This window comes from Platichthys flesus, chromosome 1 (genome assembly GCF_949316205.1).
Source record: "Platichthys flesus chromosome 1, fPlaFle2.1, whole genome shotgun sequence".
Taxonomy (NCBI): Eukaryota; Metazoa; Chordata; class Actinopteri; order Pleuronectiformes; family Pleuronectidae; genus Platichthys; species Platichthys flesus.
The window spans coordinates 30152311-30212022 of record NC_084945.1 but is presented as its reverse complement, the minus strand read 5'-3'; the positions used below and the strand labels follow the sequence as shown (position 1 = coordinate 30212022).

Below are 59712 nucleotides of genomic sequence, written 5' to 3'. Positions count from 1 at the left end.
TGTCACAGTTCTCCTCCTCACCTTCAAGTCCCTTATTATTATGGCACCATTTTACCTTAAAGAGCTGTTGGTACCTTATCAACCCACTAGAGCGCTGCGCTCCCAGAATTCAGGCTTATTTGTCGTCCCTAAAGTCTCTAAAAGTAGAGTGGAAGCCAGAGCTTACAGCCATCAAGCTCCTCTCCTGTGGAATAATCTCCCACTTTCAGTTCGAGAAGCAGACACCATCTGTTCATTTAAGAGTAGGCTAAGAAACCTTCCTTTTTGATAAAGCTTATAGTTAGAGTTGGTACAGGTTTGTCTTGGACCTGCACTTAATTATGCTGCTATAGGTCTAGAATGTAGGGGGACACATGACACACAGAGCTTCTCTTTCCAGCTTGTGTAGTGTGAAACAGGTAATTTATTCATAAAAAGAAAATAACATTGTGTCTTTGCTTTGTCTTAAATGTTGCCTTACTTTCCCTCATCCTTTCGCTTAAGCTTTACACCCAACCCATCCTAACATTACTTCCTAATTAACTTACATCCGGTTGAGAGATCTTTATGGTGCTGAATCAGCTTCCTCACTCCCCTGTAATACAGTTAACCCCAAATTACACTTGTGTAAATCTGTATAGGGACTCAAGTTCTGTATGGATTCATGCCCCACAATTCTCACAATGTTTAATTTACATTTTTCCATATAGCATCAAGGATATATTCTCTTCAGCACAACTGACACCTTGGTTTCTGCTCTATACTGAGCTGCTATATATCCTATTCTCTGACATTTGTAAACATCTCAGTGGTATGGGAACATGTTGTTTAACAGGGAAACTCATGTATCCAATCAATACTTTCTCTTCACTCAAACTTTGTCCTTTGATTCAATCTCCAATAATTTGCAAGTGAATTTTTTTTCAAAGTCATTTTTTTCACCTATTCACTAAAACGGCTAAAATGTACTATTTGAACTGGCACATTTGGTTCAGACATCTAACTATGCTAATCCTCTCCAGTCCCTCCAAGAGCTGGAAATTTGTTGAGTAACATTTCTTTACTACTTTTGTAATGCATTCCTGTCAACACTTGTTAGTCACTGTCAGTACCATTGTTAGACCTCAATTTTTTTTTTTGCCAAACAACAAAAATGTAATACCTGCAAATAAAAGAACCATCAGCCTAAACTGTACATTATTTTGATCAGTAATAAGCTGGCATATTACCATGACACCCAGAAATACTTAAATAAATTGTGACATGCCTTTCACAGTATTACAGACTTTTTGGATCCTTATTTCTTGTTTTATTTTGATATCACTTACCTTATTTATCTGCTGTCGGCTTTACTTCCTTTCCTGACCTTAAATTGTCTGCCTCATCCTGAGGTTTCACATGGGTCCTATAATCCCTATTGCCCTCGTGTATTAAGTGTGCGCCGCCCGTCCTCCTGGTTAGTTCATGTGCTCAGCTCTGCAGTCTAACCAGCCAAAGCAACTGTAAACCTGTGCACTATATTAAATTCTTCTCTTCAACTTCTTGCAACCTTATATGAAAGCATCTGAGTCCAGTCATCATCAACTCCATAAAAAAGACAGACAAAAGGTGTGAAGGTATTTAATCTATTCTTCCACCATATGAATGATATGACACTTGTACAAACCAAGTAAATTAGAATAATTCAATTTAACCTTAGCTCTTGAACTGCAAATAATCTTATCGTGGAAATCCTCTTTCATATATTGGTTTTATACACATCACACAATATCAATTTTGCCAAAACCTTTCATGGGATGGGATCTGTGCTTGATGTTTCAGGACCTTTTCAAAGTAATGTACTAAACCAGATTAGACTTGGTGTGATTTCATTAGCTCTTTGTTGGTTCATAAAACAGTTTCAAGCTGTTTGTTGTGCTCATTCTAAACAGATTATACACAGTTTATGTTTCATTAAACAACCATATGAAGGATTCTTCCTGCGAAAATGTTTGTATTATACAAAATGAGAAAAATGGCAGCATGGCACAGGCGTGAGCAGGGAGGATGTGATTAATCTAAGGTCAACAAGATTCACCCTGTGAGAGGCGGTGGTGCAGAAGACAGGATGTTAAATGTGTTCTTCTTGTTTATTCAATTGCAGATTTCTTTGTAAAGTATCCCGCTGATAAAGTTTGGAAAGGTTATACCAACCAACAATAAATGGTGCAAAAACCAACCCACAGTGTCTGTGATAAAAATGAACACAGTTCACTATCATTCACTCTCTCTCTCAAACACACACAAGTCCTACAAAATAAATAGCAATATGTACATGATTCTCTTAAGAGGGCAGCAAACTCAGGCTATACAGCATGTAACTTCACAAAAACACATCTACACTCAATGCATAACCTGCATGATGTATTGTGCATAACCAACAAATTTATGTTAAAATAATGTAAAAAACATAAAACATGAAATGTAAATTACACAAGGTTTCGAGCTTTAATTGAGCTACTTCAGAACAAGACACATGCACAGACACAAGGTATTTTATGACACTGTTAAGGTGGCCAGTGTGTTACCAGACGTCTCCCTGCATTGGTAAAATCTCCACTGTCAGATCAACAGTTAAACCCTTGTGAAAGAATCAAAAGGCAGCTATGAAGAGATGATGAACCCGCATAGAAAAACATGATCTAACCTTTTCTAGTTATGGCTGCCTTTCTGGGACAATTATCCCTTCCCCCACTAAAACACCCCGAAAATCCCAATCCCTATCTTTGTCTTTGTCCCCTTTTTGGTCTGCTGAAATGGTCAAACAGACAGTTTTTGGTGATTCTCAAGGCCAGTGGTGGGAAGTGGAGCAGATGAAGAATATGTTTGATGTTTCCATTGGAAGAGCAGGAGTAATTACCCCAAGAATCTATCAGGTGGTTGTGCCACAAGAGCAGGTACGTATTGGATTTCACCCATATCGGGTATGGACTTAGTTCTGGTTCAGTAGCATACCCTGATTATGATACACTATGACATTAGCAGAGTTTGGTCATAACCTTTTTTATGGGAAGACTGACCAAGGATACAAATAATGCAACATCATTTTTTGAATGAGGATGTTACTGACAGGTAATCCTGCTATCTTACAATTTGAGTAATTTATACTTCCAGACATATTTTAAAATGTTCAACCGTGTAGCTGAAATTTGTGTGATGATTGGAACACAACAACAGAGTACAACTAGTATTACCACACTGCGGTTTCAGACTCCACCAGCCACTGCAGTTTCTGTGTAGATATTTCCCAAAAAATAATTCCAGACTCATATAAGGTCATTGTGACTTTGACAACTGATACGTAAAAAAATATCTTTGAGTCTTAGTGACAACTTACTGAAATTTGACCACCAGCATGCAATCCATTAATCACTGGGTCCAAGTGAACGTTTGTACCAGTTTAAAGACACTGCCTCAAGCGGATCTTAAGATATCATGTTCAAGAAAAACATTACATACTTTGTGAGGCCCCCCTAACCTTTGATCTGCACTACCAAAATCAAGAGTCCCAGTTAATGTGAAAGGATTCCTTGACAGCGATCCAGAGATATCACCGTCGCGAGGCTAAACATGTGCTTTGACCTTGACCACCAAAATCAAATCAGTTTATCCTTGAGTCTAAGTGAGTATTTGAACCAATTTTGAAGAAATTCCCACAAGGCATACCTAAGATATCGCGTTCCCGAGAATGGGTTCGACAGATGTGGGGATATAAATATAGACGGATATCCTGAAAACTTGTTAAATAAAAGTCAGCAGATGAACCAGGCTTAATCAAATCACATTTGTTGGTGGACAAACTTTGTGTTGATAACTAAACTAAGCCTAAAGCTGCAAACAGACACCAGCCTTTACCACATTTCTTTCTGAGTGCCTGATTGGGACTACTTAATTTGAGACCTCAACCCAAGATCCACAACGCGCTTTATGACTTTCTCTCCTAACTCAATGGCTGCAAAATGCATTGGGAGACCAAAAGTGGTTATGTGCAATCCAAGAGTTTGGGCTATCAAAAATCATTGAACTCTCCACTTTACGCTCCTTCTTCACTTCTTACCTGTAAATAACCTAAGAAGGATTGCGCAATAATGTCTCAACAGAAGCATTTGAAAACCTCAGCACAGCAAACTGAGATACTGCAAAGTCCTATCAGCTGTCAGAATATCCAAAGGCATTGATCGAAATGCACACACAGGAAAATTACCAATCTTAGTGGTACACTGGGAATTTTCCACTTGGGAATTCCAGATGTCAATGTTTTGGTTCAGTCCATGTGGCGCTGTTAAGGCACCATGCAGCCGGGTCCCCACAGTTATATTTATAGGTTGGTCTTTAAAGACATTATTATACTTAAAAAAACTAGTTACTATGATTTTTCATCCGATACATTGCTAAAATGTTTATACCTATCCTGAATGGCCTTGTCTAAGACAAGAAGAAAAAAACTGCCTTATATTCTCCCATAATTTAGTGTTCTTGAAGTTTTATGGACGTGATAAATCATGCAAATGTATACTGCACACTTTCTCACAATCTCTCCTCAAAGGCATCCATGGTGTAACAATACGTCTCACATAGAATCTGACTAATTGTTGGATTACAATTGAATATTTCATTCAAGAAAATTCCTAATTTACCCCTTTAATAAGGACCAAATGATACAACACTCTTGGAAATTTGCGAGTATTGCTAATTACTGTGAAATCATGACTGTGAAATTATAATAGTGACTTTTGTAATGAAGGCTTATAGTTTAAAAAATAATTTATACAAACCTGTTTTCATATTTTCCTAGGAAATTTTATGTGATATACATAAGGGAAAGCTGCCAAGCTTGTCCAGTGTTAACATAACATATATGGATCCCAGTGAAAGTTGTGATACTCAAGGGGCTGAAAATACACATCTGTATGCGTATGAAAATGACAAAAACAGTAAAGAGTAGGGTAGGTGTCTTGATGACTGTCAAACATGCTGTTGAATCTAATGTTTGAATTACATGTATAAAATTGTATAAATTCAGTAGATAAAATTCCCCTAAAAGGGCTCATGAAGGCTTTGAAGGGACCAGTTGGAACAGGTGTAAACACTTCTGTCTTTAGATGTAGTTGTCACAGATTCACCCTCCTATTAATGTTTTCACTTGTCTTAATTTCTATTACTAATTCTTGTATCATTTCAGAGTTCGGCCACTCCCTTCCTGCTCTGCACCTCTGCATCGGCGCCACCCACAGACGCACCTGTCTTCACTTCCCTCATTAGTCTCCCCTCTATATCTGCATGCCTGTTCCTCTTGTCCTCTGCCAGATCGTTTAGTGTGTTCGTGCCTAATCTTTCCAGCGCTACTTACCTGATACCTTTACTGCCTGATCTCCCTCCTGACCTGCCTGCCTTTGCCTTGGACTCCTCTTCTGCCTGCCCCTTGTCGGTTTTTGCTTGCATCGGACTGACTGCCTGGTATCTGACCCCTGCTTCGTTAAATAAACCAAGAACTTTGCCTTATCCAAAGCCTGCTTCTGTGTCGTGCATTTGGGTCCACGCCTGCCACTTCTGCCAGCCCCCCTGACAGAACGATCTGGCCAACAATGGACCCAGCCGACGCCCAGAGACTCTACCAGGAGGTGGATGCACACGCCAACGCACTGAAGCAACAGGAGCGACAACTCACCTCCATGGCGGAGGCCGTTCAACTGCTGTATGTACTGTGGCCAGGGAGGTCACTTTGTGTCATCGTGCCCAGTAAAAGATCAGGCTCACCAGAGATTCAGAGGGTGCTGGTGAGTCACATTTCAAGTTTAGAAAAGCCCTCTCGGCCCCTTATCCACGCCCAGCTCTTCTGCAAGGGACAGATGAACACTGTTTCTGTTCTTATTGACTCTGGGGCCGACACTAACCTCATGGACCGTGATCTTGCTGAACAGCTTGGCATTGAACCGGAGCTCCTGTGCCAGCCTATTAAAGCCACTGCCCTGGATGGCCGTCTCCTATGCACGGTAACTCACCGCACCATTCCTCTCCAACTGGGCATGTCAGGTAACCACACGGAGCGTCTCAAATTTCACCTCATTCATGCACCTCAACAGCCTATTATCCTGGGGCTCCCCTGGCTAAAGAGACATAATCCTCATATTGACTTGGTTTCTGGTTCTGTTCTTCAGTGGAGTAATTACTGTCATGCTGTCTGCCTCAGGTCTGCATCATCGCTTGCACCCGGCCCCGCTCAGTCTAATGTTGTTACAGATCTGAAAGGGGTTCCATCTGACTACTTGGCCTTACAGGGCTTGTTTAACAAGGCACGGGCCACTTCGCTTCCTCCACACCGCCCGTATGATTGCGCTATCGATCTCCTTCCTGGAACCTCACCACCAAGAGGGCGATTATTCTCCCTATCTGCTCCTGAGACCAAGGCCATGGAGACATATATCAATGACTCGTCAGAGTGGAAGGGGATACCTAAGAACAGGTATCCCCTTCCACTCATCTCATCTGCTTTTGAACTATTGCAAGGGGCGACAATCTTTACTAAGCTTGACCTCCGTAACGCCTATCACCTGGTTCGTATCCGGAAGGGGGACGAATGGAAGACGGCATTCAACACACCCAATGGACATTATGAATATCGGGTTATGCCATTTGGTCTCACTAATGCTCCTGCTGTCTTCCAGGCCATGGTTAATGATGTTCTCCGGGACTTCCTCAACAGCTTTGTGTTCGTATACCTGGACGACATCCTAATATTTTCTAAGTCTGAATCAGAGCATGTCCAGCATGTACAGAGTGTTCTCCAGAGGCTCCTCGAGAATCAGCTCTTCGTGAAGGCAGAGAAATGTGAATTTCATGCTTCTGAGGTCACCTTTCTGGGCTTCATCATCAGACCTGGTCAGATCCTGATGGATCCCGCTAAGGTGAAAGCAGTGGCCGATTGGCCAATCCCCACCAATCGGAAGAAGCTGCAGCAGTTCCTGGGGTTTGCTAATTTCTATCGGCGCTTCATCCGCAATTATAGTTCTGTAGCTGCCTCCCTTACTGCTCTCACCTCTCCTAGACTCACCTTTCAGTGGTCCTCTGCTGCTGATAAGGCATTCTGTGAATTGAAATCGAGATTCTCGTCTGCTCCCATTCTCGTTTTTCCAGATCCGGCGCGTCAGTTTCTGGTGGAGGTGGACGCATCGGACTCCGGGGTGGGAGCAGTCCTCTCTCAGCGGTCAGCAGAGGATCAGAAGATGCACCCGTGTGCCTTTTTCTCACGTAAGCTGTCACCTGCCGAGCAGCATTATGACATTGGGAACAGAGAGCTGCTGGTGGTGAAAATGGCTTTGGAGGAGTGGAGACACTGGCTGGAGGGGGCGGAGCAACCGTTTGTGGTCTTGACCGACCACAAGAACCTGGAATATATCCGGTCTGCCAAGCGGTTGAATTCCCGTCAGGCCAGGTGGGCTCTATTTTTTAACCGCTTTGATTTTGCCTTATCATACCGCCAAGGATCTAAAAATATCAAGCCTGATGCCCTGTCCCGGCAGTTCCATGCAGACGTTGGGCCCTCTGTACCCGAAAGTATCCTCCCCTCCGAGCTGGTCATCGGCGCTGTCACCTGGGACATCGAGGATAAGGTGAGACAGGGTCAGGCTAATCACCCAGCACCTAGTGCCTGTCCTGTCGATCGCCTCTTTGTGTCTGCTAACCTGCGCTCTCAAGTTCTCCAGTGGGGACATTCTTAGGTATTTATACGGCGCTGTCGTAGGACCTGGTTGCAGGCCCGCTCTGTGCTCCTGCGTGTTTCTGACCGGTACCAGAGGGGGGCCAACCGACACCGCACCCCGGCGCCTCACTACACTACCGGTCAGCGGGTTTGGCTGTCTACCCGTGACCTTCCTCTCCGGGTGGAGTCAAGGAAATTGGCCCCGCGATTTGTGGGACCTTTCCCGATCGCTCAGATCATCAACCCGGCTGCTGTCCGGCTTAACCTGCCCCGATCGATGAAGGTTCATCCCACATTTCATGTGTCCAGGATCAAACCCGTCAACGAAAGCCTACTTCAACCCGCCTCCAGGCCCCCACCACCCACCCGGCTTATTGATGGGGGTCCTGCCCATACTATAAATAGGATCATGAGGTCCCGACCACGGGGTAGGGGGCTCCAGTACCTTGTGGATTGGGAGGGATATGGACCAGAGGAGCGTTCCTGGGAACCCTCCCGCAACATCTTCGACCGTCAACTCATCAGAGAGTTCCATAGGTCCCATCCTGACCAGCCTGGGGGAACGTCAGGGGCCGTCCCTAGGGGGGGGGGTTCTGTCACAGATTCACCCTCCTATTAATGTTTTCACTTGTCTTAATTTCTATTACTAATTCTTGTATCATTTCAGAGTTCGGCCACTCCCTTCCTGCTCTGCACCTCTGCATCGGCGCCACCCACAGACGCACCTGTCTTCACTTCCCTCATTAGTCTCCCCTCTATATCTGCATGCCTGTTCCTCTTGTCCTCTGCCAGATCATTTAGTGTGTTCGTGCCTAATCTTTCCAGCGCTACTTACCTGATACCTTTACTGCCTGATCTCCCTCCTGACCTGCCTGCCTTTGCCTTGGACTCCTCTTCTGCCTGCCCCTTGTCGGTTTTTGCTTGCATCGGACTGACTGCCTGGTATCTGACCCCTGCTTCGTTAAATAAACCAAGAACTTTGCCTTATCTAAAGCCTGCTTCTGTGTCGTGCATTTGGGTCCACGCCTGCCACTTCTGCCAGCCTCCCTTACAGTAGTTGGACAACATGCAATACAGACTAGGTGGTTTTAAACATGCTGAGAGCTTTCAGTCTTTACTTTAATTTGTAGGCAACACATGCCAATGTGAGTCTACAAAAATGTCAAATTTCTCCTGTCTGTATGGAACTGTGGGAGCTGCACCTCCTTGTAGTCTTCATTAGAGTCAACTTGAATTCTTGTGCATTCAAGACGCTCTGTTGGCCAGTGTGAGTCCTGCTGCCAACACGTCCTGTGAGGTGTGACGTTGGGATGCCAAACATATTCAAGAGCAGACAGTGTAGTGCCTTCAGTGTGTGAATTGTGTGTGAATGCATGCATGTGGCTATGTGTTTGCATGTAATTCAGCATCCACGTTGTGTATGTCACTGTTCGGTGTAGGTGGGGTAGTGTGTGTGTACAGGTGCCTGGGACTGTTCATGTGCATTTGCCATTGGCAGCGTGGCATGGTGGTCAGAAGGCAAGCAGGTAGACAATAGGTGGTCTTCTGATAAGTCACCTACGGAAGGAAAAGAAACACAGCTGTTAGTACCGCATAAAGCGACTTTCAGAAAGAGAAGCAATTTGAGAAAGTATGGTATTTATTAGAGAATAGCATAGTTGACATAAATTACATACAGACGTAACACACATCATTGTGATATGGAGAGTTTGAAACCATGTTGGTGTGTGGAGCTAGAACTTTAGGTACACCTAAATTGAAGATGGACAAATGGAGACATGGTTGTGTGCCAAAGTTATGGGAAACTATAAAATGTCTACAAATGGAAAGAAAATGAACGGATATTGTCTTAAAGCTAATGTGTGGCCTACCAGAACCAGGATCCATGCTGGTCTGATTCCCAGTGATGTGGTGCCAGTAGGCGGATCGGGGCAGTATGGCAGTGGGGGTAGAGGGGTAGGAGCCAGGCTCTGAACTCTTGGACATTAACTGGGAGTCATATACACACATCATTAGGTATTTATTAAAAGTACTTTCAAATATTATCAAGAAGGCATAGTATTAAAAGTAACATATCCTCATTACAGATTATTTTTGCATCCCAGTTCGTCTGTGCACTAAACTGTGTACTGTGAACTGTGGTGCTCCTGAACAGTTATGTATGAACATTTTAATGTTTTGATTTTAAGTTTTCTTTATCTTATGTTGCTTCTTTGAAGGGTAATCCTTCAGGTCATTGCTGGACTTGCTTTTAGCTCTGTTTTGTTCTTTGGCGTCTCCTGAGCAAAATAGTTTCAGCTGTTTAGATAGATAGAGATAGATAGATAGATAGATTACTTTATTCATCCCGAAGGGAAATTAAGTCGTAATAGCAGCCGGTACATTTGAATAAAATAAAATAAAATAAAATAAAATATAAAATATTGCGGTAGAAACAATAAAACCAATAACCATTATTATTACGGTAAGCTTGCTGCGTCATTTCCTGTTTTCTTGCCACTGGTGGTGGTCGCTCTGCGAATTAGCTCCGCTGCTAAACACAGCTGTTTCTCTGTAGCACTACGGCTAAAATCACTGGTCTGTAGTTAAACACTTGCACATACCAACCCTTACTCTATCGTGCTTAGTGATTCTGTGTTCTGTCTGAGCTCACCCTCGTAGCTCTATAGCAGCGATGTCTTCTCACTCTCCCTGTTGCTCCACTGCTCTCTCTTGCTCAGAGTGTCTAATGTTTACTTACTCCTCTGCCTCCCTTAACAGTAGTGGTACATGTAATAAATGCAGTGTGTTGATAGCGATGGAGGCGAGGCTTAAGGCTGAATTATAGTCCTGCGACTGTAACCGCGGAAGGCCACACAACAAATCGACTGACGCACGCAAGACGCCAGAGGGCATGAAAGGGGCATGTTGCGTGTCTTGCGTGCATGCGTGCGTCCGTGCAACACTAGTATAATGAGGCCTTAAGGCCTCATTATAGTCCTGCGACTGCAACCGCGGAAGGCCACGCAGCTGCATCGACGGACTCGTTTTGGTTTATACTTCTCTAACGTGCTGCGCGTGTTGCAACGCAATTCACCGCCAGAACACTAGGAGTAACGTTTTTTTTTCAAAGACAAAACACAAAAAGAAGAGACGTCTTCTTCTTCGTCGACTGTTTATTTACATCGCCACTCCGGCTCCTCATAGCCTATTTCTGGCTGACAAATCGGCCAGTCAGTGATGGGTTATCCAAGTGGTCATACTTTCGGATCTCTTCTGCCAAGTGTTCCATATTCGTTCTTCTAAATCTTCCGTGATTTCCGCGTATTGTGGGGCATGAAACCGGAAACTAGACTCCGGACGGGATGTAGTAAGCAGACCAATCACAAGCCTTGCGGGCTGCGTGAGGCTCGCTTCGCTTTGTCGTGTAGTTAGAAAAATTGTCGGACGCACGCAAGCCGCCAGAGGGCTCAAAAGGGGCGTGTTGCGTGTTGCGTGTTGCTGACTCAACATTCACTAAAGTGAATGTTCACTAAAGTGAATGTTGAGTCAGTGTGTGCTTTGGCAAAAACGATGTCGGACACAGTAGTTTTCTCTGGCCCGCTCCCTAATACAACAGGTGATGACATGTTTAGCCGCATGTTGTCTTTTAACCGCTGGCTGTCGAAGTGGTGTCCTGTAAATAGTGTGGGCTTTATAGATAATTGGCTAACTTTTTTGAGAAAACCTGGTCTTGTTAGGAGAGATGGCGTTCATCCCACTTGGGATGGAGCAGCTCTCTTTCTAGGAATATTACTCAGTCTTTAACATGTCAACCCATAGTTGGGACCAGGAAGCAGAGATGCAGTGCTAAACACTTCTCTGCGCTCCCTCTGGATCAGTCACACAACCCCATGGAGATTGTGTCTGTTCACCGTCCGATGAAATTATTGAAATTAAACAATAACATAGCGAGAACTCCAGACTTTTAAATGTGGTCTTTTAAACATTAGATCACTGGCAAAAAAGGCTCTTTTAGTTAATGAAATAGTCTCCGATTACAACATAAATGTATTGTCCCTCACTGAGACGTGGCTGCATCCTGATGAATATGTCAATCTAAATGAATATATTCCCCCCAGTCATATCAATTCACAGGTTCCCAGAGAATTTGGGCGAGGAGGTGGAGTTGCTGCTATTTTTAACTCCAGTCTATCAAGTAATCCTAAACCTAAACTCAGCTACAAATCATTTGAATGTCTGGTTCTTAGTCTTCCACGCCAATCCAGGAACCACCAACAGCCAATCATATTGGCTGTAGTTTTACCGTGCTCCCAGGGCTTATACTGAATTTTTAAAGGAATTCCGTGAGTTTTTATCAAACTTAGTCCTAAAGACCGATAAAATTATTATTGTTGGTGACTTTAATATTCATGTTGATAATAATTAAGATTGCCTTAGCGTAGCATTTATTTCAATACTAGACTCTATTGGTTTCAGTCAGTGTGTGCACAAACCTACTCATTGTGGTAACCACACACTTGACCTTGTATTATCGTACGGTGTCGGAATTAAAAATTTAACAGTACTTCCGCGCAATCCAGTTCTATCAGACCATAATTTAATAACCTTTGATTTTTCAATAACTGAATATATGCCACTAATAAAAAATTCATTTTCCAGATGTCTACCTGATAGTGCTGTAGCTAAATTTAAGGAAATAATCCCAATTACATTTAAACCCGTATTAGCAGTAGATATAAACAACAAATTCTTTAAAAACCTGAGCTCCATTGAGATCGACCACCTCGTCGATAGCTCTGCAAACTCATTACGATTAACATTAGACTCAATAGCGCCTCTAAAAAAGAAAAATGTCAAACATAGTAAATTAGCTCCGTGGTATAATTCCCAGACAATTGAGTTAAAACAATTGTCAAGAAAACTAGAAAGGAAGTGGCGCTCTCGCAACAATGTTGAAAATCGAATAGACTGGAAGAATAGTGTTAAAGAATATAAAAAGGCTCTCCACAAAGCAAGAGCCGCCTACTATTCAAAACTAAAAGAAGAGAATAAAAACAACCCCAGGTTTCTCTTCAGCACTGTAGCCAGGCTGACAGAGAGTCACACCTCCACCGAACCCAGTATTCCTCGATCCCTAAATAGCAATATCTTTAAGACCTTTTTCAATGATAAAATTCAAACTATTAAAAATAAAATCAACCATCTCCTGCCCTCAATTGGCACTAATACCCTCCCAACAACAGAGATCTCAGATACGGCTGAGAATCCTACCCATTACTTAGACAGCTTTTCTCTGATCACCCGTGATCAGTTTTAACAAAGTAATCTCAGGTTCTAAACCAACCACCTGTATCTTAGATCCCATTCCTACAAAATTACTTAAAGAATTTCTGCCCCTAATTGATCGTTACTTAACATTATCAATCTGTCATTATCATCAGGTTATGTACCACAGTCTTTTAAAATAGCTGTCATCAAACCCCTACTCAGAAAACCCACCCTAGACCCAGAGGTTTTAGCCAATTACAGGCCAATATCTAATCTCCCCTTCATTTCTAAAATCTTAGAAAAAGTTGTAGCCAATCAGCTGTGTGAGTTTCTCCAGGAAAATAATATATATGAAGACTTTCAATCGGGGTTTAGAGCCAATCACAGTACAGAGACAGCCTTGGCAAAAGTCACTAATGACCTTTTAATAGCCTCAGATCAGGGACTTGTGTCTGTCCTCGTTCTGTTAGATCTCAGTGCAGCATTCGACACAATTGACCATCAAATTTTATTACAAAGACTCAAACAGTTAATCAACATTAATGGAACCGCCCTTAACTGGTTTAAATCGTATTTTTCTGATCTCTCCCAATTTGTGCAAATTAATGATGAGTCATCTGTGCGCACCAAAGTTAACCATGGTGTTCCACAGGGCTCTGTGCTCGGCCCAATTTTATTCTCATTATATATGCCTCCACTAGGAAACATTATCAGGACACACTCGGTAAATTTCCACTGCTATGCGGATGAAACCCAGTTATATTTGTCAATAAAACCTGAACAAAGTAATCAATTAACTAAACTTCGAACATGTCTCAAGGACATAAAAACCTGGATGACCCGCAATTTTCTCTTATTAAACTCAGACAAAACAGAGGTTATAATACTTGGCCCCAAACACCTTAGAGATACATTATCTAATGATATAGCTGCGCTAGACGACATTGCCCTTGCTTCCAATTAAACAGTCAGGAACTTGGGAGTGATCTTAGATCCTGATTTATCCTTTAATAGTCACTTAAAACAAATTTCTAGGACCGCTTTTTTCCACTTGCGTAATATTTCAAAAATTTGACATGTCCTTTCACAAAAAGATGCAGAAAAACTAGTCCACGCCTTTGTTACATCGAGACTGGACTATTGTAATTCATTATTAACAGGCTCCGGCAGTAAGTCGTTAAAGACTCTACAGCTTGTCCAAAATGCCGCAGCACGTGTCCTGACGAGAACAAAGAGAAGAGAGCACATTTCTCCAGTATTAGCATCCTTACACTGGCTTCCAGTTAAATCCAGAATAGACCATTTTACCTTAAAGAGCTGTTAGTACCTTATAAACCCGCTAGAGCACTCCGCTCCCAGAATTTAGGCCTACTTGTCGTCCCTAAAGTCTTTAAAACTAGAGTAGGAGCCAGAGCTTTTAGCCATCAAGCTCCTCAAAACCTTCCTTTTTGATAAAGCTTATAGTTAGAGCTAATTAGTGCGGCAGAACGTTACTTGTTCTATTTTATGACACATGACACACAGAGCTTCTCTTCCAGCTTCTCTTTGTGTAATTTGTGAATATGGGCTATACAAATAAAATTTGATTGATTGTTATATGTTCCCTATCCAGCTGCGAATGTTTTTAGAGTGTATAATACCCACAGCATCATTGACTCTGTAGAGCCACATTCTAAATACATCTATTAATATTATAAATTGTTAAATACAAAGTTATTGACAATTGCATCCAGTCTATATTGGACACACTTTGCCTCTCCATGATTCATGATGATGGTTTCTGCACTGAACAATGAGAATAAATTTGAATCTTAAACTTGAAATTAGCCATGCTCTCACCCTGCTGTTCTTCTCCATCTCCAGCAGGACCTTCTTGTGATGCTCAGCGATGGCCAATGTTGAGGAGTGAACCCTTAGGTAGATTTGCTCTCCCTCTCTGGTCTGGAAGGTGTAAAGGCCTTCACCACTGTCACACATCCTACACAAAAAACAGCACACAAGTCTGTGTGAAGGTGGTGCATAGAACTAGCATGAGCTGCCATATTGACCAGCAAAGTATCATGGAGGCTTGTACTCTGCAGTGTTGAGAGCTGCAGTAACGTGTACCTAACTGCCTTCGTGGTCCCCACTAACCTAATTGCCACTAATAGAATCTGCTGAGTGTGGGATTTCAGGGAGTGTTTCATCAATTCATCTGAAAGCTGCTTGATCGTATCAGGAACACACATACGGTGGTAACAGGGAATCATGGTCAATATTCCAGTGTCCAAATACAATTTAAAAATTAGCATGGAACTGAAGCCTCAGTTCCAGGAATTATGTGAGCTGATTTTAACAAGGCAGGTGCTGGTCAGTAGATATTATCCAATCTAGAGCTTGTATTTTGGCAATTTGTCTACACCATGAATAATTACAGCCACAGATTTTTTTTGGTTCCCCTCTAATCTTCAAATGGATCTTTTTTCGACATGAAGGCCTGGCCGACATTCTTTTGAAAGAGCTCAGTTTGAACTTTTGTTTGAAATTTTTTTAAGTCAACAATAATTTAGCCACTTGTATGTTCAACAACATGCAGACACCAACATACAGGTGTACTTGGGAACCCGGAAAGAAGTGGAGCCTCTGACTGAGTGACTCTGATCTGACAATTCAATGTTGTGTTAATCACATCCTGTCAACCATGAATGATTTCAAATATCTGTTTCTATTAGGTTTTAGATAATACACACACACACACACACACACACACACACACACACACACACACACACACACACACACACACACACACACACACACACACACACACACACACACACACACACACACACTCAATCATAGCTCATCAGGTTTTATCAAAGACAAGGAGATACGATCTGGCCCGGCATTTATTCATCATTTCATCTTTCCAATCAATCTCTTCATGGGGCCTAACACATCTCTACTCTATTCCAGGCCTCACCGTCCAGCTTCGAAGGTGAAGCGGGTCGCGTCCCGTCCATAGCGCCGAAGGGAGCAGAGAGGCCAGGTGACTAGCTTTGTGCGAGGGTTGTGAATGTCCCAAAGGTAAATGTTCTCATGGGTGATCTGCATCATGCACTCGCCATAGATGTCCAGGTTGGGACAGGGGAGAAGGAACACGTTGAAACGCTCTTAGGAGACACAGAATGACAGGAACAATGTAAAGAACATTGATGCTTGAGTTGCTATAAATATTAAGAGAGAACTAGTCTCCAGCCTTCGTTGCACTACCTTTTACTGCTACTTGGCATTGATACTATCTTGGATTTGATAGGTGGACACAATCACAAGTCCAAATGAAAGCCTTACATTGTAAGGAGAGGATGTATAAATAGGCAAAGGTAAGTATCAGTGCTAATCATATTCACCAAACAAACAACAATACAAAATTAAACAAATTTATTATCCAGACTTATGTGGCTCATGGGGGCTAATAGGATATGTTGCGTGTGTGTGTGTGTGTGCGCGTGAGTGAGAGAGAGAATAACCTGTGTGTTCACATTGTACGCCAGCAGCCAGCAGGTCAGGCTCTCCCATACTGATATCACTGGGCCGCATGCCAAGACACTCAATTGACAGCGTCTTGAACCAATCTTCTGCCTCAAGCTCTGTAGACACCCACACACACGCACGCACACGCGCACCCCCCCCACACACACACACACAGCAGGAGATAAATTACAGAAATAATGTGCCAACAAATAAATATGTTTTATCACCCCTAAAAATGTATGCTAGACTGTTAATGGATAGATTACACAACAAAGATACAACAGTGAGCTTTAGGAGTTGATAAGTGGATTAATTCACTTAGCTGGTTCCCCAGCTTACAGTCTCTTTGCTATTGTCCATATATCCTGACCCCAGATCTGTACTGGAGCCCAGTGAGGAATTGGTTGATATCATTATAAATATATAAATATCTGTGTATGTCAGGCAACAACTGAGAAGAAATTGAACAAACTGAACATATATGCCAAAGATATGTCTTGCAACAATGTTGTATTTTTATAGTTTCACCACCAGAGTTTATTTATCAGGTGTAGCTAAAATACCCTGCCAGTACATTATATCTAACAAGGAACCTTATCAAAAAATTATTTAGATTCTAAAATATTATATTAAACTTATGTTCTTTATTATTATTATTGTCAAACTAAGGTTTAACAGTTTTGTGACAGTTTGTGGAAATTGAATGAGTGTGTACATTACCTGATTCACAAGTGAAGGTACGTGAGGTGTCGTCTGTAAACACAATAGCCACGGCCTGTCGCTTGGTATCTCGAGGCAACCGCGTAACATTCTTGACATTACTAATTTCTGTCACCTAGGCAACAGATTGAGGATAAAACAGTTAAGGAGGCCGAGTTCAGGGCCGATTAACGTACTTGTTTTATTGCAATGATGATTGATATCTCAGCAAAATACATTTTATGTTGTATGTGTTATATCCTTGCACTGGTCGCACAGTCACATGACATAAGGTTTAGTTGTTGAAATAAAATGTTTCCACAGACTTCATGTGTCAGAGCTGGTTCAGGAAACACAAACGTTAAAGTCATCTTTGTTGTTATGTGTTGTGCTGTTAATATTTTCTAGCCACAACAGAGTGTTGACGTGTTGACTTGTATCTTTAACACTTTTGTACACTTCTTAATAATACACACATTATCACATCCTTGAATGCGCTAAATGATAAAGTGTGAAAGTAAAGTGATAAAATGATAAAGTGTGAAAGTAAAGACAGAAGTTTGAGTAAAAGTTTGATGTGATAATGTTGAACAATGAGGAGTGTATGTGTGTGTGTGTGTGTTTGATGCCTTTCTCTCTCTCACCTTGGGACAGACTCTGATGTAGGCGGACTTCTCATCGGGGTATTTCTCCAGGCGACGAGGTCCTTTACTAGATGACTTCTTAAACACCAGCCAGCAACGCCGATAGATCTGTAACACAAACACACACACACTCACAACTTAGATCTGCTGTGGGAAATTATCTTATTTTTAATCAATTTTCAACAGTTCAACTTCATGTTTTTTTAACATTGCAAAAACTGGACATTTAGAAATTCATGGACCACTGTAAAACACTGTTAAGGATTTTTTGTTGAATCAAGACACAAATGTGTGAAATAACCAGCCATTATTCAAAATTCAGAGCAGAACTTTAAGGTTACACTAACACTATGCCTGTCCTAATAAGATCGTTTCTATGTGCTTTTATGTGAGCAAACCCCAATTGAACGACAGAAGCTCTGAATTGATTCACATCAGTTTCATCTTTAAAGCTGTGAGAAGGGAGCAATTAGCACTTTCTGTCTTCCCCGTCCCTCCCACCCCCTGCCTCCTGTCTTTAACTTCACTAAGCACCCCAAAGCTAGTTTGTTTGCTTAGAGCATATTACTTCAAACAACATATTGAAGAGATAGGGCAAGAATAGATGAAGAGGAGGAGGGAAAAGGAGGATGGCTCCTCATCAAAACATTTAAACCTAGACCTCAAAATATGAATTCTGAACAAGTTGAGTTGAGATCAAGTTGCTAAATCAATATTGTCTCAATTCTGAATATCAGATGATAATTCTACTGCTTAAAGTATAATTTAAAATGTTAAATAACTATGAATACACTTATTTTACATTGACTTTCTTCCTAGTCCTTGTGATTATCAATGCAGATTCATAATCATGGCTGTGGCCGCATTGTGGATCATGATCAAGGTGGCAGTTGATCATGAATTATGATTACAACTAGATTGCTTTACAAAATGCCTACTCACATATACCATTTATGGCCATATCATTACAATTTACATTACTGCTCTCCTCATCTCTGTTAGAATTTACATTTTTTATTGATACTATTTATGCATTGAACAATTTATGTTAAACACTTTTTGAAATAGAGTACAACCTAGGTGTTTTTTAGATTCACCTAGTCACCCTAGGATTCTTGCCAAAGGACACTTGCATGCGGAAGACCATGATTGAACCACCGACCTTCTGGTTAGAGAAGGACCACTCTAAGACATGATAATTCTGAAATAACTCTGGAGCATTAATATAAGACAAGCAAAGAGCCCATTACAAACAGGCAGGTTCAGAACAGGCCCTCCAAGTTAATGTATTAATTCTGAAAAAAATAAGGAGTTGAGGAATGGGCAAGAGGCAATGATATGGTTCCTTGGTTCTGCAAGCATCGCCATTTCCGGTTGCGAACACAGTGTAAATGACGCCATTTCGAATGAAATAGGAATATCAAGGCTTCTGGACACTTGCATGACACCACACGAGCAGTATGGAGGCATGTTTTTTTTTATGTTGTTTTATTTTGTATGAAATATTGATCACCAGTACTTCATTTGAGTTGGACTAATAATGGGTTAATATTGGAATGAAAGAATTAAAATTCTAAAAGTCAAGAGTTTCTTGAGGAGACACATGGACTTTCTGGAAAGTCTGGTTAATAAATGAGTTTCACCCTTTGCTTTCACTAAAGCCTCATTGTGGCCTTGATAACACAAGATGTTGGAAACTTTCCACTGAGAATCTGCTCCATGTTGACGTGACTGTATCACATCATCGCTGCAGATTTGTGAACTGCACATTCATGCTCTGTCAAACCATTATTTAATGGTGTAATGGTCGAAATTGACACCATCAAACCGCCAGCCCAAGGTGTTGACACAAGGCTATAGTCTATGCTGTTGACTTCAGATTGTGACTCTATTGGAACTCCTGACCTGTGTTTGCAGAATTGGATTCAATGTACAGCTGGCACATGATGGATCATTGGATAATTGCACTAATAAGCAAGTGTTTGTGTTTGCTCATGATAATTACCTTTATTGATGTCATTATGACTTCCGGCATTATGAGATCACTAAATTGTTAGCCTCTGTGGCATCTAAACACAGCGTCCATGTTGCTGTTACCCAGCGATGGTTTCTTCATGACTTAACCAGTGGAATGCCAAGTATACCATATGTGTGACCTTCAACATCGTAACCACAAGCTCAGAAGTTCCATTTGAAGGCAACATAATTCTCCAATTTTTTAACTTTCTAAACAGGCAAACCGACACTAAGCAATAACTGTGTTGTTGTTTGACATTGATTTCGGCATTTAGACTACCAATCTTAAATCCAAAAATGTCATTACTGTATTGAGAGCTGGATTTAATTAAATAAAATAAATAAAACCGTTTTATCTACAGTCTATGATTATATCCTGAAATTGCAAACACAAAGAGAGAGAGAGGGTGGGGCAAGCAGATATACAATACTGTAGTATATAAACATACAATTAAAAAACATAAAATTTGTCAAACAAAATACACACAGGCTTTAAGAAGGGAGGATGAAACAGAATATCACAGACAACAACGGGGAATAATAATGAAGCTACAAGGAAGAAGACAAATGGATGAGAAGTAAGACAAGGGTCAAGAAGAATAGAGGACAGGAACATAAATCAGCCCTGTATTTTCACTTTATAAGACAAATTGCTTATCAATAGGAGATTAAAGTATTAAGCATATAACAAATGTGTAAAAGTAATAATTTTACGATACTTGGTATCTTGCCTAGTGACATGCTGACAGTTGGACCTATGTGAGCCACAGCACCTATGTCAGCTGAAACCTTGTTGATGAAAATATTCCTGTGGCTGAGACTGCAATAAAACATTCCCTTTCTGCAAGTTAAAATGAGGCTCACAAATAAAAGACAAGCTTTTCCTCCGCTGGTTCCTCTGCTCTCAAATAAGAGTTAGTGTGTAACTAAAGATTTATGTTATGTTATGTATATTTAAGCCAAGTATAAGCACTGCTGAAACTACTCAGTGTAGGCAGTATTTGTTGCAGGTCACATGACACACAATGACCCCCAAAAACAGTTTTATATATGTCATCATTAATAAGCTGGAACAGCTACAAAATGACTGAACATTTTCAAGAAGTCGCCAGGAGGTGTGTCTGTTCTGCACAAGCAAAGTAGAAATAGGATTATACTTTTGTTTTAAGGCTATGAGAACAACTAAAATAAAAGCAATGGCTTTAAAACATATATGAAAATGTGGGCGATCAGTGGGCGCCTTCACTACTGACCACTGACAATTGCAGAATGTCACTCACTTATGATAACGTACCTTCATCTGCTGCTTCTTCACAGTAGTTTTTGATGCAGACAAAATAATCTTGCTACTCATCAGCACCTTGCCTGCCAATCATACAGACCATGGTTGAAGCCCAGACAATGACACAAGCTACAAAAACAAATTTGACCTAGGCCTATCAGATTAGAAACATCTTTTCTGAGCAGGACAATCAGCTTAGAGCCCTGCAGTTCGATGAATGTGCTTTTTAAGAGCCTCTGGGAGTGCTGTGTTCCTTGATTTCCAATTTCCCAGGCATCATCATCACTTTGGGCAGTCACGCCGGCTTCACTGTCACAACACCTCCACACTAATGGCAGCGTATGATTCCTTTCAGCAAAAGTGTCTCTGTATTAGTACAGCAGCTATTTTGGGCAATGACTTTGGCTAGTCTGCTTGTCTCATTATGGCAAGGTCAGCACTAACAGCTACAAGATAACATTTTTAAGTGATCATCTGGGTTTTTCTCTCATCAAAGTAGAGGTGTAACACAAGCAAAAGTAATGTCAATGTGTCCTATAATTTTCCTTCATGTGTGGGTGTAATAATGCCTTCTTGGCAGAAGCATCGCCAGTCTTCACAGGACAATAAAGAAAGTGCTGATCACTGAGAGGTGCTAAGCTGGTAATCACTGCCCAGCCACACTATGGGGACTTGACCTTTTTTGAAGGAAGACAATTTTAAACTGAAGACAAGCTAGAGTGAGGTTGGTTTCAGGCTAAAGTTATGATTAGGTTAGAGGAAGTGAAAGGGAGTTAATGCGATGTCCTGTGAAGTCATGGAAAAGTGTGTGTGTATATGTGTATGCACATATGTGTGTATATGTGTATGCACATGTGTACACACTGAAGAGGAAAGACAAGGGTAATTCCATTACCTACCAAAGTCAACAGGGCTCTCACAAATGCACATATTGCAAATGCACTGAAAAACTGAGCTGGATGCATGTTTACAGTATGTTTATACAATTTTCATTCTTGTGAAGTGGTAAAACACAAATCGCACGTCTTTTTGATATTGTTCAATCAAATACAAATGGGGCAAATTTCCATATAAGACCATATACTTAAAAAGTCAGTTTTTTTCAAAAAGTGAACATGTTTCATGGTAGAATACTTAAGAAAACAACTTTTCATACATATAACAGTAGAAATTAGTAGTTTCCTTACAGATTTATAAGTTCAACTTCACGGATGTAATAATGTTCATTTCAAATGCTTCCTATGTGTACAAATGTCTATTTGTGACATTCTTTAAATTCATTTATAGATCATTAATTCATTATGTTCATGCCACCCTCAAATGCTTACTGTAAATGTTTGAGTTCCAGTCAAACTATCAAATTAACATATGTACCTTCAGGTAACTTTGGAAAATATCACATCTGTTCTCCCCTTTGCTGTTGTAACACGGTAAATTTCTCTATTTTAAGAGTAATACAGATTTTTTTTTCAATTCACTGAAGCAAGGTACATTTGTATTTACAAATGTATCATTTGCATTCTTTATGAGACGGTTAAGGTCACCTGGTCCATATTTTGCTGTACTTCTATGTTTTCGCTAGATAGAGAAGGAGCTTCCATAGTCGAGCAAGGATTATTGTGAAATCTGGCTCGGTCCTATCTACTGATATCCGGCTGGATAAGCAGAGATCATACCAGTTCCCACTTAGACTCTTGGGTCTTTATTCAGGACTCACATAACATCACATTTAAATTAAACTATGACGCCAAAGCAGAAGAGACAGGTAATTTCCCCAACTATTTATGTGAATGGTTGTGTTTTGAATGTAACATATTGGCGATGGGTCATCTAAGATTTAAGTTACCAGTGATAAGTGCAGGTAAATTGTCATCTAATATCAAATGTATATGAAACTTTTTGTTCCGTTGGGCTATGGCTGCATAATCCCGGATACCCTAATCTTTCCAGAATGTGCCATTACAGAAAATTAAGCCTTAGTCAAGGGAGGACTTTCCCAGCTCATCTCAAACTTTGGAGTTCATATTTTGAGTGGATGCAGAGAGAAAAATGCCACTTGCAGAGTGTGTTTCCTCATACATAACACACTTGGGCATATGGACAGATGGGGCAAACACATCTTAAGGTAAATGTGTGCTACATGGGACATGCCTGAGACCTTTTCCTTCTTGTGTTGAACATGTTGTGATAAATTAATCAAGCTGTGGAAAGACTAACCCTAACTCTTTTCACTCCTCTATGTGTTCATCCCCTGGGTTCAACTACACTGTTAACTCAATGAGTAAAGCAGCTAAGCCCCCAGGGTAACATCAATTCAAAAAACAATCCCAAATAACCATGTTTTGTTTATCAACTTGAAACTGAACTTATACATATTTTATTTTAATAATGAATTTTTAAGGTTACTCTAGCATTGATAATATAACACACTATTCCACAATACAATCACTAGTCAAGGTGATTGTAATGAAACACAATCAAGAGTAATTACCTCACATTGTATTTCCCCCTTAGCTTTATAAAGCATTTCAGTTTCTTTCAGCCACATGTTTTGGTTTCATTGCCTACAATTACAATGTTTTCATTTAGTTTCACCATCCACTCAAACTCCAGCAGTTACAATTCATAATAATGTAATTTTGTTTGGTATGATGGTTGCAGAAAAATCTGGATTATGATTGGTGAGAAGGTGTGGATTCACTTTGTGTAACTGGACACATGTTACAAAGGGTTGCTCTGTTTCTACAAGACAGTGGATGTTTATGGTTTATATCTTGGACTCAGAAACATTACACCTTTGTTTGTCAGTAATGTGGATGTTGGGACTCTCAGGCTGAAAATGGTTGAAAACATGAAGGCAATCAAACTTTTAAATTTACCAGCACTCAGGGTATTGGAAATGTTAATAAGTTACCTCCAGGGCTTCTAAATTCAAGCAATGTCTAAATGTTACCAAAGGAGACCAAGGACATGATGAAAGGAGGCTTTTGGATGCTGCGGGTTGAGTTGGGGGATGTAGCTAAAACGAATAACATCTAGCTGCTTAGGGAAGCTTGTTATCAATGTGACCAGGTGGAAAATTGGCTGAAATATACAAAGATACAGATGCTATCACATTGGCGGTCCAATTTGTTTGTAATTGGGAGATATTGCAGTTGCCATTTTCCCCACTCCAGCACCCCATTAGATAAGAAACGACAAGACCAAAACAATTATAACAATACATTGATTAATTTCTGTTGTTTGTCGTTACTCCCCAAAAAGGAATTTTTAGGCTCTTAACTTTGCTAGTGTAAAGCCAATTGAGGAGTTTTTCATATCAGCATGCAGCTGCATTAGAAAGAAGCCAAACTACTGCCTCACGCTACATGGAACACCATATGGCAAAGGAGGAATATGGGTTACCAGGGCAAATGAAAAAGGGTTAAAGAGTCAAAGACAGATGACAGAGACAGGATGTAGAGGAAGGACACAGATAATGAGGCAGAAAATGAAGGAGGAGATGTGAAGACTCGTTGCTCTGGGCAAAAAAAAACACAGAGGAAGAGAGAGAAGGCAAAAAGCAATTAAAAGACAGCAGTAGTGTGTGTGTGAGTGGGGAAAACAGGCGAAAAGTTAAGCAGTTAGTGTTTAAAGACAGAGGGAGACAATCAAACAGACAAAGAAAAGCTATAAAGAGCAAATTTGCTTTTGTCCAGTGACTCTGATATTGTATTTTATGTGAATATCTTTCCAAATAAATCTGAGCGTGGAATGGCCAATATCCTCTTCTTTGGGTATAACCCTTTGTTTGAAGCATCCCTCCAATTATTTTTCACAGGTTCAAAAACATTTCTATATCTAGCTAATGCTAACTGAGGAACAAGACAATAATGGACAAATGGACAAAACAAGACATATCCTCCATCCGTCAACTTCAAAGAGTAGCCCTGCCCTCACAAGACCTCAGCTGGGAAATAATCAGCATTGACTCTGCCGTCCAACGATCTTTATATCAAAGTCCTGCTTCTTTTATACAAAGCACGTCCAGCAAAGATGTGTGTCAGCAGCTGAAGAACAAGGATCCAGCTACAGTTGCAATTCAACCCCCCAAAGATTTTAAGGATTTATCAATTAAAGTAGACAGAATCTTGTTCTCTGATCAAGATTCTGCTTTGGATGCCTTCTTTATGAGTTGAGTGATAAAGAAAATCAACGCGGAAAATGCATGATGTAGTATTTGTGTGTAGCAGTATATTTTGTTAAGATAGCCATGTCACAATTATTCAACCCCTATATAATATTGTTGTTTTTAAAGCTGTCTGACAGTTTTTTTTGTCCTAAAGTTGAGTTGAAACATTATTAAGCCTTTGGGAACTCTATACTGATCCTTCATTTGCTTCAGCTGTGATACATATATAAACCCCAACCATGAAGGTATTCAAGGTGAGTTGCAATCATGGGAAAGACAAAGGAGCTTACACAAAAGCTGAGAGAGGAGATTATTTCATCACACCTGAAAGGCCTTGGGTAGAAGAAGAATTCCCCCAAAAATCATATTCCAAGAGACACAATTGGGAACATTATAAGGAAGTTTACAACTGATGGAGCAGCTTCAAACATGCCTGGCCGTGGAAGAAAGCCCAGCATTTCATCAAGGACCCTCAGCAACTTAGTCAGAGCAACTCAGATAAATCCCTGTGTGACTGCAAGACACCTACAGGATGACCTGATGAAGGCTGGTACAAGTGCTGCAGTGGCAACTATAAAACGTGCACTGAATAATAAAGGACTTAATGGCCGGCTCCAAGACGCACTCAGCTCTTGACCACAAGCAACATCAAAAGTCGACTAGAATATGCCAGGAGGAATTTGGATAAGCCTACAGAGTTTTGGGTGACAGTTCTATGGACTGATGAAACCAAACTGGAACTGTTTGGACATATGGACCAGCGGTATGTCTGGCGTGTGAAAGGACAGGCTTATGACCAGAAGAATACCATCCCCATAGTCCAGCATGGAGGTTGGTCAAAGATGATGTTGGGCTGTTTTTCTGCGGCAGGAACTAGCAATCTTTATTGTGTACATGGCATCATGGATTCACAGAAATACCAGGCCATTTTAAAGAGGAATATGATTCCTTCTGTTGACAAATTGAACCTTGGTGATCATTGGACTTTCCAGCAAGACAATGATCCAAAGCAAAATCTCCAAGTCCACCAAAGCTTGGTTGAGAAAAAGATCCTGGAACGTCCTGGAGTGGCATTCACAGTCACCAGATTCAAATTTGATTGAAAATCTTTGGTGGGATTTAAAGAAGGCAGTTGCAGCATGGAAGCCATGAAACATCACTGATCTAGAGGCTTTTGCACTTGAAAAATGGGCAAAGATCCAATCGAGAGGTGTAAGAAGCTTGTCCGCACTTACCGAAAACATTTTTCAGAAGTTATAAAAGCTAGAGGATGCACCACAAAGTACTGAAGCTGGGGGGTTGAATAATACTGCACATGCACATGTGTTGAAAGAGTTACATTTTTCATTTGAACTTCAAAGTTAACTCAATTTCTGTTGTCAAAATAACTAAAATACGCATCAATAATTATCTTTTGTTGTTTGATGAGGTTTTTTTGTCATTTATTGTCATTATCTGTCATCCACATCACTATAATGTCTATTGAGGTTAGGGGGTTGAATATTTCTGATTGCAACTGTATTGTACCACATTGCCTCAACCCAGAGCTGGGCGGAAAAAAAAAACTTTTGAATTCAAATTTTATAAAAAGGGATTCCAAGGCGAGAAAATTAAAATTTCACAAACAAGTAATCTGTTAATACCCAGATTATTAATGAAATTGCTAAAATGTTCTCATTATCTCTGACCTCACTACAATTATCAGAAAAATCTAAATTCTGACTTGATAATGGCACTACTGGAGGCACAGAAATGTTAAAGTCAAGGGATTACCATAGTCATTAGCATAAACTGGGGTACATGTCAGTCAGCTCAACATGGTGTGAAGAGAGATCAGTTAACAGAAATCGCAATAACAAGATTTTCACAGGAAATTATTAGAGATTATCTATAGAAAGTTTGAACATTTGTTTGGGTGTTTTATCTATTTTTGGCATATTAATTGTGCGCAAAATATTAGAAAAAAAACTTATACCTAATATCAATTGCAGAAAATAATGATCTAATTGATCTAAAAGCGATCATACCCATTTTCACACAAATATATTAATTTCCGTTAAATTCAGTTGTAGAAGAAGCATTACATTCCACATGTATTTCTTTTGCCCTGCAGTAGTTTCAAGTCTCCGTGTATGCCAAGCACTGAAAATCATGAACCTCCTTTCCCACTGGTGATGTTTGTTGTATAGGCCATTACCTGGTCTTGAACATAGCAACTAGAAACTTCTTTTGGCAATGACCTAAGCACTGAGTTCTCACTGGAATAGGAATTTCATCAGTCTCCTCAGAGAGCGTAGTGTCATACATATGACTATATGGGTGAGTGATGTCAGAGAGGAGCTGGTGAACACAATCTGACTTTCATTTCCATGATCTAAGAATGCTAATGCAAAGACAGCCACAAGCAATATATAACACATAGAAACTCAAACTGTGCATCTGCTTTACATAGAACATTTTTATAGTTGTGTACTGTCCAGTAAGATATTTCAATCAAAAAAACATACACTGAAACAGAGGGCTTTGCATCCTTATAATAAGAATTAAACACGATAACAGATGTTAGTCGCTCTGGTCGCCATGAAAACATACACAAGGAAAGTATTCAGACCCCTTTAAAGTTTTACCTTCTCTGTGTCATTGCAGCCATTTGCTAAAATCAAAAAAGTTCATTATATTTCTTATTAGTGAACACTCAGCACCCCATCTTGAAAGAATATTTTTTGCAAATGTATTAAAAAGAAAAACTGAAATATCTCATGGTCATAGGTATTCAGACCCTTTGCTCAGTATTGAGTAGAAGCACCCTTTTGAGCTAGTACAGCCATGAGTCTTCTTGGGAATGATGCAACAAGTTTTTCACACCTGGATTTGGGTATCCTCTGCCATTCTTCCTTGCAGATCCTCTCCAGTTCCGTCAGGTTGGATGGTGAACGTTGCTGGACAGCCATTTTCAGGTCGCTCCAGAGATGCTCAATTGGGTTTAGGTCAGGGCTCTGGCTGGGCCAGTCAAGAATGGTCACAGAGTTGTTCCGAAGCCACTCCTTTGTTATTTTAGCTGTGTGCTTAGGGTCATTGTCTTGTTGGAAGGTGAACCTTCGGCCCAGTCTGAGGTCCAGAGAAACAGGTTTTCTTCCATGATATCTCTTTACTTGGCCGCATTCATCTTTCCTTCAATTGCAACCAGTCGTCCTGTCCCTGCAGCTGAAAAACACCCCCATAGCATGATGCTGCCACCACAATGATTCATTGTTGGGATTGTATTGGGCAGGTGATGAGCAGTGCCTGGTTTTCTCCTCACATACCGCTTAGAATTAACGCCAAAAAGTTCAATCTTGGTATCATCAGACCAGAGAATCTTATGTCTCAAAGTCTGGGAGTCCTTCATGTGTTTTTTGGCCAACTCTATGCGGGCCTCTCTGCCATAAAGCCCCGACTGGTGGAGGGCTGCAGTGATTGTTGACTTTGTGGAACTTTCTCCCATCTCCCTCCTGCATCTCTGGAGCTCAGCCACAGTGATCTTTGGGTTCTACTTAACCTCTCTCACCAAGGCTCTTCTCCCACGATGCTCAGTTTGGCTGGACGGCCAGGTCTAGGAAACTTCTTCCATTTAAGGATTATGGAGGCCACTGTGCTCTTAGGAACCTTGAGTGCTGCAGAAATTATTTTGTAACCTTGGCCATATCTGTGCCTTGCCACAATTCTGTCTCTGAGCTCATTGGGCAGTTCCTTTGACCTCATGATTCTCATTTGCTCTGACATGCAGTGTGAGCTGTAAGGTCTTATATAGACAGGTATGTGCCTTTCCAAATCAAGTCCAATCAGTTTAATTAAACACATCTGAACTCCAATGAAGGAGTAGAACCATCTCAAGGAGGATCAGAAGAAATGGACAGAATGTGAGTTAAAAATGAGTGTCACAGCAAAGGGTCTGAACACTTATGACCATGTGATATTTCAGTTTTTCTTTTTTAATAAATTTGCAAACATTTCTACATTTCAGTTTTTTTCTGTCAAGATGGGGTGCTGAGTGTACATTAATGATAAATAAAATGAACTTTTTAGATTTTAGCAAATGGCTGCAATGATTCAGAGTGAAAAATGTAAAGGGGTCTGAATGCTTTCCGTACCCACCGTATGTAGTAGCAATGTGAGTGAAGCAATCACACCAATCATCTCGCCCAGCTTGTGAAAGCGTATTTAAGAAAACTGTATGTCAGTCAGACAATTATTGCATCAGATTTAGTGTTTGGCCTCTAGGCTCCAACTTAATCACTCCCCCATATGATTAAGCAGGAATGATGGGAGTGATGAGCAAATACTTAAAACCCCCCGTCGAAGCCTACAGGTGGAGGCTTGGGTGGTGGAGGGGCTTAAGCAACTGGTAGCAGTACTGCAGCAGCAGGGCAAGCAAAAGGGGATGATGGAAAATGTATCTCTGCTTAAATAGACACCTGATAAGGTGGGTGTGTATTATAGATGGTTGCGGAGAGTGAGGTATGTCACATGATGTATGTCACATGATCAGAGCAGTGCAGCTCGAGTTGGCTGTCTGAACTAGCTCACAGGCGTCGCCCCATTTTTGAGTTTTCCTGATCAGGTTTCATAGTGTGAAGTCAGGATGTTTTTTCGTGATGTAAGTGATAAATCATCAATGGAGAGAAAACACACTCACTTTATGAACACACACTCACCCCCAATTTGCGGCTGCGCATGCGCACGTAGCCTTGCTTGACAATGTCGTTGAAGTTGGTAGCCATCTTCGGAGGGTGGGTAACCAGCTGGCTGTCACTGTGGAGACCATCCAGATGTTTTTTTCCTCCCTCAGCCAGACTCTTTCAATCTGTTTACTTGATGTGGTTTTCCTCCTTAGAAGTTTTTCTGTTTCTATCTTTCCTCTTTCATAAAGCTCCTCACATTTCCCTTCCTCCTCTTACTGATCCGTTTGTTTCCATTTGTTCTACTCTGTTGAACTTTTGAGTCTCCTCTTTTACCCCTTCCTTTTGTGTTCATCCTTTAGTGCATCCTCCGTTGAGATATTCTTCATCAGAAGGGTCTTCCCTCATCTTCCTGGCAGGTATTTCTAAGAAACGGACAATGATATATACATATTTCTGTTATTGAGAAGCAAGAAGCATAACATTATCATCCATAATTCATGCTAGTGCCACAAACTGTTGAGGGCAATTATGCAGGATTGCTGCTTGTGAAATGTTGCACTGTTTGTCTTTCTTTGTTTGAGTTTGTGTAAATACATAACATTTTATATATATATATATATATTTATGTGTTTGTGTGTGTCCGCCCGGCTGCCCATCTATTAGAGGGTACTGCATCCAGGAAAAAAGTAAGAGGTTTAGCCTGTTCTCTAACTATAATGGCAACATTCAAACAGCTCTGTTTAATGTAAGTGTCACTCAGAAGCCGATGCAGCCTTTCATCCCTTTCAGATGATATGCTTTGGCTCTCTGAATTACTGTCCATATTGATGATGTATTAAAAAAAAGGTCAACTGTTAGTTATTATCTTTAGCTTGAGGAAATCTACGCATACAGAATGAAGATGTGGATCTCATAAATCCAAACCTTTTTTTTGGGGGGAGGTGATATTACTAACGTAAATCACAGTACTAAAGATAAAGTGTGTTGTGTGCCGCTGTGATGTTAGTCCCTCAAGGGGAGTTTGTAGTTTGTAATTTGAAAAACGACAGAATTACAGGTAACTTACAGGTTATTATAAGCTGTTAAGGGCATAGTCATAGAATGCAGGTGAATATTGTGGGTCAAAGTTCATCAAAGTTTAACTCCACTTGAGTTAAATCCGCAGTACTGGAAAATGTAAAAATCCTGCATCAAATTCTGAGTTGATTTATTGTCGAACTTAACAGCTTTTCGAAAATGGCTGAAGCTTTCCTTTTAAAGGTCACTGTGCTTGTGCGTTAGAGGGATCGGTGTGACTCGTCGTCCAGTAACTTAAGACCCTTCACGCTCATCTTGCTTCTGTATGGCTCATCTGAGGGAGGACTGTAACGTTACGTTGTAGTAAAACTTATTTTAGTTTTTTCTTGACACTGGAGATTGACTTCGCCAGGCGAAGCAAAGGTTTTATTCCATTTCTTGCTTGCACACATTGGAAGTGAAAAGGAGGTTAACAAGAGAGAGAGATGCTAAAACACTAAATAGGTTTAAAATATGGAGTTAGTGATAATACCCTCTGTAAAAGGTAAATGGACTGCATTTATTGAGCCTTTTTCTAGTCTTATTGATTACAATACATTTCATTTGGCTGCCGCTTTTATCCAGAGCGACTTACAATAAGTGCATTCAACCATGAGGGTACAAACCCAGAACAACAAGAATCAAGATGGTACAATTTCTTCAAAAAGAAAAACTACAAAGGGCTATATGTAAGTGCCATTTAAGTGTTACTAAATTGTTAGTTTAGTGATAATTCAAACATTCAGCATTACAGTGCAAATTATATCCACCCTTTCAAACAACTACTACATTATATTGCACCTTTTATCATTCACACACTAAGGGTCAAGGGCCCAAGGACATTTTGGCATGCTGCAGCTCATGCCTTCATCGCTAAGAGGGACCCCTTTCACACACATTAAGAAAGTCCACAGTAAAAGCCAGTTTGGAGAAAATAATTAATTTAACTACACCTAGCAACAGACACAGCAGCCTCTCTGTAATATGAATACCACAATACCCCTGTACTGTGTGCATTCAGCCAACCAGTCAAGTTGCAGTTTACATCCATATCTGTCTATTAATTGGATTAGTCCTTAAAGCATATGGAGGAAATAATTTAATTTGATTTGTTAAGCTTTGTTCTCCTAACTCTACTGCATTAGTGTGTAAGTTCTTGGAGGGAAACAAAACAACATCACAACAAAATATCACAAAAAACTAGGCCAGAGACAAGAGTACAAAATATAACATGTGTTCAATAATTTAGTAGGGACTGTGAAGGATGTAATCAAAAACTAAATGGTGCATTACAGGAATAAGGTTCATCATGACCTACATGTGTGGAAATAGAGGGCTGAGGGGAGGGGTACACTCAGTTGGCAATGCAAATCATCCCTATACACATAAAGGCTCTGATAAGTTATTCTATGGCTAGATTGTTTCCTTCATATGGTGAACATATATATATATTATATTCTCTGTTGAAAAACAGTCCCATCTGAAACTGAACTCTGAATATTTGTACAATCATGTGTATTTCCTTTGAAATAAACCTCATGAAGGAAGATACTAAAGATAAAATCAATGCTTCGATTTTGGAAAGAAGTGTATTAAACACCAATAGCAAATATATTCCAACAAAATCAAGCACCCCGCAGCTTGGGATCCTGGGACCCGTAACACGTACACTTATCTTGTGAACATTTGGATTTATAAAAACAAATTTGACGGGAGAATTTGTGCACTTCCACACTCACTCTGACCCATGTGTACGAACATTTTGGAGACGGGAAAATGACGATGCTCGCACGACATAACTGTTCCATAAGAACCTCCAATGGAAAAAATATAAAACAATTTACAGCAAATAATTTACAGTCATTAACAGTTTTTGATAATATCTTCTAACACTGTGCGTGTATAATCAAGTACAACTTTAGTTTTCATACAGTGTGTGTGTGTGTGTGTGTCTGTCTGTCTGTGTGTGCTCATGTGCACTTAAAGTATGAATCCTACGCACTGTTAAATAAATGAGGACACAGTTCAGTAAAGTGACGCTGCACTGGGCAGCAGTACAGGACTACGCTCAGACCAGCCTCCTATCTGAAGCACCAGTCAAACGAGTCTCCACTCATTTCATGGTGCGCATTGTTTCTAAGCATTAAAGCTTGTAAGTGCGATTTCACCAACAAAAAAAACTTCCTGTAAATAGGACGTCACATTTGTTCAGTCTGTGAATACATGAATGAATTAATGAGGCAACAAATTAATTAAAACACAATTTATTGGATTGAATTAAGTAATGACAAATAATAAATTGTGTGTGAAACTATGTCATAGAAATTTGAGACTTAAATGATTTCTCATTACAGCTGTGTGAATTACCTTTATAATGAAGAAAAACAAAATAACAGACTGTCATTGAGAAAGTACCTGTTGGTAGTTCACCATCTAAGAGTCTCAGTCTATCAGGAAAACCTGCTGTACAATTTCAAATTAAAGCCCATATTTTCACTGTTTAGGTCGTTGCAACAGAGAAGGAAATTCTTATGGCACTTAACAAAGATGACCTCATTGAAAATATGGCAGAGGGGAGTGAGTTACTGCGCCGCCTACTTGTCTACTAGTCTGGTAACCGTTAACATCAACAAATAGGGTAAGCCTACGAAACAAGTGGTCTGGTGATTTGCGTGAAAAGGGTGGCCTGGAAAGGAGTCAAATTCCTGGTGAATGACAAACTATTTCTTCGATTTATACTAGACCGACTTTGTAACATATAGGCTCAGAACTGTTAAGGAAAGTAAAACCTAAAATAGATGTATGAGATGGACATTCTTTCAGCACAGACGGAAAGGGAGAGAAAGTGAGAGAAAAGGTAGGAGGCAAGGATAGACTACTTTAGCCTAACCTCAAAATGAAACCTAACCCTTAACCAGATTTAAGTTATATGGACTTGCTTTTTGTCCCCATAAGAAGACAAGTTGCATTAATGTGACTGTATGACAACAGACACCCACACACACACACGCTCTTGTCTGATTCCAGTCTGCCCCAAGGATAACACTTGGGAAAGCGTCAGTCTGTCTGCTCATAACTATCTGTCACAGATAACGATAGGGATACTCATACAAACACACACACACACACACTCAAAGTTACACTCCCACAGACACAAACGTGTCCGCTGACAGCTGGGCAATAGACGGAATAGACAGTCCGTCTCCAGTCCAATATCAGATGATTGTGAATGTTTGCATATACTCCAAAAACATGCATGAACAAACAGATACTTCCCACAGCGGTCATGGTTATCATTTGAATAGCAAGCCATTTGGAGAAAATAAGCGTGGATAAAATTGAGGCAGTGACCAATAAAACCAAGGTGTGAATTAGTCAATGACAATGAGTGAGGTCATTCACCCGCAGCTTTTGCAGGTTGATACTGAGAGTCAATGACAAAAGCATCAAAACCAGGGCTCCAGAGAGTGACCAGAAATCTGTGAAGTGCTACTAAAATGTTTCCTTGATCAAACTGGTGCTTCAATTATTTAGTTGGTCTGTCTCTTAGTGCCTGGGAGACCAACCTGTGTCATCTCTGTTGAGTTAACACTCTCACACACAGTCCCCTCCCCCGGTCACACACCGTCAGTGTGAAGCTGAGAGTAAAGGCCGGCGCATGCTTCTGTAACTGCGTCTGCGGCTTTTCACGCAGCTGTGTCGAAGGACTCGCTGTCATTCATGCTTCTCCAAGTGTTGCACGTGTTGCAAAGCAATTCACCGCCAGAACACTAGGCGGAGTAAGATTTGTAAGATTTTGTTGAAGACGGCCTTAGAGACACCTTCTTTGTGTGTGGCAGTCGTCGTCGACTGTTTATGTACATCGCCACTGCGGCTCCTCATAGCCAAAGTTAGAAAAATTGGGCGACACACAAAAGCACGTATAAAGGGATACGTAAGCATGTAAGAAAACGCAGAAGCATGCGCCGGCCTTCAGCCTCCTGTTTGAATGTCCCCCCCTCCACAGTTCTGCTGACCTGGCTCTCTTTACACTTTAACAATAACCAGCAACACTGATCGCATTTTATTAAACCTGAACAGCACTGAAGTTTAATTGTTGGTTTGATTCACTCCAGAGTTTATGACACACTTATTTAAACACATTGAAAAAAATGTTGCGTTCACTCTCTGCTACATCATTAATAACTTCGAGCATAATGGAAACAAGCAGACAAACAATCATATCTTGAGGAAACACTGGAATAGTAAACTTATACAATTAAACCTAAAAGCCTATCGAAATAAAAATCTTATTGCGGTGCCAAATCACACAGTGAAATATTTTTTGCACCAGTGCAATCATTGTAAAAAGTAACTGTGGAGCCCTGAGAACAATAGGTCCTTGTAAACGTACCTTTAACAAAAACACCAAAAGTACACATTTTCTGCTTTGCACATTCTCAATTCTTCATACTTATTTTTTACAGCAGACACTGTTGTACAAATATGTCTCAGGTGAGCCCACCTCTTTGAGCAAGCAAAAGAAGTGGAAAATGACGACAAAGATAAAGACTTTCTACTCTACCATAGAGTTCTGGCATTTAGTTGAGTACATAGACCTAATTTTAAGGAAATACAGTTGTCATACCAGACATGCTTCAAGTGTGAACAACAAACGTGGGCGAGATTCAGCAGATCTGTGAGGCAGCCGTCATGCACTGTACATGCAGCCAGTAACTGCAAGTGTCATGTTTTATTTGGTTTGCGTGTAGCTTTGATACAATAGGCCAAATTGCACAACAAGTATGTTAGTAATTGCAAAAATGGTTGTGTATGTACAGAGTGACTATGACAGCAAAGTAGCAATTATGTTCATTTCACAGCATGCATGACATTGCTTGCTCTCAGACAGACAGAGCAGCTGACCAGTGTCGATACAAATTAGGTGCTGCAGCGTAATGTTGACAAAAATATTCTGCTTGGGCCCCTGACACACACGCACGCACGCACGCACACACGCACACACGCACACACACAATCTTAACCCAGCATTAGTCTGGTGATACTAAGTGCAATTGTTTTTTTTATTTTACATAATAGATCACTCAGTTACAAAGGCCAATGTTGCTCCTAAGTTCACAAAGTGATGGATGCTGTGCATGGAGCAAACTGAACAAACCAAAAAGATACATTTACATAATGATTTACAGACTATGAGGACCATGCAACTGAACTCTGCTACTGATTTATGCCGGAGGGAAGAACAGCATTGTTCTGGAAGAGCATTCACAGAATTTACCATTTTATAGTTTGACACAGGTTTATGCTGATTATGGTTGTTTAACGTGTATGCCAAATAAATGATTACATCAAAATACTACGTCAAGTGGGGAGTGTAGGAGCCGCATTTGAGATTATTTATATTCATATTATTCATCATCGTTCTCATCATTCTTAATCTAGATATCAGATTTTGGATTTTACAGTTTGATTTCTCAGTGTAATTATATGATATCATATTTATATTTGTCTAATGTTAAATAAAGTAAATCATTGAACTCAAGTGTTTTATCAGTACTTAGGTGTCAGGAAGAACAAAACATCTGATGAAAAAACACTAGGCCTATTTATTTAGCTGTTTCAATGTAATAGTGATATTTGAATATCTTTTTTAGGAAGCTTAAGTTTTTCTTCTTCATTGTTATTTGATGTTGTGTAAAATGCTGATATAGTATTTGTATTTACAATTTATAATTTTGGTCACTATTTGGTTCTACCTAGTTGTCATTACTACAACATTTATGACATAAAAACACCTGCCAAGGTATCCATTCAAAACAGCTTCACAGAGTAGTAGTGGGTAAATTGGCTGACTGGTTCATCTCTCTAAGCACATGTGCACACACACAAAGGTGTGTTTGTGTGTTCCACACATCCATCTGCCAGTTTTGTGGAGCTGTATGCTATGAGACAACAAGAGTGGATGCCCACCAACACTTTGTTGAAAATCTTCTCTTGTAAGTAAAAGTCAAGCTTTCCTGCCACAATGTGTATATGAACACAGTTGTGTGTTTGTATGCAGTTGATATTTAGAAATACATTCATGTAAGTGTGCAGCACTTTTGCCTTAAGGTCTGTGTAAATCATTCCGGCTCTGAGCCATATATTGCCCATATGACAGTTTTATCTGTCTTGCAAAATAATGTATAATTACAATGAAAGAAACTCATAAATCCCTAACAAATTATCAAGACAGCATTTTTATTGAAGTAAAGGTTAAGCCAGTGTGTCCAGTCTAAACCAGTGTGTCCAGTTTAATCCAGTGTCTAGTTTAAACCAGTGTGTCTAGTTTGTGAGGACAAATACAGAAAATACTAAAACTTAACATTCTACAGCAGAGTCACTGCCTGACAAGCTTTAACAAAATCCATATTCTGATGACAGTAGGCCTTACACAATCTACAGTCTTCTGCTTACTTGTGTGCTGTACGACTTCAAACACAGCCCAAGTTCAATTTTAGAAGTAAGGATCAAATGTAGAAATGATCTTGCCAAACCCAATTTTTTGAAAGGGCATCTACAGCTGCTGCAGTCTGCAGAGTGCACACCAGTGGCATTGGTGGAGATTCTGATACAGGCTCAAAGCTTCAAGCTGAAATCATTACGTTTAATATGTTTTCGAACGGATAGTTACTAAAAGAAATATTATATGTGGTGCGTTTGTTAGTTTGTGAGAACTCACATGCTGGATGAGACCAGTGGTCATCTGAGGTTGTACCAGGTTAACGTTCTTAACTGAACAAGCCACCAGGCGAGTTGATCAATGGTTACATTTAATTTTGGAGAATGAATCTAATGTTTTTTGTTGCTAGTTAGTCCGAGAATCAGAAGCTGAATAAATAAAAATTATACCCCAATTATAAGGGCTTCACAAAACACATGTCAAAAAAATTTATCACTAAAAATATAAGGTAGTAAATTCAATTTGAAGTGCCAAATCATAACATATTATGTAAAATGCATTTTCGTTTGCCTTTGTGGAGTCCACTATAAATAAAGAATTTAGAGAGGTAGTTTGAATCATTTGATTTTCATTATAAATTAAAAAATGTATTTTTAAGTCTGTTGTGTCAGTTAATGTTTTGTTTTTTTCACTGTACAAATGGGCTAGGTATAACAGTACTGGAGTAAAATCCAGTTAAAATCCAAACTGAGCTGCTGATATAAGCAAGGACATAAAAGTTCCTAATACTCTTTGTACTTTGGCAGTTTTAACATTGTAAGCGCCTTGACTGATGAGGACAGGGGAGCTCTACGAGTAAGTATGTGCACAAAGTATTTCAATGCCGGAGAAACAGCCCATTTGCCTATTATGAGGAAAATAATAATAATTAACCTATTTTGCTGTTTTGGCTGCATATACAAGTCGCTCATATCAGCCCAAAGTCGTTTAAAATCAACACTAAAACAAGGGAATCAGGCAACATTATGGGGTCAATGTAAAGCAACCATTTCCCACTTAATGTGAATTAGACTAATACCTTACTTGTGAATATTTTAGTCAATGATAAGTACACATTATATTTTCGCAAAGTACTGTGAATAATGATGGGGGCTTATGTAGAAGCTAACCCTCAAATTCTGAAGAATTGGACAGCCTGGGGTTCAAGTAAAATGCTTCTAATATCTGTCGTGACATATGGGATGATAAGGCCAAAAACATGGTCAAGAAATCCTATATGATATCATCTAATTATTCTAGGTTAAATGAATAGGATTGTTTGTACCAGTAAGGTAGTTCCAAAACACTCCCCAGCTAAATAATTATGATTCTAATAATTTAACTTCAGATGAGTTGAAACAAAAAGTTCTAGACCAAAGAGCAGTAAGGGAAATATAACAGTTTGACCATAATATAATCATGTTTATTTCCCCTTATATTGATCATGATTGAATCTCTAACAATGTAACCTTGATCATGCTGTTTCCTGTACTACTGAATGAATCTTGGCCTGATTACTCTAAGACACAGTAACCCGATTATGCTGTTTCCTGTACTACTTAATGAAATTGGCCTGATTGCCTTAACTAGGCATTGTTTGTATTCATGTGATCAGAAGATCTCAACCTTTGACTGTTTAACAAACCTCCTCCAGAATGGGAGGGGTTAGCCAAATGTATTAAAACAAAGAACTGTTTTCTATCTGGGTGCATATTACAAACTAAATTTTGTTGTATGCACCATGCTCGAGCATTAAAGGTGACAATACTGTAAGAGTTTTGAGACTCGTTTCCTCGTTGGTAGAGTGGGATTGTAGAAATTGCCACGACAGAGCAAAGAAGAGCATGTTGAGCATGATATGTCTCCACTCTAAAAACAGGCTTCTGCAAATAAGGATTCTCTGGAAAACGTCATAGCATTACAGTATAGGATCTTTCAAGGAAATTCAGTTTTATGCTCAATGGCATCTGTTGCAATAGATCTAGACTCCTGACTAATCTTAGCCATGCTTCTGCAATGAAGAAGGTAAAAAGTATCCTTAACTAATAAGGTTAGGCTGCTACATTTAATGAGAGTGAGCCAGTCTAAAGACCCGTTATCTCCCTTAATGTGAAGTAAGATATTGATAAGGTAGAACTATGAATCTTGTTCTTCACTTCACTTCGTATCTCATGTTGGTTTTCACTTAATTCAATTATTCAGGTGAAAATGTAATTTCAAAATGTAAGCCTGCAGTGATGATAGATGATGTCGCCCCTTTTTAACCTAATGCTGATTATGTGTTGATTAAGTTTTCATGCGTGTTCATTAGGTCTGTCAGTATTCATACATTTAGAGTTCTTGGCAGTTGTAATTGAGGAGTAATATGGGATAAAGAACACAAGGTAAATCAAGGTAAAGAGGATATTGCTCACTTCATTTCCTACCAAATCGAAGGTGATTGGGTCGAGGCCTGGCTCCTCCAGTTCACATTTCCAAGTGTCCTAGGACAATACGCTGAACCCCAAAATGCCCCAGATAACAGATTAAATTGTGAGAATGAGTGGAAAGAAAATTGCCATTCAACTATATATTAAAAACTATATACCCATAACCATTTATGGTTTGAAGTTCAACTAAAAGTGGGTATGCAAGATAATGAAATAACTTTGTCAGGATCAAGGTAGATTACAAGATTGCGTTCCTCCAAATCCAGGTCACCCTCGTTCTGAGCTACGCCTGTGTCTGTGTATGAGTTTTGAAATGTGATTAATTTTATGCTTATCGTTACAAATTTCATGCTTATCGTTTTCTTATGGTGAAATTTTCAAAACCTCTACCATTGCATGATGGCTCTTGTTCAGGGGACAACTCTTGAGTGGTTTAACTGGTCTATCATGCATATTATTTATTTTCCAAAATTTTGTTAATACTTTCTTTATTTTATTCTTGTTTGTGCTCCAGTCCACAGACGACATGATAAAGGCATGCTGACCTGCCCCAAAAGACTGCAATAAGCTGTTTGTCTGTGTATTCCATTTTTACTATTATGAATGTATCGCATGTAAAAATAACATAAATTTTCCTCTGTACCATAAAGAATGCACATGCCAAGTGTGAAGCCGATAAGTTGAAAGGTTCACAAGATATTCCACATACAGACAGACAGACAGAAAGACAGAAAGACAGAAAGACAGATGGGACATATGTGGAATTCATAGGTAGATACTACAGCTAGCTACCAGGAGAGCTGTAATGTAGTCCTGAAATTGGTTCGTATAGTGGATTGGAGTGGGTTTCCAGGAGGGTTTTGAGTTGTGAGACAACAGTATGTTCCAGTATTTTTGACAGAAAGGGAAGATTAGAGATGGGTCTGTAGTTGTTGGGGATGTCAGGGTCAAGGCCAGGCTTTTTGAGGATGGGTGTGACAGAGGCAAGTGTGAGGGTTGGCGGGACAGAGCCAGTATACAGGGAGGAGTTGATAATAGAGAGGATGAGCTGATGAAGAGCAGGGAGACAAGCTGTGACTAATGTAGAGGGGATGGGGTCCAGGAAGCAGGTCGGAGTCTTCATGCTAGACAGTGGCTAGTTGTTTGTAGATGTTCTCGATCTTTGATTGGTAGAATGAGAGGAAGGTGTTGCATTTATCAGCTGTGAGGAGTGGGAGAGATTGTCCAAGTTTTTTTTTGTAGAGAAGAGGACCTTAGGGTTAGCAGCACCTGAGTGGATGAGGCCAGAGTAGTAGTTGGAGTGTGCAGCGTTGAGAGCGTCTTTGTACTGCTGAATGTCTGCTTTGTATGCCAGGGTGTGTACTGTGAGGCCGGTTTGATGCAAAACCACTCTAGTTGGTGTTTTCTTGATTTCATTAGAGGGAGTTGAGGGGTGAACCAGGGAGCAGTGTGGTTGAAGGAGATGGTTCTGGTTTTGAGAGGGGCAAGCTGATTGAGGTGATGTGAGCAAAGTGATGTGAGCGAGCTGCCTGGACGGGGGCAGCGGACACTGAGCTACCTCGTTTCGCCCAGAAGACAGGATGCAGGGTCTACGCAGGGCTGACAGAAGCGGGAAGGCTCAGCCCAAGGAAGACACCCTGAGCGTCAGGTGACAGCCTCCTGGCGCATCCAAGGATGGTTCTTCTTATGGCGTTCTCAGACGTAAGTTCTCGCTCTTCCTTGAGAGCAGCAGAAGAAAATTTGTCCTTAAAATAACTTTAAAATCACTGTCAGATGACAAGAATCATTCATCCAGTTAAAATATATGGTTAAAGACCAGGATCAAAAAGTGGTTTGTAAAGATGTGGCCTAAAACTGGATAAAAAGTCAGATCATGACAGAGCCAAAAGGTGTAAAACAGGAAGAAGGAAAAACTTCCTGTTTGCCCAGATACAATCTGTCTTCGTCAAATCTGGTGAATTGAATATATTAAAATCATCGTATCCTTCACATTGATGCAATGTCACTGCAATATTGGTATAAGGAAATATACATGTTTTTTGTGACAGAATGTCAGACACTGTACAAATTGTTATTGTCTGTGGTAGTGGGGGATGGTCAGCGTCGGCTACAGGAGGGAGGGAGTGGAGATGGGGTGCTGGGATCGGTGCCTGGGAGAGAGTCTAATTGTACTCAGGTGTTCCAGTTCCACTAATGACTCTCTCCCCTTATCAGCAGTAGCGAGCTGGGGCTCGGGACGGGCACGAGAGGAGCCATTGCACGCCCGGAGAAGGAACGATACGCTGCAAAGCGAATGAGGAGTTGCATATGAGAAGTTTTGATTTATGTTTTGTATGGGTGTCTGAAGGAATAAAAGAAGCTACTGAGACACACTTACCTGCGTCCCCACTGTTTCCTGACAACTAACCCACGGTGACAAGGGAGATCCTGTTACACTGTCATATTAGCAATCCATGCTACCAAGGTGTATTTTTTTCACTTTTAGGTGATGAAAAACACGTCCTGTTGTTGAATGGATGTACTTATCGTCTCATCAGACTCAAGGCTATAAAGGCAAACAGGCATATTTCCTTAAATGTTTATACATTCCTTTAAATTCCACTCCTTATCTACAGTCACGCTACAAAAGAAACTCAGACACACAGGCAGCCGCTGCCTTATCACAAATCCATCTATGACATCTCGTCAATATCATGGCTGGAATATAACAGGCTTATTATACTCTGCATGTAATTCCCTATCATGGCAATGTAACAATTAAAAACTGCTTTATACCCACACATAATGACGAAAGCAGATTGTGTAGCAGAATAATTATTTCAGAGCCGGGATTTTCAGCCCTATAACACAAAAACGTCAGGGGACGGAAGGATTCAATGATAAAGGTGAGTGAACAGACAAATGCAGAGCTCACCTCATCCTAAATGCCCCACTGTGACAGACCATGACACAGCACCACTGACACCCATCACAGTTGTTTTAGGGTTGGAAAGATTGAACTGAAAAAAATCTATAGCTGAACTGGTGCCCACACACCTTAACACACCTACCTACACAAATAAACTGTTGCTAATGAGGAGAGCTACTATGTCAGTTTGGTTGGTTAGTTTTAGGATTTTGAAATAATCATTGCCTTTGAGCATCCACTGTTGTGCTACTTACTACATTTAATTCCAATGTTTATATCACTCAAAAAAAATGACAACTGTGACCTGACATTTATCTAAAAATAAATTTGCTAAGTTATAGATTTATCAGAAACCAAAATAGACGTTCGAATCAGTACTGCATTTGAAGCTACCATCTCTTTTTGAAAAAAAGACATGATGATTTAAATTAGAAGAAAGAGCAATGTAAGAAATGTGGGGTACAATCCTCTGTTTTCCATATGCTGCTCCTCTCTATTGATGCATATGAAAAATCATGTGATCGCTTGACTTGTTGAAGCAGAAACAAGCAGCTCAATAACTGTTTTATTTAAAAAATATTCTTTTAAGGTTTCAGATTGTCCAAGAGCATTGTCAACACTAGATCCTCCTCTAACTATTATATTTGTAATGAGGTTTTAGTTCAATCTTGTCTGTACTACTGTACATCCTTGTTATGATGACTTGGCTGTTGATTGTGCAGAACACCTCAGGCAAACTTTAGCCGTTAGTCCAACATCAACTCAATAGTGTGCACTTTTGCAGGCTATATATCAGAACTCTTTTTCAGATATTCTTCACAGCACTGCTGGGTTCCTTAGGTCATGTGAACGAGGACAGTGCATCAAATGATTGTTCTTGTGAAAGTGTTGGAATTAGTGATGGGAAGTTCTGATCTTTTTACTGTGTTGGTTCTTTGAAACACAGAGCTTAAACTGCTGCTGATCCACTGACTATAACAACGCCGCATTCCTACACTTATAAAATGTAATTCAATGTGGAATAATCCAAGTATTCAGAATACGTTACTCAGATTAGTTAATGTAACGGAATACGTTACAGATTAAATTTTTTGGCATGTATTCTGCATTCTGTAACAGAATACGTTTTGAAAGTATCCTTCCCAACACTGGAAATGTTACTGACTTGAGAGCAGTAAGACACCTATATTTAAAAAAAAAAATTCTCAAGATGGTAAATTTGCACACAATTTTTAAAAAGTGCATGCCTTGTGTTTATACTTAAAATGACTTTGATTAAATTACTTAAATGCACACCGATTTTTTATTCTGGTTTCTGTAATGAGCAGTTAAATAAAAATGTGGGAAAGAATATTGTACAGTATCAAATATTGTGTTGGTCATATTTAAATCATTCATTACGTTTTTTTTGGGGGGAAAGAGAGGATAAAATAAAAGAATCGCATATTAAATCTTAATCGCAATATTTGGGGGGGGGGGAAATCGCAATTCGATTATTTCCCCATATCGTTCAGCCCTATTCAAAAGTCATAATGACTGGTTTTGTTATTTTCACTTTACATTTACACTTACAGTTTAGTGCAGTGTAATTATTTCCCGTGATAATTGTTTGCCAGTGTGACTATAAATGACAATTTAAAACCATACAAACTGTCATGTTTTACTGTATATAATAGAGGAGGTTTTCTTATGATCTGCCACACAAAAGCTGTCAGTCATGGCTGCTTTTTAACAGCGGTCCCGCAATAGGGAATGAGGTATCTGTTTCGTCTTCTGAGCCTATGGAGGTCACGTGGAAAATGATCCAAAGACTCGTACCCGGCAGATGAACGAATCGTTCACCTCACGACCGTGTCTTCAGATCAGTGACTCGTTCTTCTGCCAACGGAGTCTTCGGATCAGTGATTCGTTCATCTGCCGGATACGAGTCTTTGGATCATTTTCCACGTGACCTGCAGCAGCCTATACAACAGTCCCTGATGCGCTGCCACGAGAAAATGAATGAATCACTCTTTGAGAGGACTCGTTACTCCCGAGTCCTTGTAACTATTCGTTCAAAACGAACGAATCGTTCACGAACGACACAACACTAGTTGGAATGTAAGGGAGGTAAACCATCTGTAAGCTAAGAGACCAGATTTTAGCTCAACTGAATTTTAATGAAGAAAGAATGTATGTCACAGGAGATAGCGGAGATAAAGGTAAAAAAGAGGTGAAGAATGAGGAGGACTGCCTTCATTTCCTTTATCCTCTGGAGGTTTGGATACTATAATGGAAAAGTATGGAGAAGTATAAACAGACTGACTAAGCTGGAGTAAACAATTGAGTTCCCTACTGATGTCATTGAGCCTGATCTTTCATTTTGAGAGCATTATATTGTCATTTCATGATCATATTCTCAGGTATACTGTTGAGCTGAAGTGTTCAGTGCTTCAGTTCAGAGTCTTTCCTGCTCTCACTCTTTCAACTGTCGTGTTTGGTCTGGACCAAGATTTAGTCTGACCAATAAAGCCGTTCTCTGTCCAGATCAAACTGGGCAGTGCTATTTCATTTGTCAAAGTCATACCCAGCTTTCTATTGGTTGGGTAATTTTGACAGGATCATTTCACAAAATCTACACAACAAGAGCAGAAATCTGAGAATATTCATTCGTCAATTGCTCAGCAAAGCAGCCTGAGTGTGATGAGAAGAAGTCCAACTGGAGGACAGGACATTTGTACAGCATCGGTTACCCGAGAGCAGACAAACAGGTTTGAACAGGGGTTTGAACAGGGGTTAAAAAGTAGCGGTTCGATCCCATTCCATCTCTCCCAATCCATATGCTGGAGTGGTCTTGGGAAAGATTCCCAAATTGCCCCTGACGCCTTGTGCTCAAGGAAAACAATGTGTGCACAATGAAAGAGATTCTATCGAAAAAGGCAAAGGCACAAAGAGAGAAAGGAGTCCGTCCTGCTCTGTGTCATTTACAGATGTGGAATGTGGCAGTCGGTTGGCCTTGAGCATTAATTACAGACCATCTCTCTCTCTCTCTCTCTCTCTCTGGTTCGCTGTGGGGGAGAAGGTCGGTCGAGACAGGTATCACCGTGAACGGCTGTTTTGTACAGGTACTGCCTTTATCCCAACCCGCTACCAAGGTGGTCCTGTCCAATGTCCCTCCGTTCATCACCGATCGGTTTCTCAGTAGAGAGCTGTTCAGGCACGGGAAGGTAGCGTCCCCGATACGGTACGTTACTGAAGCACGTAGTGTCCCACCGTAGACAACTGTACATGATACTGAACAACCGGAACGAGGAGCTCAACCTCTGCTTCCATGTTAGAGTAGATGATTACGACTACGTGATTGTCACCACTTCATCAGTGATGCGCTGGCCCCCGAGGCTTCTCCGGTACCGGAGCGAGGGGGGGACGGTGGCCGCGGGGCTGGCCGGCCCCCCCGGGGTGCCGGTCGACCCCCCCACGCTGCTGGCCGGTTCCTCCGGGGAGCCGGTCACCGCGGGGCGGTCCGCCACAGCTGAGCGGCCGATAGCACCCCCCAGGGGTTCTCCACCAACATCTCCACGGAGAAACGAGGCTGTGACCGAGCCATCACGAGGGGTGAGTTCTGTTAATACACCAGGTGTTGGGGTAGATATTGTGGTGGAGGATGTTGTGGTGGAGGATGTTGTGGGTGAGGAAGAGGAAAGGGAGGTGGGAGATAAAGGGGAGGAAAAGGGTGGTGTAGGTAAACAGGTGGAGGAGAAAACGGGTGAAGAAAAAAGCGTTGAGCAGGAGATGGAACAGTTAACTTTCCGCCTTTTAACAACAAAATCAACAACTCATACTCGAAGAACACTTCCCAGATCTCTGTCTTTTTATTTCCTCGGCCAGACTCCACGTCAGCCAGAGGGAGGAGTCTGGCCTCACAGACCAGGAAGTTTTTAGGTTAAAAAAACTGGTGCTCAGACAACTGAGCAGTGATGGAAAGGACAGCAATGTGTTGCTGTCCGTTTATGTGTTTTAAACGTGAACGGTGCAAGAGATCAAAAGAAAAGAACCTGTATTTATGAAACTATGAAAATGAAAAAAATTGATGTCATGTTTTTACAAGAAACGCATAGTGATTTTAATAATGAGTCTGACTGGAGGAGGGAGTGGGCATCCTCTTCTCCACGGCTTTTAAACCGATTTCGCTGGAGGTCAAACATGTGATCCAGGGGAGGCTTCTTTTAGCCAATGCTCAGTTCGACCATTTTACTGCTGTTTTTATTAACGTCTATGCTCCAGCAACCGGTGCAGAGAGGAAGCCGTTTTTACTGAAAAAAAAATTCTGGGGTTTTTAGACAAAGGAAGGGCGATTTTAGTAATCTTAGGCAGTGGTGGGACCACGGTAAGACACAAATACGCTTATTGTGTCAACAACACACCCTCAATGTCACAAGAGACGCCACCCGATCTATGAAAGATCTAGAGACCGACATAGTGGAACTAGAACATTTAAGTGAGTCCACCGGAAATCAAGGTTATATTGAAAGCCTCAAAGAAAACAAAATGGCTTTAGCCGACCTGTTAGAACGTAAAGTACAGGGCGCGTTAGTCAGGTCTCGGTTCCTGAACATTGCTGAAATGGATGCTCAAACTAGCTACTTCTTCAGTCTGGAGAAAAAGAACGGGCAGAGGAGAGTAATCCACACCCTGCTCTCAGACACAGGACAAGAGCTGATGGAGCCACGCCAGATAAGAGAGCGGGCTGTGAGTTTTTATGAAGCACTGTACTCTTCTGAGGAAGAAAACACAGGCAGGGAGGATTTCTGCAAAGATTTACCTCAGATCTCAGAAGAGTCCAACTCACAGCTCGCTGCCCCCCTCCCGATGCAGGAGCTGCTGACCGTCCTGCAGGGCATGCAGGGACGGCGGGCTCCTGGCATTGACGGACTGACACCGGAGTTTTATAAAGCTTACTGGGGCATTTTATCGCACAATCTTTTACAGGTTTTTAATGAGTGTCTGGCGTCTGGCTCCATGCCAGTGTCCTGCAGGAGGGCGGTCCTCACACTGCTCCCGAAGTAGGGGAACCTGCAGGACATCAAGAACTGGCGCCCTGTGTCATTGCTCTGTGTGGATGACAAACTTCTGTCCAAAACACTGGCTTCCAGGCTGGGGATGGCTATGGAGCAGGTCATTCAAAGGGACCAGACCTACTGCGTGCCCGGCAGGTCCATGGTGGACAATGTCCACCTCATTCGAGACCTTTTGGATGTCTCCAGTTCATTTGATGTAGATATAGGCTTGATTTCCCTAGACCAAGAAAAAGATTTTGACCGCGTTGAACACAGCTTCCTGTGGCAAGTAATGGGGAAGTTTGGGTTCAGCGCTGGCTTCATAGCTAAGATCAAGATGCTGTACAGTTACGTTGAGAGCGTGTTAAAGATCAACGGCAGTCTGAGTGCTCCTTTCAGGGTAGGTAGAGGTGTCAGGCAGGGCTGTGCTCTGTCGGGGATGCTCTACGCACTCTCCTTGGAACCTCTCCTCCGCAGAATAAGATCTAGCATGAAAGGTGTGTTTTATCCTGGTTTTAGTGGCAACATGATTTTATCGGCTTACGCCGACGATCTTATAGTTTTTATCAAAGACCAGACGGATGTAGATGTTTTAGCCAAAATCTTAAATGATTTTAGCGAGGGTCAACTGGAAAAAAAGCGAAGCCCTCGCGGTCGGGGAGAAGCCTGGAGGTCTCCCAGTTCTCCCCCAAAACCTGAAATGGAAGAGGGAGGGCATAAAGTACCTCGGGGTGTTTTTAGGAAACGATGATATACGTAAGAAGAACTGGGAGAACGTAACAGAAAAAATAGAAAACAAACTGTTAAAATGGAAATGGCTGCTCCCAAAAATGTCTCTTAGAGGGAGAGTACTGGTTTTAAACAATCTTGTGGCATCCCAACTGTGGCACCACTTAATGTGTGTGGAACCCCCCCTGGCCTGCTTTCCACTTTACAAAAGAAAATGGTGGATTTTTTCTCGGGGGGTCTACACTGGGTGCCACAGGGGGTGCTGTTTTTAGCTAGGGAGGAGGGGGGACAAGGCCTCGTCCACCTGGCCAGCCAGACTGCAACTTTTAGACTTCAATTCATCTAAAAATATCTCACAGGTCCAGCAGATCTGGTGTGGAGAGATGTGGCCAGCAGCATCCTTAGGCGTGCCAACAACCTGAGGTTGGATGATGCTCTGTTTTTAACAGTTTCTAAATTATTAAAACTAAGTGGGTTGCCTCCTTTTTATCAAGGTGTTTTTAAAGCATGGGCCCTTTTTAACAAAAAAAGGTGCCAAAAAGCAGACTCTCTGTACTGGTTGTTGAGAGAACCACTTGTGAATGGAGCCAGACTGGACGTCAGCGGAAAAACAACACCCGGCCTAATGGCGGTGCTGACCCGGTCTGGAACAGTGACCTTACAGCAGCTGGTGGATGCAGTGGGGCCGGCACTCAACAACACCCAGGCCCTTGGCTCCCTGCTGGGGCTGCAGTTTACCCGGATGGCCCAGAGGATCCTGGAGCTCTGGCCCAGAGGCTCTCAATACCAGAAAAGGACCTCCTGAGGGCCTACCAAAGGGGGGAAACTGCACCAGAGGCTGCAGACCCCTATCCAGATATTATCCTGAGCCCAGGCCTGGGAGAAAAGACCGGCCCCCTACTAACTGAAATAAACAAACACAAACTGACAATACACAGAGCGGACAAAGAGACAATATACAGAAACTGTGTAAAAAGCATCCACCAGACCGGACTGAGCAACAGACCCCCCACTGTGTGGTCACGGAGGCGGGGGGAGCATGGACCCTGCCCGCAGTGGAGGATTTTATACAAACCTCCCCTCAAGAAAAGAACAGGCGACCTCCAGTGGAGAATTTTACACGGCGCCGTCGCTTCCAACGCTTTGATTTCTATTCTTAATCCCACCGTTTTTAACAAGTGTCCATTTTGCGACCTGCGTGAGACTATTTATCACGTTTTTACTGAGTGCAAGAGACTGACAAGTTTCTTCGCTCTTTTAACTGCGGTTTTTAGTGATTTTAACGTCACTTTTACTGAGAAGTTTTTTATCATGGGAGCTGCCTACAACAAAGCAGCTAAAGATAAGTGGCAGCTCCTGAACCACATCTTAGGTGAGGCCAAGATGGCCATTTACATTAGTAGGAAAAACCGGGTAGAGAACAGAGACGGGCAGGAAGCGGGGGCGGTGTGGGTGGTAAACCTCCGGGCCAGACTCCGACTCGAGTTCAGTTTTTATACAATGGTATCTGATCTCGAGTCTTTTAAAATATTTTTGGTGTTTTAATGACATCCTCTGCACCGTCACCAACAATGAGCTGTCCTAACAGACTGAGTTTTTTTAACAGCAGCATTTTTGTTTATTTATTTGAATAATGTTGCAAGCAAGTGTTTTGTAAAATGAAGAAAATGTAAATAAAGTGCTTGTGAAAAATAAAAAAAATCTGTACCAATGATTCTTACACACACACAATCATATTCATACAAAAAGGATTCAAACATTTCTCAGAGGTTGAATACAGCTTAGTGACTCATGGGTACAAGAAACATCTCCTATGCCAAACAGCAAGACTACCTATTAGGGATGGGCATAACTAATCGACGATCGATTAATTGATCATAAAGAATTTCGTGGAGGAAATTATTTTTTCATCGAGAAATTCACTAGTTACACATTTGACCACGGGGGGAAGTGTTTGAAAAAAACGACACAGGCCTACTCAGTTACCTGCGACTGGCTGCGAGTTACCGTGTTTTTCCATTTCCAAAGTAAACATTAAGAGCATGGCGAAGTATAGAGTGGGACCATTTTGACACCGGAGCCGCGGCCAGGCTAGCGAAGTTAGCACGGAGCTACCTGTGTCTCATGGGGACGTCACCAGGCTTCGCTTCTGACCTCGGGGATTATTAACATGCTCATCTTTCTCAACACAAACCCGTAGGCTGGTGCTGAGGTTGTATGTGAGTTACTGGTTCTTTTTATGAAGCATCGGCCTATCATGATGTTGGAGTTGCCGCATGTAGTTGTTTTAATCCACAGGGAAATCCTGGCCGCCCGGTGATGGTTGTGGGACGGGGTCGTGGGTCTGCCACGGTTGCTGTTTGTTAATGCGGCTACTAATCAAAGCTCGTTTATAGGCTGATTGTAGTACTGTGACTAGGCACATGTTTAGTACTGGAGTCCAAAACGTATTACTTCTGCTGCATTAACGATGGCAGTTACAACGGGCGAGATGTTTCGTTTTTAAGTTGCCATTGTTTGGCACGGAGCTGCGACCCAGCGGCGTTACACACACACACACCTGTGGGGACAAGTGCTGATGAGTTTGTGTGTATTCAGGGTGAAGTCCCCCTTAAGATGTAAAACACATAGACAATGGAATAGGTCGCTGACCTTATATACTTCAGGAGGAAAAAAAACATAAACAAGTAGTCAGGGGGAGTTCCACCCAAATGAACGGTTCATGTTTCTAGCATGCGACAGAAGCAAAAAAAAACTAAATGAACAAACATATCTCAGGATGAAGACAAGGTGGGTGGGTGGTGATAAGGGCCGATGCCGGCGTTGATGCACTGCAAACAAAAACAAGTGACCTCTGCAGTGGAATTCATATTTATGTCCTGCATATTTATGCTGTGCCGAACCTCACCAGAAATGTCTAAATTCTCTATGTATCTGAGTGGAGATCTCCTACTGCTTTCTTCAGTTGTGTAAGGCAAACTCCTAAGAAAGGCCAGACACAATTCAAGTCCAGACACCAGATGAAAGCTTGAAAAGAAGTGCTCAAGGGACCTTTGAGATATATATTTCAGACATAAGTTTTCATCACCTGTTAAAATTCCTTACATGCAGTCCAGGATTGGATTATCGTATTAAACAACAACTTTCACATTAAGTGTACACTGCTGCTCTGACAGCTGACACATGATGCCCAGGGTGCTATATGATCTTCTGGTCCATAGCTATCGAGCACAATATTCTGTCATTCCCTCGGCTACCGCTCCCTCCTTGTCCCTCTCCTCATCGTTGGCACAATCAATTAAAAAATGATTTGATCCATTGTTTAGAAAAGCTGAATACGAGACCAAAAGATACAAATATTTGAAGTGTTTCGTGATAAATGCAGTATAATAATATGCATCACATTTTAGAGCTCGTGAATTAATCAGTTTAACAACATAATGAACCAAGTACTGAGCTGGAACTCAACTCTGAAGGCAAAGAAGAGGGCATTTTAGGCACGCCTACAAGTTCATACATGATATATTACAAAGGTATAGGCTCTATATAATTTTGGAAACAGTAATGGATAACATGACCCTTCACATTTACTACAATATAAAATATATAATAATGTGTTGCTGATCCCCAGCTCTGACTTCAGCTATCTTGGCAAACTTAGCTTGGAAAATCTACCTACTTATTCCACAAATGTCTGTCTGTCTCTCTGGTCGTATGTGGAACACATATCCTGGGAACAATCCATCCAAATGACTTCACAATTGGCATGTGCATTCTTGGTGGTTATTGGAATAGCAGTGACAAGTTTGGTGCGAGTTGGATTTGCGATACATTCAATATTAAACATATGTGTCAATAAACAAGACATCAGCTCCCTGTTGCGGTCAGTGTGTGTGTGTGTGGGTGTGTGAAAGGAGGGGTGAGGGCAGTATGCCTTAACGGTCAGTTCGTGGAGTCTCTGGAGGAGCATTACCAAAGGAAAGGAAACAGCCCATGTCCAACAGACAGGTTTAGAGCAATCACTGTGGTCATCATAATAATTCGCTATAATCAGGGTTGTCAACAGTGGCAGGATTCTTTCCTCCGGTCTGAAATTAAACCCTGGCTCTCTGAGTCATTGCTTTGGCAGATTTTGTTTCACTCACACTACTCAAACACAATAGTTTTCTGAATCTGAAGGTGATCATATATCAGAACAAAGAAAACAGAAATTAGCATTAATTTAAAATGATCATGGACTGAGTGATTTATAAAATATAATCACCATTTGTCTAGGTAAAACTAATTGTCATATCCTATCCTTTCTTTCTCTATTATTACCTTTATGAGGTAACGCATAAAGGTTATCTGACATCAAGATTTAAGTTGAAGTTAAGAATTTTTCCGAAACTGATGTTCAATGAAAATTTCATTAATTTCACTAATCTGAACATAAATCAATTTTCATCATTCAGTTCCATTTCCATGATCTCTCCAGTGTGCTTTGTGAATAAGAACTGCAGCTGAATTAGGATGCACCATCTGAAACGTCACAGAATCATTCACACGTACAGCTGAGGGGTGAAAAGACACAAAGGACCTTTGACTTACTCTCATTCTATTACCCTTGACTTTCTATATTAATGCATATATCCCTATGCAAAATCCATCTGGATACATTTTTAACGTTTTCTTCAGGGTTAGGGTTAGGGTGTACACTGCTGCTCTGACAGCTGACACATGATGCCCAGGGTGCTATATGATCTTCTGGTCCATAGCTATCGAGCACAATATTCTGCCATTCCCTCGTCTACTGCTCCCTCCTTGTCCCTCTCCTCATCGTTGGCACAATCAAATTGTCAGCAACATACCTCTACACAAGGGGAGTCCAAACTACGGCCCGCAGGCCAACTGCGGCCCGCCATCCATTTTTAATTGGATGAAGAACTAACAACTAACAATCTAGTAGAACTTAAATGGCACTTACTTATAGCACTTTGTTTTGCTTTATTTTTGAAGAAAATGTACTTTCTCGATTCTTGTTGTCCTGGCTTTGTACCTTCGGGGTTGCTGCACTTAAGGCCCGGCGCATGCTTCTGCGTTTTCAGAGACATGCAAGAAGGGGTACACAAGCACCCAAGAGCCGGCCTTTATGTAAGTCGCTTTGGATAAAAGCATCAGCTAAATTAAATGTAATGTAATATAATGGACTATGGCCCACTGTATGGCACTTCTCAGCCCTGACTTGCCAGCTCTCCCTCAAAACACCGCCACGTCCTTCAGAACGCCGCCACGCTGCCACGCCGCCCCACCCTGAGCGACACGGTCGAGTCGCACTGTCAACAGTCCGCTCCAGGGCAGGCATGGCGGCATGAGTGGCGCAGTCCTTTGTATTTTTTTCTGTATGTGGCCCTCGGGAAAAAAGGTTTGGACACCTCTGCTCTACACCAAAGTGCACAAACGTATGTGCATGTTAACACAAGTCTGGCAAGCATAACACACCAGAGCTCTGTCTAACTGTCACTTAGTCTACCTGTAAAAACAGACTGTGAGTTGTAATAAGGTCAAATAATAGCATGGGAGCAGAGACTAACACACACTGGTAACGTATCATCACAAACAGGTGACAGAGCATGCCATTCACATTCTTTGATTTTGGTCAGAGAGGTCATTGTCGAACTCTTCCTCTATCCCCTCCAGTCTGTATTTAGAGCCCGAAGGTACCTAAAAGATTGCTATGATAAACTTAGATTTGCAGAACCAAATTTGAACACAAAGAACAGTTTGACAATAGGTGGTTTCATTTGGCTTAATGTTAACTCACACACGATGACTTCAGCTACAATAACATTAAACGTTAGCTATACAGTTTACCCTGAAATGGGAGCAAAATTTGTCGCCATGGACAATACATGCCTGATGCAGTCGAGTCACAGGTGTAGGTAGCCATGCATCATGACGTCAGGTTCTCAGTGAGGGCAGCTACAGTGTGTGTGTTCAGGGACATGTCAACCAGTGAAACACATTGCGGCTCAGTGATAGAGCTCGATGGTAAAGAAGAATAAGATATATTGCTTCAGGATTTCATTCACATGTTGTTTGAGTTTTTTTTTTCCATCACAATTCACCATACATCAATTTTCATTAATGGTTGCGGGGGGTTGGAATCCATCCCAGCTGTCATTGGGCAATAGGCGGGGTAAACCCTGGTCAGGTCAACAGTGTATCACAAGGCCAATATGAAAGACAAACAACCATTTAATCACACCTAGAGTCAATGCAGAATCTCAAATCAACTTCTATTCAATTTGCCCACACTAGCAATACAAAATTCAATTAAGAAAATGTCAAATAATCTGCTGACAATATTAACAGATTGGTTAAAGAGGAAATGAGTCCTTAGCCCAAGTGAAGGAGTTCAAGTACCTCGGGGTCTTGTTCGCGAGTGAGGGTACTATGGAGCGTGAGATTGGCCGGAGAATCGGAGCAGCGGGGGCGGTATTGCGTTCGCTTTACCGCACCGTTGTAACGAAAAGAGAGCTGAGCCGCAAGGCAAAGCTCTCGATCTACCGGTCGATCTTCGTTCCTATCCTCACCTATGGTCATGAGGGCTGGGTGATGACCGAAAGGACGAGATCGCGGGTACAAGCGGCCGAGATGAGTTTTCTCAGAAGGGTGGCTGGCGTCTCCCTTAGGGATAGGGTGAGAAGCTCAGTCATCCGTGAGGAACTCGGATTAGAGCCGCTGCTCCTTTACTTAGAAAGGAGTCAGCTGAGGTGGTTCGGGCATCTGGTAAGGATGCCCACTGTGCGCCTCCCTTGGGAGGTTTTCCAGGCACGTCCAGTGGGGAGGAGACCTCGGGGAAGACCCAGGACTAGGTGGAGAGATTATATCTCAACACTGGCCTGGGAACGCCTCGGGATCCCCCCGTCAGAGTTGGTCAATGTGGCCCGGGAAAGGGAAGTCTGGGGCCCCCTGCTTGAGCTGCTCCCCCCGCGACCCGACCCCGGATAAGCGGATGACGATGAGTGATGAGTGATGAGTGGTTAAAGATTTGCAGAATTTCAAACAGAGTAATGCTCCAATGTTTTTACAATAAAAACAATTTAATAATTTGATGAACTCCAATAGGAAAGACTTCAACAGTAGGTGTAGTTAAACTTTACAATAGTTACCGTAGTTTTTGGTAGCTTTGTTAGAGAAACAGCAGAATAAAGCCTGCATAATAGAACAGCTGTCAAAGCAATTTAGAGCAGTAAAAAGGCTGGAAAGAAGTTTCCCTTACTCCTCTCCCTCGCCCCCACCACCACCCATCTTCTTCTCATTCTCCTCTCAGAATACTTCTCCTCGTCTTGACTATCCGATCCTCCTTTACCTTCCAACTCCATCATCTCCTTCATCCGTTCTACAGTAATTCCCTCTTTCCTCTTTCAACCAGAGAACAAGCAGCTACAAAAACACACACACACGCACACACACACACACACACACACACACACACACAATAATATATATAATGTAAGAGCATGAATGTACATTATTCAAGATACACTGGTGAATTTTCTTTCTGAAGCAGAGCTGTCACTACTTCAGTGTGTTTGGGTGTGTGCATTATTAGCACAATAGATTACACATAAGATAACTGTAACAACTGATCAATCAACAAATGATGATTGTTAAGACTTTGGAGGTGAGAACAGTGACTAACGTCTCTGCTTCTTTGGCTGCTCTGGTCACTTCGATTACTTACCATGACCTTTGATTGGCTATAGGGTTTGATCAATGACTCACATAAATGCTTGTTGACTCTCCAGTACAGCAGGTCCAGCTGGTACTGGTTATAGCAAGACCACACTCTAATAGTTATTATATTTTGGATATTAAGAATAACAGAAAAACATCTTTCCTTATCAAACCTGTATTCACACAAATCATAATGATGATTTGTCCAAAAGCTTTCCTTCCGGTATTAATTGTATATCAATATATCTAAATCTTTGAATGTACTTCCAAAAAACAAAACCGAAGTATAAGTGTTAGTCTTGATAACCAGACTAAATATACAGTATATTGTTGATTTAGTTCTAAAATAAGGTTTCAGATATCCACATATTTACTGTGATGTCACATGAACTCTAACCCACAACCTCATCCTCCAAAGAAAATGATTTAGGTGCCAGTGTACACAGGAAGCAATTGGTTTATATTTGCAGATCACTGGAATAATAGCTTGTCTCCTATACATGAAAGCAGTTGTATCACTCTCAGAAACAACAGGGTCTGTAATGTGTGTAATCCACATTGATTTCTACACTGGTTAATGATGATAATACTATTTGTGTTCTTCCTGAAGTGGGTCATGTGATATGAATCAGTGAATGTTACGTTATGACTGAAATAAGAAAGTGTGAGTATCTACGTCATTGTTTCAATACGTCTCCGTTTGGTCCGTCTAGACTAAAAATCTGCCCTGCTGATTTTAAACTAAAACCGGTCCAGCAGCAATAAGAAACTTTTTCATTTTCGAAGCTCTAAATGTAACCAGAGATAAATGAACTGCAACCTCTAAAATAAAAGTACAGGGAAGAAAACATTACCTCATATTGGAGCCCGCTGTTAATAAAAATCATCATTAATGTTGTGCATGATTCATTTATGTGGACACATTTCCACCATTAAGTGCTTAATTGACAAAGACTATAATCAAAAATATCCATAACAATTTCTAGCCATTTTTCAAAATCTAAAGATATTCCCCTTTTCAACAATTTAGAATTCACATTAAAATTCATAAAAACCAGCATCAGTCGAACAATCAGTTTAACTCAGTGGATATGCATTATTGACTCTTGAAAACCTTTGGACTGATAACATATTTGGAATAATAGTGGTAGCACAGCCAAACTAAATTGAATCTTCCTTTTGTAAATTCATCCTGATCACATAAGGACACATTGATGATCTGGTGAACGTGGGAAAGTAGCAGGGTAATGGAGGTTCACGTAGGAAACACTGACAGGATCACAATAAACAACCACAGCCACGCTCCAGCTCCGCATGGATGTTACCTGGCTGACAGCTGTCACCGTGTGGGAGCTCCACCGCCGCCAGGAAACCTGCGGCCGGGTGGGGTCCCGGTGTTCGGACAGGGTGCCTGTGCCTCCGCAGACTTAATCCTCCGCAGCTGACCTTCCTGCTGCAGAGTCTCTATTCTGCCTCCATGCAGCTGCAGCAGACGCCCCGAACAGTAAATCCACCCGAGCCGGAGGAGGAGCACTGCCACTCGTTTGGAGTCACGGATGGTTTGTGTTGTGCGCAATGGAAGCTCCGGTGCGGTTCACTGTCCCTCCCTGTTTGTCTGCGTCTCTACGGCGCTGTGCCTGAATACAGCAGGAGTGGTCAGGAGCCATACAGGATGGATAACACACGCACACACGCACGCACACACAAACATACACACACACACACACACACACACACACACACACACACACACGCACACGCACACGCACACACACACACACACACACACACACAGAACACGCCCAGCCAGACAGCCACGCGCCAACAGGACCCGCCTTCTACCGTAATACTCCTAAGAGCCTGTCACTTCAAAGATTTATACCACTGCTGATACAACAACAGAAACAAAGATCAAAAAGAAAGTATTCAGGCTGTTTTTCCCCATTTCATTATTTACTTTTTCAGAAGAAAAATGTATGTGGCTCTGATCAAGTTGTGTGACTAAGTTCTTAGTCATCATTGTCCTCCTCACTTTATTAGCAGCCCAATGACTGTAAAGCCGTTTTCAGAAATGAACTCTGGAGAATATCGGCAGAATTGTCTACAGACTTTTTGTAAATTGTTTTCCATTTAACTTCAGTTGTGTTTTAGAAATGTTATCAACATGTCCACTTGTTGGAATTGAATCCTGTGGATGAGCCTTTGCTGTTTCTCATATCGACTCATTCATAAATCCTCCTGAGTGTTTACTTGGGGGCTGGATTGAGAAACTCTACCTCAGACATTGTCTGAAAGCAGCTAAAGTTGAATTTTGGAACAGAATGCATTCATCTCAGTGGGAATGGAGTGGTCATTTGAACTGCCTGGACTGACTCTTCACTGTGAATCCACTAAGCTCTGATGTGAAAGTTCAAACAGTTGACCTCTATAGAACAGAGACTCTGAATAACATGATAGAAAATCTATCATGTTTTCTGTAGTGCAACATCCAAAAAAAACGTCTCTGCTACCAAAGAAGAAAAACTAATTATTTTCTATTTTGGAACAAGTTACAGCAAGCGACCATGTTACCTGCTAGCAGCCATTACGTCATCACACCACCAACACTAAATAGATTTCAGCGCAGCTTCTCCCTTAGTGGCAGTTAATGCAGTTGGCATAAAATATCTGGCTTTATTATTATTTAAATTAAATGTTTTTATATTGTGTTTTTCGAGTCTTATCGTTCACTCAAAGTGCTTTACAGTGCAAATTGCAATAAAAAATTCATACAGCACTTCTATACGCACAACCGTCAGGGGCAATTTGGGGTTCAGTATGTTGCCCAGGGACACTTTGGAAGGCCTAATGGAGGAGTCGAAGATCAAACCACTGACCCTCTCAATATTGGACAACCGTCTCTACCTCCAGAACAACAGCTGTCTGCTAAAATGAAGCTTAGCGTAAGTTCAGTGTGGAAGACTTAAGCTGCAGACTATCAGCTGATCGTAACGGAGAACTTAACCTGCATAGTGATCAGCTGATTGCGGGTGTTCCTAAATGTCTGGCGCGGTCTTTTCAGCCAATCATCCAACACCTGTCAAAATGTTTAAAAATCCCTTCTCTTGTGTTCCGCAGTCAGGCATCCTTCAGCATAACCCCTCATCCACCCCAATCTCCTCCAGTCTCCAGTAGGATATTCATCGACCTCAACTGATCATATGCCTAATCTCACATCACGTTTGCAACAATCATGGACCTTGATGACGGATCCCAAAGTGTCAGTGGATCGTGATTACGACAGCACCGATCACGGTGGGAACTGATCGCGGACTAAAAAAGCAACAAACTGCCTGACCATATACCTATTAATCGTGGCATCCATTGCACTTCTGTCCGTCCTGGAAGAGGGATCCCTC

At 41.2% G+C, this 59712-nt stretch overlaps 1 protein-coding gene across 1 annotated transcript; it reads right to left on the bottom strand.

Moving 5' to 3' along the window:
• Window positions 1-8121: 8121 nt before the first annotated feature.
• dok4 (docking protein 4) lies at window positions 8122-57927 on the bottom strand. The gene is made up of 9 exons (XM_062394139.1): window positions 57640-57927; window positions 29987-30375; window positions 17824-17931; window positions 17201-17315; window positions 16477-16596; window positions 15930-16119; window positions 14807-14945; window positions 9589-9706; window positions 8122-9274 (listed from the first exon to the last, which is right to left on the bottom strand). The coding sequence occupies exons 2-9, from the start codon at window positions 30050-30052 to the stop codon at window positions 9141-9143; spliced, it is 990 nt and encodes a 329-aa protein (XP_062250123.1). The 5' UTR covers window positions 30053-30375; window positions 57640-57927; the 3' UTR covers window positions 8122-9140.
• Between the last annotated feature and the right edge of the window lie 1785 nt (window positions 57928-59712).

Bases quoted from the DNA above. Each gene is read 5' to 3' on its own strand.
- dok4 (XM_062394139.1), bottom strand. From the start codon at position 30,052: ATGGCTACCAACTTCAACGACATTGTCAAGCAAGGCTACGTGCGCATG. The intron at 16,597-17,200 runs GTAATGTACACA...GGGTGTCTACAG, and splicing joins TACCTTCACTTGTGAATCAG to AGCTTGAGGCAGAAGATTGG. The intron at 14,946-15,929 runs GTGAGGCCTGGA...TTTTTTGTGTAG, and splicing joins TTCACCTTCGAAGCTGGACG to GATGTGTGACAGTGGTGAAG.